This window comes from Dendropsophus ebraccatus, chromosome 4 (assembly GCF_027789765.1).
Source record: "Dendropsophus ebraccatus isolate aDenEbr1 chromosome 4, aDenEbr1.pat, whole genome shotgun sequence".
Taxonomy (NCBI): Eukaryota; Metazoa; Chordata; class Amphibia; order Anura; family Hylidae; genus Dendropsophus; species Dendropsophus ebraccatus.
In genome coordinates, this window is record NC_091457.1 from 19,547,478 (window position 1) to 19,619,566 (window position 72,089).

Sequence of the window (72,089 nt, forward strand, 5' to 3'; positions counted from 1 at the left end):
TGTTTTTTTAATTTTTATATTTGAAAGTAGTAAAAAATATATAAATTTATTTCAGGTAGACAAAGTATCCGGCCCTACCGTGTCCAATTGTTATCCTCCTTTATTTTTATATCTAAAGTTAGTCCGAGTTTGTTAAAAAAAAAACAAAAAAAAAAACATGTTCTGGGGTGCTCACTTCAACATAAATATAAGAACATCTTTATGAATAGAAAAACGCCACAACAGGGTTAGCAGTAGCGAGGACGCCATTTATTATATGATAAAAAATAAAGGGTAAAAAAAAAAAAACTTACAAAAATAAAAAAAAGAGCCCTAATATGAAACATATATAATCTTTATGGATTTTAGAATGTAATGAAGAAAGACATGGGTGAAACATTGAAGATTACAAACTCAAGGACTTAAGTAAAATTTTGCAAAAAAAAAAAAAAGGTTAAAAATGTTGGCATACAAAGTTTAATTCGATAAAATAAAAATGGAATTCTGCCGTATTCTATAATCTTTAATAAAAAAAAACCCAACAAAAATAAAACGGTACATATATATGTAAATTTGAACTAAAGTAACCAACATTAGGAGAACCTAAAGAGAGAAAAAACATAAAAGTACAAGGTGAAACATGTTGGTAATTGGTGGGACACTGGAGCCAGAGACTATGATGAATGTATATTGTTATCTTCTTGTATTTACTGTACTATCTATACTATGTGTTTGTACTTTGTGGGCACTCTTTATATTTTCGTTCTCCCTTTAATAATGGTCACTGTATGGTTTTGTTTCCGCAACAATTTTTTTTTTCTTGTCTGTTTAAATTTTTTTTAGTCCAAAATAACATCTGTTATTTTGCGGTTGGGCTGCCTGTCAGTGCAATAACCGCTGTTGGTACGTTTATTCTAGTTTAGGTGGACTGATTATCCTTTGGGGTGTGTCTTTCATTGAAAAGTCCATTGAATTATATAGTAAGGACAATGAAAGGACGGTGAAAAAAACAGAAGGTGGATAGAAGAGCACGGCACTCACCAAAAGAATTAAGCCTACTTATTCAAGTGCAGTATGCCTCAATAATACAGTAGGGACACGTTTCGGCCAAATGCATCGAAACACATACTTACTGTATTATTGATGTATCCTTCCCTTGAATAAATAAGCATAATTCTTCTGGTGAGTGCCGGGCTCATCTATCTACCTGCTGCTGGACCTTTCCAGCACCTGCACCACCATCCCATTGGAAGTGCCACCCATCCCACTTATACTATGGTGAAAAAAAGAACTGTGTGTGAACAACTAAAAATAGCGTCTGTCGTTTGCATACGACGTCCGAAAATAATTGTCTGTCATTTACTACACTGTGTGCCTTTTTATGTGTGAACGTAGCCTATAAGACCTGTATTACTGTTCTGTAAGACCTTTATTACTGTACAAGCTGGAGAGTCATCATCATACATATACAACTTTTTATGATTTAGTTTCAGTACTATGTTCGGACCTATGTGGTTCTTTTTAATAATTGTATAATGATATTTTAATATGTATCAATAAATTTAACATTTTAATTCACTACAAAGTGTCCTCGATCTTTATAACTGTTTTTAGGTTTATGTGTTTTTTGTTGTTGAAATTTTTGGCTTTGTTCCCACTTTGGAAACATGATGGGGAAAGGCGGCCGTTCCGTAATATAGACAGACGGATTATTAGCCGCCCCCCAAAAAACTTGCTGTTTGAACACAGCATTAGGTTTCACACATTCACACACTTGAAAATATGCAGGAAATGTTGTTAGATAGGAGTTGATGGAGAAATATAAAATCCTTATTATTATTTTTCTCCCTGAAGTGGTCAGTGACAGTCCAAAATACAGCATACTGTAGCTTTGCAATCTCAGGGTATGGGCACACTGCTGAAAAGGGACGGAAACTCCGTTGCGCAATCCGCCGCTCGCACCCGCGGACTACGGCGGGCGCGCGCGTCTCCACCCGTGTCATAGACCCCATCCTATGCACGGGTGGATTCCTTCCTCTGTCCAAAAAATGAACTTGATCATTCTGTGGTTGGAGAAAGGAATCCACCTGTGCATAGAATTGAGTCTATGACACGGGCGGAGACGCGCCCGCCCGCCGCAGTCCGCGAACAGGTGCGAGCGGCGGATTACGCGACAGACTTTCCATCTGTTTTAAGCAGTGTGCACATGTCCTTAGTGAATAGGGTAATATAAAACCATGCCATACTTTAGACTTCTATAAGGGGGAAAAGCAAAAAAAATACATATTGACATTTTTTTCTGGTGTTTTTACCCAAATTCTTCACTCGAAATCCTGGACTCACATGATGAAAGAATCACATGATTAATAAGTAAATAACACACAATATATATATATATATATATATATATATATATATATATATATATACACAGCTAGATGAACCAGTCATCCAGCTATCAGCATTGTAGGAAAGTATGGAGCATTAGGCAGGACAGACGTTCCTCTTTGCACCTCATCATGTAACTGTCTGCGTTTTTTGTCATTTCGCTTTTCCCTCAGGACATCTGTGTATTAGGTGTCAGTCTAGCCCCACTACTACCTCCTCTTTGTAACCATGGCTGGAAGAGGTCTTCCCATATAAAGACCCCCTGTGTTCTTGCTAATTTTCTGTATTCAGGAAGACCCCATAATGCTGATTTGCCCAGCGGGAAGCCATTAGGAGGGCATACAAAGCCTGAAAGCCCTTCCCATTCAATTAGGATGCATTTAAACAGCTGGGTGATATGTGTGGGGCAGCAGTGGAGACTATGCTTCCTCTTCTCTGGGTTAACCCTTTTGCCTCCATCATTAGGTCATGCTTCTATTATACTGGTCTGGCCCTTTAGGTCAAGTAATACGGATGCAAAGATGTGTATGCCTGTGTGTGGGTCCCTAAGTTGTTGTAATAAGTCTACATTTTCATACAGTCTCAGGCCACTGTTCATACACTGTTTAGCCTTCCCTCAGACGCAAACTTTACAAAGCAATTTTTTGGGTTGACCAAAAAAACGTAGAAAAAAATTCCAGTTTTTCCTGCTTTTTATGTTTTTTTCTGGCTTTTTTTTGTGCTTTCTCATTTTAGTATAGGCACAAGTTTTTATGTCACTGGCTTCCCTCACAAAATTTGCATCACATTTTTTTGTTGGGGCTAAAAAGGCCTAAAAAAACTACCCCAATAATAACAGTTTTGACATTTTTTTTTTCATCCTGAGGTAAATAAAAATTTTTTGCAATTTTTCAGCACAAATCATGTGATGACTAGGATTTCTATCGATTGGGGAAACAACTTCAATATACATATAGGTGTGAGTTTTTTCTGAAAATTTGCCCCCTCATCCCTATAGAAGTCTATGGGGGAAAAATGCCCTGAAAAACACACCATGGAAAAAACGTCCTATGGGTATTGCATTTCATTTTCCCCATTGAGTCTCAGTTAACCCCTTAGTGACCGCCGATACGGCTTTCTACGGCGGTCACTAATGGTCCTTATTCTGCTGCCATCAGCTTTTTACGGCGATGGCAGAGAATAAGGCTGCGGGGCCGGGACGGCCCCCACCCCATCCCCCCGGCTACCGGAGGTAGCTGAGGGGTTGGGGCAGTGTGTGGGGTCCGTCCCGGCCCCCCCCCCTTACCGACGATCGCCGCTATTAACGTTATAGCGGCGGCCGTCGGTAAAGGGGATTACCGGTGCCGCCGCAGCCTTTCATCTCCCCCCGCCGTGAATCTACGGCGGGGGGAGATGAAATAAGTGTATATCAGACCCCAGATCAGACCCCCCTAGTGCCCCGATAACTAACCCCCCCTCCCCCGGCGGCCATCATTTCCAAGATGGCCGCCGCCATCGCTGTGAACCGACTAACGTCGGTTCACAGCGATTAAAAAGTTAAAATGAATGAAAGCCCATGCTCTCCGCCACCGGAGGTAGCGGAGAGCATGGGGCAGTCATCGGGGACCCCCCTGTGGGTCCCGGTACAAGCGATCAGCGGTATATACTATATACCGCTGATCGCTTGTGCCATGTGCTCCCGGCACTTTTTATCCCCTGTCACCATAAATGATTGGTGACAGGGGATAAAAAGTGATGTCCCCCCACCCCCCAAGTCGCCCCCCACCCCCCCTGTCACCCCCGTCCCCCAGTCACCCCCCCTTCCCCATATACTCACCGGATCCACGGAGCTCCTTCCTCCTCGACGTCCTGGCTGGTTATGAAGTGCGCATGCGCTTCACAACCAGCCAACTCTGAAAATTTAAAGTGACAGAGACCAATTTGGTCTCTGTCACTGAACTATGATTACTGTGATAGAAAATATCACAGTAATCATAGTAATACAGTGAAAATGAATATGTAAAGTACAAAAAGTGACAAACATACAAAAAAATAAAACACACACTTTTTATTATAGTAATAATTGCAGTTTACTCCCAAATTACCCCTAACCCCTCCCCAGATTACCCGTAACCACCGCACGTTGCCCGTAACCACCGCACGTTGCCCGTAACCACCGCACGTTGCCCGTAACCACCGCACGTTGCCCGTAACCACCGCAAATTGCCAGTGACCCCCTCCAGATTGCCCGTAACCACCCCAAATTACATGTACCCACCCCAGATTACCTATAAGCACTTCAGTTTATCAGTAACAATCCCAGATTGTCTGTAACCCTTCCAGGTTGCACATAACCCCCCCAGGTTCCCCGTAATCATGGCAGATTACATGTAACCCCCCCAGATTGCACGTAACCACTGCGCGTTGCCTCTGACCACGCCACGATGCCTCTGACCACGCCACAATGCCTCTGACCACCGCACGTCGCCTCTGACCACCGCACGTCGCCTCTGACCACCGCACGTCGCCTCTGACCACCGCACGTCGCCTCTGACCACCACACGTCGCCTCTGACCACCCCAAATTGCCAATGACCCCCTCCAGATTGCGGTGCCCATGTCAGTTTACAGGTACCCACCCCAGATTGCCTATAAGAACTTCAGTTTATCCGTAACCACCCCACATTGCCCGTAACCACCCCACGTTGCCCGTAACCACCCCAGATTGTCAGTAAGCACTGCAGGTTGCGCGTAACCACCCCACGTTGCCCGTATCCACCTCAGATTGTCTGTAAGCACTGCAGGTTGCCCGTAACCAGCCAACGTTGCCTGTAACCACCCCAGATTGTCTGTAAGCACAGCAGGTTGCCCGTAACCACCCCACGTTGCCCGTATCCACCCCAGATTGTCTGTAAGCACTGCAGCTTGCCCGTAACCACCCCACGTTTCCCGTAACCATCGCAGATTGTCTGTAAGCACATCAGGTTGCCCGTAACCAGCCCACGTTGCCCGTTACCAGCCCACGTTGCCTGTAACCAGCCCACGTTGCCTGTAACCAGCCCACGTTGCCTGTAACCAGCCCACGTTGCCTGTAACCAGCCCACGTTGCCGTAACCACAGCAGGTTGCCCGTGACCACCACACGTTGCCCATAACCACCACACGTTGCCCGTAACCACCCCGCGTTGCCTGTAACCACCCCACGTTGCCTGTAACCACAGCAGGTTGCCCGTGACCACCCCATGTTGTCCGTAACCACCCCAGATTACCTGTAACCACCTCAGGTTGCCCATAACCACCCCTGGTTGCCCGTAACCACCCCACATTACCTGTAATCTCATTTTTTTTATTTTATTTTAGTAACTGCGCTATTCTAATAACCATTACTAGCTGCGGTTTTGCTCCTGTAAATTGGCGCTCCTTCCCTTCTGAGCCCTGCTGTGTGCCCATACAGTGGTTTATGCCCACATATGAGGTACCGTTTTACTCAGGAGAACCTGCGTTACAGATTTTGGGGTACGTTTTCTCTCCTGTTCCTCGTCAAATTGAGAAATTTCAAACTAAACCAACATATTATTGGAAAAATTCGAGTTTTTCATTTTTACTGGCCAATTTTGAATACTTTCCTCTAATACCTGTGGGGTAAAAATGGTCACCACACACCAAGATGAATTCTTTGAGGGGTGCTCTTTCCAAAATGTGGTGACTTTTGGGGGGAATCTATTCTGCTGACACTACAGGGGCTCAGCAAACGCACCTGGCGCTCAGAAACTTCTTCAGAAAAATCTGCACTGAAAATGCTAATTGGCGCTCCTTCCCTTCTGAGCCCAGCTGTGTGCCCATGCAGTGGTTTATGCCCACATATGGGGTACCGTTGTACTCAGGAGAACCTGCTTTACATATATTGGGGTGACATTTCTCTCCTGTTCCTCGTGAAATTGAGAAATTTCAAACTAAAGGAACATATTATTGGAAAAATTCGAGTTTTTCATTTTTACTGTCTACTTTTGAATACTTTCCTCAAATACCTGTGGGGTCAAAATGCTCACCACACCCCAAAATAAATTCTATGAGGGGTGCACTTTCCAAAATGGAGTGACTTATTGGGAGATTTTACTCTGCGGACACTACAGGGGCTCTGCAAACGCACCTGGCACTCGGAAACTTCTTCAGCAAAATCTGCATTGAAAAAGCTAATTGGCGCTCCTTCCCTTTTGAGCCCTCCTGTGTGCCCATACAGTGGTTTACGCCCACATATGGGGTACCATTGTACTCAGGAGAACCTGCGTTACAAATTTTGTGGTACTTTTTTCCTCTTGTTCCTCGTGAAATTGAGAAATTTCAAACTAAACGAACATATTATTGGAAGAATTCAAGTTTTTCATTTTTACTGTCTTCTTTTGAATACTTTCCTGTAATACCTGTGGGGTCAAAATGGTCACCACACACCAAGATGAATTCTTTGAGGGGTGTACTTTCCAAAATGGGGTGACTTATGGGGGGTTTTCTCTCTGCTGACACTACAGGGGCACTACAAACGCACCTGGCGCTCAGAAACTTCTTCAGCAAAATCTGCATTGGAAAAGCTAATTGGCGCTCCCTTCCTTCTGAGCCCTGCTGTGTGCCCATACAGTGGTTTACGCCCACATATGGGGTACCGTTGTACTCAAGAGAACCTGCATTACAAATTTTGGGGTGCTTTTTGTCTCATATTCCTTTTGAAAATGAGAAACTTTAATCTAAACGTATATATTATTGGAAAATTAAAATTTTCAATTTTTTTACTGCCTAATTGTGAATACTTTCCTCCAGCCCCTGTAGGGTTAAAATGCTCATTATACCCCTAGATTAATTCTTTAAGGTGTGTAGTTTCCAAAATGGGGTCACTTATGGGGGTTTTCAGGATACCAGACTTCTAAATCCATTTAAAAAAAGAACTGGTCCCTAAAAAAATCAGTTTCACGAAAATGTGATAATTTGCTGATAAATTTCTAAGCCCCATAACACCCTAAAAAAGTAAAATATGTTTACCAAATTATGCCAGAATAAAGAAGACATATTGGTAATGTGACTTAGTAACTAATTTATGTGCTACGACTTTCTTTTTTTAGAAGCAGAGAATTTCAAAGTTCATAAAATGCAAATTTTTTCAATTTTTCATGATATTTTGATGTTTTTCACAAAAAACACACAAAATAGTCACCAAATTTTGCCACTAACATAAAGTGCCATATGTCACGAAAAAACCATCTCAGAATCGCTAGCATACGTTAAAGCATCACTGAGCTATAAGAGCATAAAGTGAGACAGGTCAGATTTTGAAAAATTAGCCTGGTCATTAAGGCCCAAACTAGCTGCAGCACGAAGGGGTTAACATCTGGCTTCATTGTTTATGACCCGAGAAAAGGGCAGGCACCAATTTTGGCATTGGGCCTGTTCTACTTTACCCCAGTTTGATAAATCTCCCCCGGTATTTTTGCTCAGTATTTTGGTGAGTGGATTGAAAACACAGGCTATGTTCACACTTTGTGGTTGGCCATCATTTAACGGCAAATAACGGACGTTATTACAATAATTATTTGACTTTAAATGATGGCCATCCACTAAATTTTAAACAGTGTGTGAACATAGTCTTTCTGTGTTTTTTCCACCCACTCCTGGTTTTGGTTAAAAAAAAAAAAATTACTGACCAAAATACTGAGTGTGAACATAGCCTTAAGTACGGCCGGCAGCCATGTACACAACTATTTACTACTGACGCTGTTTGCCGAACTGAGGCCGAAGAAAATAGACATGCTCATTATTTTCTGCGGCCGCAGTTTAACAACGTCCGTAGTGTATACTGTGTGTATACACTATGGCCGTTGTTGCATTGAAATCAATGCAAACGTATTCATTTCATTACCAACGGATGTTCTTTTCACTGAAAAGAACTGACGTTGTTAATGAAATTAGAACGTTGTGTGAACATAGCCGGGAATTCACCTGCAGTGTTGGTCAACTATGTCAGCGAGGCCAATAACCACGCCCCTATAGCTGTGCGATGTTGCTGATATTGGGGGGGGGGGGGGGGGGGGGAGGGGGCTTCATCCGCATGTGTTTCTTTCTCTTTATGTGTGAACGGTGTCTATAGGTGTCCATGCACCTTTAATAGCTATTGGCTGACAACTATTTTTCCTGATTTCCATATACACATAAACATTTGGCTTGGATTTGCTTTTTATGAATAGAGGAGAAAAAGCAGTGACTTTACTTCTCTGGTTATGGCTTATCTATAGTGAAAACAAAAAGATCGGGCACTGAAATCAACATGCCTGATCCTTAAAGGGAAACTCCAGATAAGGAAAACTTATTTCTATTAAAAGTACATTTAAGTTATATAGATGTGTCTATATAATGTATTACCATATCTGTGCAGTTCTGCCACACTGGTAGCTGATAGACATCCAGGAAGTGAAGAAAAATGTCCTCTGTGCCAATCTCCTGCTCCCTCTGCTCTCCCCCCTTAGGAGACAAAGATTCCATGCTTCTGTCTCACATTGTGTGTGTTTGCTGAGCACAGGCTGATGATACAGACAGGGGGCAGGGCGTGATGTCACAGGAGGCTTGGCTGGATCCCACAATCCCCTGAGTGATTTACTATCTTTGACCGGCCAGATGCAGCTGCTGCAACTTCACTGCAAAAGTCTGAAGTGAAATTAGGGCTGTGTTCACACATGTTGTAGTCTCATTGCAGTACTGCAGCGTCTTCACAAAAATTATGCAGTAACACAATTAAATGATGGTAAACAGCAGAGAGGATCAGAGCCGGCACTGCCAATCCCACCTGGAGAAAAAACAAGGCATACACAGTATATCCCATGTAAGATAATATGGGATAAAGTCCTTATTGTGGGGCTCAACTTCACAGATAAAAGATGCTTGGTCATAATATATGAGTGGAGATGAAAATTAATTATTATTTTTTTTTTTACTTTATTCCAATATTGTACTGCAAATAATTCAGTAACACAATGAAACTGCAATGTGTGAACACAGCCTAGATGTTCTAGAACAGATTTGGGCAGGGAATGGGCAGGGAATGGGCAGGGTGGGGGACTGTGATGAACAGCTGACGGAAAGCATTGCATTCTGGAACCTGTAGTACTGTGTAACTTCTTCAACATTGTCTGTCCCACAAAAAGAGGTTTTCTATATCAAACAACCTGCTTTGGATAAGACATGTTTGGTTTAATTTTTGATGCATTTTGCAAAGAGCAATATGCGCAAAAATACAGAAGAAGCATTGGACAGTTGGCTTTCAACTTTTTAATGAGTTTTATTCTTGGGAAGATATGCCACTACTAGAGGAGTATGTAAGGTGGAAATACATGCATGCTTAGCCAAGTTGAGCATGCATATGCATGGAGCTATATAAATATAAAGTGCATGGCCATCTTCAAGGTAACCAATAACCGTAAAAAGTAGTTTCGCTATTAATTCCCACTAACACCCTTTGGAAATATATTTGTATAACCTGGCTGCCTGCCAGGTGTACCCTGTAAACTTACTTATATCAAGTCCTTATGCAAATTGAGGGCATCTAGTCAAATGGGCTGCAACTAGTAACAGTCCCAAGGGTGTGGTTTGCCAGGATTTACGGTTCTTTTTCATGCCGCATCAACTAGAGGCCATCCTAGGAGCGTGTAGTAATGACGTACATGTACTGAGTAGGTTCGAAATAGCCTTGGACTAGTATATAGTGAGAGATTATATTGGACATGCACAGTATGCAGCTGTAAGGCACATGTCCATTGGAGCTGATACATTGGCACTGGTACACTCTGCTAGGACGGCCTCTAGATCACAAGTATAAAACTTAGGCCCTCCAGCTGTTACAAAACTACAATTCCCATCATGCCTGGACAGATTTGGCTGTCCAGGTGTGGTATGCCCCCTGTCGATGTTGTAGCGGTGTAACGTTGACTTGATTTACTAGTGGCAAATGTGTAACAGGTAATATAGAGGTGCTTAGATATACACTTGATACAGTTCTAATAAATACTGAGACCTAAAACCACTAGATCTGCCTGGTAAGTGCTTAGTCGGATATAGTAGAGTTGGTAAAGTTGTACTGAGGTAGCGTAGTAGAGAGGAAGGTGCCGCAAGAGTCTCTACCCAAGTAGTATTGTGCTCTGCCGGGATGTTGGAGTGTATAGAAGAATACTTGTAGAAGAAAAAGAAGAAGAAGACAACCTTTGTCTGTTTGTCTGCGTATTGACTTTCCTATAGTCTTCACACCACCTTATGCCCACTATCTTTGGCTGAACCGTACTAATGGGTGACACAGGCCTCAGACCTTGTTACCTGGGATGAGCAGGGTGCTGAGGGTGCTGAGATGGAGTTCATAGACTTTCCAGTAACTTTGCTCCACCCGGATCAGTTCCTAGCTCTTTGGCTCTTTAGTGGATACTGTATTGCACTGTGGTTACTCCTAGTCCTCGGCGTGGGTCGAGATTATCTGTTGGCTAGTCCTCTCCTGAAGAGTTTAGTACAGCATCATGCAAGGTACAGGCACTTCAAGAAAGAAGTTTGTAAGAGGGCACTGTCCTGCGTCCTACCCATGTGTGGTACTGACTAAGACTAAGACTTTTCTGTAGATTGGACATGGCAGAGGGCCAGGGCCCAGGTAGAACCACTGTGAAGAGCTATCTGAGATGCGTCCTTTCTCCACCGAAGCTCAACTAAGACTCCTCCTTCACCCAAGGGACTAACTTCCTATCCAGCGTGTGTGGTGCGCTGTGGTTGGGTGTAAAAGGGTGCAACAGAAGAGTAGAAAGGGAAGAGGCGATAGGACAGAAAAAAGTAAAGATCCTACTGGTTCACAGAATCTGGTCCACATAAACAAAATAGCCCCTTGAGACACTGCAGCTCTGCAGCTTCCATACTTCAATATACAATACAGTGACATCTAGTGGTTATCTTTTAGCACTACTTTGGCTGCAATAGGACCACAAAAAGTGCAGACTTTTGCGAAGGGTGTGAACAGCAGTAACTTCCCTAGTGGGACGCCACACAGGCTTGATGGGAATTTTGGTTTTGTAACAGCTGGAGAGCTTGAGTTTGACACCCCTGCTCTAGATGATGGGGCATGACAAAGAGCTGTAAATCACATCTGTAGAGGCATGATTACAGCCAAACCACCGTGACTAGTTGCATCCCAGATGACTATTTGCCCTCGATTTGCATACAGCGCAGGACTTGATATAAGATTTCGGGGTACGCCGGGCAGGAAGCCAGGCTATACATTTCTGGAGTGTAGGGGGTGGATCAGGGGGAATTAATAGCATTACTACATGTTTTTAGGACATTGGTTCTCTTTATGTCTCAATCAATCTTTTGTCTATGTCTCCTATGCATAGATATTAGATTATCTTTTATGATAAAATCTGCTGCCTACCTGATCATTATTTTAAAACTTGAAAACTTTAAACATGAAAAGAAAAGCGTACTCATTTTCCCTGATCCCTCTCATATGCCGATCAAAGCCCATGACTGCTGCATCCTCTGTTTTCTATGCAGGAAATGCAGACTCAATCGGTGAGTCACAGATATGGGCCGAGGTTCAGGTTCGTACGAACTCGAACCATCGTTATTTGACTCCCGCAGTCTTCCCGTTCCATGGGAAGGTGGAGACAGCCCGAGTCCCGCCTGGAAAACAGGAATACAGCCTGGGCCATAGGTTGTATTCCTGTTTTCCAGGCGGGACACGGGCTGTCTTCACCTTCCCCATGAAACGGGAAGACTGCGGGAGTCAAATAACAAAGGTTCGAGTTTGTATGAACCTGAACATCATCGCTGTTCGATCATCTCTAGTGATCAGTCACTGGCTGAGCAAGCATTTCTTTAGTGGATGACACTTTAGAGAGAGCAGCAGGAACATGATCTAAGTCAGCGGGAGATTTAAGGGGTGAGGAAAGTTGAGTATGCTTCAGTGTTATTTTTCAAGTTGCCTAAGTCTCCACCAACAGATGAAGTCAGTGGAGAAAGGGGTTTAACATGATGGAAAATCACTGCCTGACCCCTTTGTTCTCAAAGAGGTAAGACGGTGCCGCTCCCTATAGGAAACACATGGGCGCTGGGATGTGCAGAACGTTCATGTGTATGGGGAGAATTGGAGAAATATCTGTTGGCTGAAGGTGTATGGCCCCCTAAGAATCTCTGTGGAATGTAAACCTGTTACATGGACACATCAAGAGAACAGTGACAGGGTAAAATCGGAGCCCTGGACTGTGGCCTATGGATAAAGTAAGATAAGGTAGACACTTAGGGCCATATTACACAACCTGAATTGCTAAATAAGTGAGCTCCGATCTGCTAGATCTTACCAAGCCTACTACACAGTCTCGATTTCTTTAGTGACAGGCCAATGATTTTTCAGCAAGACAGGGATCAACCACTGATTGTTGTCTTTATTACATGGAGTGATAATAGAAACATAGAAGATTGTCGACAGAAAAAGACCACTTGGTCCATCTAGTCTAGTCTTACCTTCTTATTATCTTAGAATAGATATATGTTTATCCCAGGCAGGTTTACATTCTGTTATTGTAGATTTACCAACCACTTCTGTTGGTAGTTTGTTCCAAGTATCTACTACTCTTTCAGTAATGTTTTCTCACGTTGCTTCTAATCTTTCTCCCAAGTAACCTCTCACTGTGTCTTCTTGTTCTTAAAGGGGTACTCCAGCATGGGGATCCCGCCTCCTTCACTGACTGGCTGAGCGGACCTGAGACGTCACGTCTCGGGCCCGCGTCAGACACCCGGAAGTGGCCGGGAACCGGGCACCGGAGTGCCGCGATGCGGGACCCGCCGCTGGAACCGGGGAGGTAAGTGGACGTCTTTTCCCTCGGCCACCTTGTCCCCTGTCCCAGCACAAAAGTGCCCCCACGCTGGAGTACCCCTTTAAGTTCTTTTTTTTTTTTTTTTTTTCTAAAAACACTTCCCTCCTGAACATTATTTAGTCCTTTAACATAGGTAAAGGTTTCGATTGTGACCCCCCTTTCTCTTCTTTCCTCCTATACAGATTCAAATCCTTAAGTCTTTCCTGATATGGTTTATAACTGACACCCTCCACCATTTTTTTTAGCCCGTCTTTGGTCCCGTTTTATTTCCTCAATATCTTTTTGTAGGTGAGGTCTCCAGAACTGGACACAGTATTCCAGATGTGGCCTCACCAGAGCTCTATACAGCGGGATCGTAATTCCCCTCTTCCTACCGGTTATACCTCTGGCTATACAACCCAGCATACGATTTGCTTTCCTCACTGCCTGGTTGCACTGGTGACTCATTTTAGGCTGTCAGAAATTACTTCCCCTAAATCCTTCTCTTCTAAAGTCTTTGTCAACACAGAACTGCTGATATGATACTCAGAAAGAGGGTTCCTCCTCCCGAAGTCCATTATTTTACATTTGGAAACTTTGAACTGCAGTTTCTATTGTTTGGACCACTTATCTAGCAAAGCTAAATCATTTTCCATATTACTGACACCTCCAGGAATATCAACCCTACTGCACACTTTTGTGTCATCAGAAAACAGACAAACCTTACCTACCACCTAGCACTAAGGGTCTTATTACACGAGACGATTATCGTGCAGAAAATCGTTATTTTGTTCGAATTTAAAAGATAATTGTTACGTGTAATTGCGAGCAGCGATCGAAAAATCTTTGTATGTTGTTTATAATTGACCCTGAAATTATCGTTAATCGTTTGCAAATCATTCACTGTAATTCGACATTTGTTTGCTGTAGTTCCGCATTCGTTCACTAATCATTCAGTGTAATATCAAATTACATAGCTAAAGGGTTCAGAATGAATGTGTCAATGGTTATCCTGTCACTCATATGGAAAGGTGAATCATTCAGAAGTTTTCCAGTTATGATATGGTGGAGGTTATTAAAGGAGAAGTTCGGCGAAATTTTTTATCAAAGTATTGTATTGCCCCCCAAAAGTTATACAAATCACCAATATACACTTATTACAGGAACTGCTTATAAAGTGCTTTTTCCCTGCACTTACTACTGCATCAAGGCTTCACTTCCTGGATAACATGGTGATGTCACTTCCTGGATAACATGGTGATGTCATGGCCCAACTCCCAGAGCTGTGTGGGCTGTGGCTGTCCGGAGAGGATGATGGCAGGGGGATGCTCAGTGTCCCTCCAGTGCCCTGTGTCCCTCAGTGTCCCCCTGTCATCATCCTCTCCAGCAGCCACAGCCTGCACAGCTCTCGGAGTCGGGTCGTGACATCACCATGTTATCCAGGAAGTGACATCACCATGTTATCCATTCACTGTACAAGGGTGTTATCAAATTACTGCATGAGGTTGTTATGCAGTCACTGTACAACGGTGTTATCAAGTTACTGTATGGGGGTGTTATCCAGTCATGGTATGGGGGTGTAATCACTGTGTGTGGGGCTGTTATTCAATCACATAATGGGGTGTTATTCAGTCACACTATGGGGGTGTTATCCAGTCCTAATATGGACTGGATATTACGGTATCCAGTTACAGTATGGAGGTGTTACCTAGTCACTCTATGGGGGTATTATCCTGTCACACTATGTGGGTGTTATACAGTCACTCTATGGGGGTGTTATCCAGACGGAGAATAGGGGTGTTATTTAGTCATAGTATGGCTAAATTAACCATCCACATGTGGTGTAGCAATTCAGTTACCGATCTGGTAGAGGAGACAAGTGGAAAAGAAATTAGAGTCAAGAGTCAAGATTAGAGTCAAGGATAATATCTTAAAAATGAGATTTTGCAATGATTTTTTCGGATATTATAGCAAAAATGATGCAATTTCCCCCACTATTTGCACAATCAGGGTAAAACAATGCCATTTTTTGCCATCAGTTTAAGCAAAAAATAGGAATAACTCTGCAAAACTGCACTGTGTGTTCATAGCCTTAAGGCCCTATTCCACGGAACGATTATCGTTCATAAACTCGCTCCAACGACCGCTTGTTAACGATAATCGCTTCGTGGAATTGGTGTAAACGAGCAAACGACAAAGGCGAAATCGTTATACTGTCGTTAAAATTGTTTTTCAGCATGTCGAAAAAAAGTCGTTGGTCTTTGAAAGATAATTCGCTAATCGGTTCGTAAAATTAGAAATCTTTCAGTGAGTTTGTAAAAAGGTTTAAAAAAAAGTAGGTGTGTCGTATGGTCATGATCACCCCGGCGAACATTTCAAACGACCATGTAACGACTGCAAAATAATCGTTACACTACATATATCGTTCACGTTATGTGTTATCGTTAGCAAAAAAAAAAATCGTTTAGTGATAGTTAACGAGCGGTCGTTGGAGCGAGTTTATGAACGATAATCGTTCTGTGGAATAGGGGTATTAGAGAGCCAAATCATTGACTGGAATTAGGGCTTACATGTCAAAAAGTTATAGGAGTATGCAATTTGAGGCTATGTTCAAACAACGTATCTTTTCGTAAAAGTACAGCCGTTGTTGAAATACATTGTTGTTGAGATACGTTGCCTATTCTTCTATGGGATAAGATCTGAATCCTTACAAAAATATTTTATTTACTATGATTGTATTGATAACATGATAAAAACAATGCTTAAAAATTATAAATAAAAAATATATAAGTTTTTAAAAACACCCAAATACCAATAAAATTGCATATATATTATAATAAACCACATAGAATGAATGGATCAACATATACTGAATGCCATAAGGTTATCTAGTAAAGTACCAATATAATTGTAGACATAGACTTAATTGGGTAAACCTCTATTCATAGTTACATAGTTAATACGGTTGAAAAAAGACACATGTCCATCAAGTTAAACCAAGGAGGGGATGGATACAGGGAAGGGGTGATAGGTTCTATACATATGTATTTATATTATTTTGGTCTAAGAACTTGTCTAGGCCGGTTTTGAAGCCCTCTACTGTTTTTGCTGTGACCAGATCCTGTGGTAGACTGTTCCACAGATTCACAGTTCTCATGGTAAAGAAGGCTTGTCGCCTCCGGAGATTGAACCTTTTTTTCTCCAGGCGGAGGCAGTGCCCTCTTGTCCTTTGAGGGGGTTTTACCTGGAACATCTTTTCCCCATATCTCTTGTAGGGGCCATTTATATATTTAAATAAGTTAATCATATCTCCCCTTAAACGTCTCTTCTCCAGACTAAACAAATGTAATTCTTTTAATCTCTCCTCATAACTAAGATGCTCCATTCCCCTTATTAGTTTAGTTGCCCGTCTTTGTACCCTCTCCAGCTCTAGAACGTCCTTTTTATGAATGGGGTTCCAAAACTGGACGGCATACTCCAGATGGGGCTGCACCAAAGCTTTATAAAGCGGTAATATTATATCCCTGTCCCGAGAGTCCATGCCTGTTTTAATGCATGACAATATCCTACTGGCCTTAGAAGCAGCTGACTGACATTGTGTACTGTTCTGTAGTCTATTATCTACAAGTACACCCAGATCCTTCTCCATCAGTGACTCTCCCAGAGTAACTCCCCCCAGGACATATGATGCATGCGGGTTATTAGTACCCAGGTGCATAACTTTACATTTATCCACATTGAACCTCATTTGCCAAGTGGACGCCCAAACACTCAGTGTGTCTAAGTCATCCTGTAACATCTGCACATCCTCCATAGACTGTACTGTACTACAAAGCTTGGTGTCATCTGCAAAGATAGAAACATTGCTGTTAATTCCATTCTCAATATCATTAATAAACAAGTTAAACAGAAGAGGGCCCAGTACTGACCCTTGGGGTCAGTGGCGGATTAAATGTACCCTGGGCCCCGGGCTGTCCACCCAACCTGGGCCCCCCCCCAGTCAATTCGCCCACATTATAATCTGCTACTGCGCCCCCCCCCCCCACTGTCCCCAATAAACACTGCCTGCCTCCCCTCCCTGCTGGCCCCAATAAACATAATGTTTGGTCCCTTGCTGCTACCCCCAGTAAGCATTGCCCACCCCACCTCCACTGCCCCCAATAAACATATTGCCACCTCACCTGGTCCCCTGATGTTGCCCCCCCCCCAAGGTCACAGCAGCACAGAGGATGTCAGGAGAGGAGGGTGCTGATCTTATAGGAGAGGACACAGTAGCACAGAGGATGTCAGGAGAGGAGGGTGCTGATCTTATAGGAGAGGTCCGAGCAGCACAGAGGATGTCAGGAGAGGAGGGTGCTGATCTATAGGGGAGGTCCCAGCAGCACAGAGGATGTCAGGAGAGGAGGGTGCTAATCCTATAGGAGATAGTCCCCCTTTATAGATGGTCTCCCTCTTTCCCCCTCTATAGATGGTCCCCCTCTTCCCCCCCTTATAGATGGTCCCCCTCTTTCCCCCTTTATAGATGGTCCCCCTTTCCCCCCTTATAGATGGTCCCCCTCTTCCCCCCCTTATAGCTGGTCCCCCTCTTCCTTCTCCCCCCTTATAGATGGTCCCCCTCTCCCCCCTCCCTTATAGATGGTCCCCCTCTCCCCCCTCCCTTTATAGATGGTCCCCCTCTTTCCCCCCCTTATAGCTGGTCCTCCTCTCCCCCCTTATAGCTGGTCCCCCTCTTTCCCCCTTATAGATGGTCCCCCTCTTCCCTCTCCCCCCTTATAGCTGGTCCTCCTTTCCTCCCTTATAGATGGTTCCCCTCTTCCCTTTCCTCCCTTATAGCTGGTCCCCCTCTTTCCCCCCTTATAGATGGTCCCCCCTCTTTCCCTCTTTATAGCTGGTCCCCCTCTTCCCTCTTTCCCTCTTTATAGCTGGTCCCCCTCTTTCCCCCCTTATAGATGGCCCCCCCTCTTTCCCTCTTTATAGCTGGTCCCCCTCTTTCCCCCCTTATAGATGGTCCCCCTCTTCCCTCTCCCCCCTTATAGCTGGTCCTCCTTTCCCCCCCTTATAGCTGGTCCTCCTTTCCCCCCCTTATAGCTGGTCCTTCTTTCCCCCCCTTATAGCTGGTCCTCCTTTCCCCCCTTATAGCTGGTCCTCCTCTTTCCCCCCTTATAGATGGTCCCCCTCTTTCCCCCCTTATAGCTGGTCCTCCTTTCCCCCCCTTATAGCTGGTCCTCCTTTCCCCCCTTATAGCTGGTCCCCCTCTTTCCCCTCTTATAGATGGTCCCCCTCTTCCCCCCCCCTTATAGCTGGTCCCCCTCTCCCCCCCCTTATAGATGGTCCCCCTCTCCCCCCCTTATAGCTGGTCCCCCTCTCCCCCCCCCCTTATAGATGGTCCCCCTCTCCCCCCCCCTTATAGCTGGTCCCCCTCTTTCCCCCCTTATAGCTGGTCCTCCTTTCCCCCCCTTATAGCTGGTCCCCCTCTTTCCCCCCTTATAGCTGGTCCTCCTTTCCCCCCCTTATAGCTGGTCCTCCTTTCCCCCCTTATAGCTGGTCCCCCTCTCCCCCCCCCATAGCTGGTCCCCTTCTTTCCCCCCTTATAGCTGGTCCCCCTCTTTCCCCCCTTATAGCTGGTCCTCCTTTCCCCCCTTATAGCTGGTCCTCCTTTCCCCCCCTTATAGCTGGTCCTCCTTTCCCCCCCTTATAGCTGTTCCCCCTTCCCCCCCCCCCCTTATAGCTGGTCCCCCTCTCCCCCCCTTATAGCTGGTCCCCCTTCCCCCCCCTTATAGCTGGTCCCCCTCTTTCCCCCCTTATAGCTGGTCCTACTTCCCCCCCCTTATAGCTGGTCCCCCTCTTTCCCCCCTTATAGCTGGTCCTACTTTCCCCCCCTTATAGCTGGTCCCCCTCTTTCCCCTCTTATAGATGGCCCCCCTCTCCCCCCCCCCTTATAGATGGTCCCCCTCTCCCCCCCCTTATAGATGGCCCCCCTCTCCCCCCCTTATAGATGGCCCCCCTCTCCCCCCCCTTATAGATGGTCCCCCTCTCCCCCCCCCCCCCTTATAGATGGTCCCCCTCTCCCCCCCCCCTTATAGCTGGTCCCCCTTTCCAGCCCCTATAGCTGGTCCCCCTCTTCCCCCCCCCCTTATAGCTGGTCCCCCTCTCCCCCCCCCCCTTATAGATGGTCCCCCTCTCCCCCCCCCTTATAGATGGTCCCCCTCTCCCCCCCCTTATAGCTGGTCCCCCTTTCCAGCCCTATAGCTGGTCCCCCTCTTCCCCCCCCCTTATAGCTGGTCCCCCTCTTCCCTCCCCTTATAGCTGGTCCCCCTCTCCCCCCCCCCTTATAGATGGTCCCCCTCTTTCCCCCCCTTATAGCTGGTCCCCCTCTTCTCCCCTTTATAGATGCCCCCCCCCCCCAGTCAGTAAATAACACAAAAATAACAAAATACAACTCACCTACCCTGCGTTCCCCCGTCGATCCTCTCTCCGTCTGATGCGCGGCTGCCGGGGGTGTCCGGTCCTCTCCCCGGCAGCGCGCGCATCACACAGCTCCTAGTGCCGCCTGGGCCCTGACTTCCGGTACGTGCGCTTCCAGTACCGGAAGTCAGGGCCCCAGGCGGCACTAGGAGCTGTGTGATGCGCACGCTGCCGGGGAGAGGACCGGACACCCCCGGCAGCCGCGCATCAGCCGGAGGCAGCCGGAGACTCTTGTGACCGCAAGCGAAACAATGCTTGCGGTCACAAGAGCCTGCAGTGGCGAGGGGGCCTCCCGGGCGGCATTATAATGTGGGCGGCAAGGCATGGGCCCCCCCCGGAGCCTCGGGCCCCGGGCGGCCGCCCAAACCGCCTACATTATAATCCGCCATTGCTTGGGGTACACCACTTATTACCGGGGACCATTCGGAGTAGGAATCATTGACCACCACTCTCTGGGTACGATTATTAAGCCAGTTTTCAATCCAGTTACACATTAAATTTTCCAAACCGATAGACTTTAACTTACCCATCAGACGTCCATGAGGAACTGTGTCAAACGCTTTTGCAAAATCCAGGTACACGATATCCACAGCCACGCCGCCATCCAGGCTTCTACTTACCTCTTCATAGAAACATATCAGGTTGGTTTGACAGCTTCTGTCCTTAGTAAAACCATGCTGGTTATCACTTATAATACTATTAGCCACTACATATTCCTGGATGTAGTCCCTTATAAGCCCCTCAAATAGTTTCCCCACAATGGACGTTAAGCTTACGGGTCTATAGTTACCTCGGGAAGTTCGAGAGCCCTTTTTGAAGATCGGCATTACATTTGCCTTACGCCAGTCCCTCGGCACAATACCAGTAAGCAAAGAATCATGGAATATTTCATACAAGGGTAGAAAAATTACAGAACTGAGTTCCCTAAGAACTCTGGGGTGCAATCCATCAGGCCCTGGAGCTTTGGTTACATTGAGTTTGTTTAATTTATCTTGGACCATATCTATAGTAAACCAGTTCAGTACATTACATGTGTTAGCAGCACTGGCCCCACCCACCTCAGTACTGGCCCCACCCACCACAGCTCCCTCCTCTTTTGTATATACAGAACGGAAGAACCCATTAAGTAACTCAGCTTTCTCCTGATCCCCAGTTATTAATTCCCCTTCACCATTATTTAGGGGTCCTACATGCTCTGACCTTGGTTTTTTTGCATTAATATATTTGAAGAATTTTTTTGGGTTTCTTTTGCTTTCTATAGCTACCTGCCTTTCATTGTGAATTTTTGCTGCTTTTATTACATTTTTACAGGTTTTGTTGACTTCTTTGTAATGTTTAAATGCTACAGCTGACCCCTCTGATTTGTGTTTTTTGAATGCCCCTTTTTTCTCATTTATAGCCCTTCTAACCTCGGTTGTAAGCCATGTGGGATTGGATTTTAACCGTTTATATTTGTTACCCATTGGAATATATTTGGCAGTACAGTTATTTAATGTGGATTTGAAGATTTCCCATTTATTAGCTGTATCCGTATGTCTATGCCTTGAAGTTCTGCCCTTAACCCAGGAAAATTGGCCCTTTTAAAATTAAGAGTTTTTGCCCTCCCAACATGTTTTTCTTTTCTACACTTTAAGCTAAAAGTCACTATATTGTGGTCATTATTACCCAGGTGTTCATGGACAGTGACATCCCCAACCAGCTCAGCGTTGTTAGAAATAACCAGATCCAACAAGGCATCACTTCTAGTTGGCTCCTCCACAAACTGGCCCAGGAAATTATCCTGCAGGAGGTTAAGAAATTCCCTCCCCTTTGTGGTTTTAGCTGAACCGTGACCCCAATCTATATCTGGGTAGTTGAGGTCCGCCATTATCACTATTGTTCCCTCCCGGGCAGCCCGCTCTATTTGTCTATTCAACTGGCCAACTACCTCCTCAGTAATGTTGGGGGGTCTATAGATTACACCAAGAATAATTTTTTCACTCTTTACCTCCTTCTGTAGTTCTACCCATAATGCTTCCACATACTCACAGTCATCGCCAACTATTGCATCTTTTACACTCACTTTAATATCATTTCTGACATACAGACATACTCCTCCTCCCCTTCTGCCCACCCGGTCCCTTATGAACAACGTAAATCCCTGAATATTGACAGCCCAGTCATGTGAGGAGTCCAGCCATGTCTCAGTCACACCAACCACATCAATGGACTCCTCCAGAACCAAGGCCTCTAGCTCCCCCATCTTGCTGGCTAGACTTCTGGCATTAGTAACCATACACTTTGTATTACCATCGAGTTTAACCGCTTCATTATAAGAAATGGGATTTATTACTGTGTGGTGGCTACAATCATCCTCACTGTTCATCCGCAACATATGGATCTCCCTATGCACTGCTCTTATTCTTCCCCCACAGGACCCTTCTCCTCCCTCCTCATTGTTCTGTCCCCTCTCTAACCTATCTGCCACTACCTTACATACAATTCAACCAGTATTGTACCAAAATATAAAGAGGAAAACACCCTTAGTCCTGTGGACACTCACCCATTCTTACTATGAGGGTCACAGCTGTCCCTACGTACGTTTCGCCTCAACCGGGCTTCCTCAGGGTTCCCTGAGGAAGCCCGGTTGAGGCGAAACATACATATGCAATTTTATTGGTATTTGGTTGTTTTTAAAAATGTATATATTTTTTATTTATAATTTTTAAACATTGTTTTTATCATGTTATCAATACAGTCATGGTAAATAAAATATTTTTGTAAGGATTCAGATCTTATGCCCATAATTTCTTCGTGTATTCATCATTTTGGTGGGTTTGTCTGTGTATATTGGTAGAGAGACACCTAGAGGTACAAAATAGTATTGTGCTGTATAGACACAGGATACTTGGTCTCTCTACTGTGAACCTTTCTGTATATATTCTTCTATGGGAACCCGGCCAATGCGTATACACATAGATCTCTGGCGGTGCCGCAATTTGCGGCTGCTATTCAGTGAATAGTGGCTGCAGAAAACCATGTCAGTTCACACTGTGGAGCGAGGGGTTCCGGGGGCTCGCTCCATAGTGTGCAGTGGAGAGTTCTGATGCAGGCACGCACGGATGAGCCCGCATCAGAACTCTGTGGCCCGAAAGTACTGCAGTACCGGCTGGGAGGATCTTTTCAGAGACGGAACGGCCGGTCTCTTATGCTGAGGGAGCATAGCCTGATCTAACATATTGCAGTGTTGTACCATGTAAGTGATTGGAACAATATGGTAATACCTTGCATTGCAAACAGTATATAATTTACAAGTGCAAACATGTAGACACTGATGAGGCAGCGGAGCTTACATGAGCGGCCCATTGATATCCTATCTTTAGGATAGGCCATTCATTTTAAAAGGCTAGATAACCACTTTATGGGTAATCCACAAGCAATGGATTTTTCAGGTACAAATGTTACAGGTTGATTGTTCTGCCGATTTCAGCGTAAAAATTTTTGTTATGTCATAGAGAGTTATTAAATTAAAGAATGGGGAGAAACAAAAAGCAAGAAGAAATGTAATTCTTTTCTATTATTCATATAGATTAAAAGGCTGACACAAAAACTGTAGGTTTCTTTAAAAAAACAAAAAACCAAGGTCGAGATGTACTTGGTCATGGTTTTGGAAAAATTCAGATTTTAGAAAACTTGAAATTTTAGCAAATTGTGACGTTTTTTTTACAGAAGAAATGTGAACAACCTCACAGATAAAGAGGGCAGGTCCACAGGTTTATGTATAAAGGCCAACTTAGATGGCCAGAGCCAAGCTGTAAATGGTGTTCGTGTTTCTTTACAGAACCTATTACACGGTTTGATAATCAGCTGTCAGCCATACATTCCCTATTACACGGGGAGATGGGCAGCTGACAGATCATTTTTAGAGATGTCAAAAAAGACTGATCAGCTAATTCCTTGTCCTTACTACTTAGGGCGTAATTCAGGGTTATAAGGCCTTAACCATAGTAGAGCTCTTGAAGGTACTATCAAATTGAAAATAACTACAGAGATAGTAGAGACCTAGCAGAGCAGGGAATTTCTATATTTGAGAGGAGTACATTTACCTATTTAATAGGATAGCCTGGGATAAGAAAAACATGGCTGCTTTCTTCCAAAAATAGAACCAACCTCAGATTGGGTATGGGTTTTGCAGCTCAGTTGCATTGAAGTGAATGGAGCTGAAATGTAATACCACACACAACCTGGGGACAGGAGTGGTGCTGTTTTTTCTAATCCTCAATAGCCTATGTCCAATCCCATGGAGTGACTTTTCCTAAAGGGGAAAACCCCTTTAAGACTTGTCACTAAAGTTTTTACAGATGATTAGTATCCTTTAAATTACAGCTACTACATATACCAGTTAAACAGATCAAGTCACTGACCTTTTTCTAGCACAATGACAATAAAGAAGTTGTATACATCGATATCTAAATGGCGCGGCAATTCTCATTGTATATTATCCTATATTTGTTCATATCAACACCTATACTGTTTTTTTTAATGTTTTTTATGCGTGGAATTGCTAAATAAAATTGACCAATAAGCACCGTCGATAACTTTTACTATTCAAATTTCAATGTGAAATATGGTGGGACAGCATGTTTGCTATACTTTCAATGTATTTAACGGTAATTTTGTACTTTAACAAGGTATAATTTTATTGCCTTCAGAGAAGGTCCACCATGAGCCTCCTCTCGGAGGACGTATGCAGGACAGGGAGTCCCTCTTGGCACTTTCACTTCATGGTGGTCAGGTAAAGTTTCTGTTAAATTAGGATTTCCACTATACAGATCTCCTGAAATTGAGACAGGAAGAGCTTCTTGACAATACTTTTTCTAGAATGAAAATGCCACCCTGACCCTACATCTTTAGGGATGGAGAACTACTTGATCCTATTAGCATTTTGATGAGACAGACTAGTGATTGAAAAAGAGATAGGTAGGAGGTGTGTGTGAATGAAAGGAGTCAGGGGGGTACTGGGGACTTCCTTTGTCATTAAGTGATTTAGCTCTGCAGGTAGTCGGTGTAGAGGTCATAGAGAGATTGAGGAAAAAGGGTGGAGACCTCGAGAGGGACAGGCCTATTTAAATGACCAGTTGGGTGTGTATTTAAATGTCTCAAGGGATTGTTTCACAGGGACAAACACTTGGATTCAACACTAGGAGGAACATCTGTAACAACATCCTGGGATTGGTGAACACCTAAACTTCTCCCCATTGAGGACGCTTTCACATCAACGGGGCTGACGTCAGACCATGCTTAATAGCAGAGTCAAACTGGAAATGAAAGACCCAATGGATTGGAACTCTATGTACTCAGAGAACGAGGTAATTCTCCTTCTTCAGAACCAAAAATGTGCAAATTACCTTTTTACCATCTTAGTATTATCTGTAGTGGACTCCTGCATGAGTATGATGGATGTTTATAGAGTTTTACCGATGCTGCATTTTTCTTTTTAAAATTTTTTAATTTAGATCATAATAGGCAACCCTGAAAAGGTAGACTGATTGATAAAAGTTCTCTTTTATTTAAATTCTATAACCTGCTCGTTTTTATTTAAAATAGTTTTGGGTCCTTTAACACTGGCCAATTATCGTAAGACAAGAACCCTCACTACCGATAATTGGCCTGTGTTAAAGGACCAGCGATCAGCAGACGAATGAAAGATCTCTCACTCACCAACTGATCGCGTCTTTTCTGGGGTCATTAATATCATTGGTTGGTGCCTGCACATATTTCCATGTAAACCAGAATGTGCGGGCAACTATATTGAGGCTAATAGGCCACATGAATGATGCCGGGCCCCCTGACTGATTGGCTCTCCGAACAAACCCTGATCTTCCTGATCAGTGCCCATTTCCAGTGCACACCAGTCCACGTGAAAGGACTCTAAGGCACCCGCAGCTCCTTTGCTTGCCTTTCTGTGGCTATAGTTGGTCAGTTTTTGTCCCATTTGTGACAGTGGCCCACCCAGAAACTCACACTACCTCCTATGTGTGCATGGACACAATTATAGTCCAGCCCAACAAAATAGATGTACAATCTTTTTTAATATGGCAAACATAAAACCGGGACATCACAGGTCTAATGCATTTCGAGGCTACCATCTTTTTCAGAAACCTTGGTCTTGGTCTGCTGAATTGTCCTGGTTATGATTGCCCATCTGATTTGATAACTACAATTTTTTTTTTGGTTAATTTCCTTGTTGGTTTTATAGGTAAATTTACTTACCTAAATAGGTATTTATAGTAGTCATTGTGTTAGTTAATAAAATACTTTAAGGAATTATAGTTAATGAAATTCCACATTACCTCCAAACCAGAATGTTCTCGTGCAGATATGTAATTTTCCAATTGGTATTTCAGATATTTTTTCGATCGGGTAGACAATTGTGATAAAGTTGTCTAACTTGCCTGGCTGTGACTTTGACAGAATATACATTTGCTGTAGGAAGTTGTCTTAGGACCTATATTATAGGGAATACACAAGACATTGTCATTTACGTCTGGTCTGTGAAAGTGTTTAGCAAGCAATTAAACCTCATTGTTATTCCAATACTTTGTGCCGAGAAACTACAAGTTCATTTGGTATGCCATTGCCAGAAAGAAGGAAGTGCGAAACTGTGGAGAGTGTAATCCTTTTATGTATATTAGCCAGCCAGCAGGAAAGATGCAGCAAATGCCCTACAAAGTCATAGAAAGTTCTAGCATTCTCCACAAAAGCCATTCTTTTAAAGTAAATGAAGATCTTTATACGAAACCTGATAAGTGTTTTATCCATATTATTTCTAGGGGTCATTTTAGTTTTTTTTGTTTTGGCCACGTTTGTCAGTTCTAGTAAGAGTAACAGAATGTCAATTTTTTTTTATTTCAGGTATACTCCGGATTACACAACATGAATACCAGCCTTCAACCCACCTCATTTATGTCTAGTGATGTCTCCACAGTAACGCCAACCATGACCTTCATGAACAATACCATGGCAGGGCCAGTCAACAATATGCAAAACAACCTTGGTTCCCTCAGCTCTTTACCACCTAATATGGGAGGTCCGATGGCAGCGCCAGCATCATCATCTGCTTACCCGCTTGGCTATTGCCAATCAGAGACAGAATTCCAAAGAGATCCTCGAACCTACAGAAGGAATTACTCTCATGCCAAACCTCCTTACTCCTACATCTCACTAATCACAATGGCTATTCAACAATCCCCAAATAAGATGATGACACTGAATGAGATCTACCAATGGATCATTGACCTCTTCCCCTACTACAGGCAAAACCAGCAACGTTGGCAGAACTCTATCCGTCACTCGTTGTCATTCAATGACTGCTTTGTGAAGGTTCCACGTTCTCCTGAAAAACCAGGGAAAGGTTCTTATTGGACTCTCCACCCGGAGTCTGGAAACATGTTTGAAAACGGTTGCTACTTGAGAAGGCAGAAGAGGTTCAAGTGTGAAAGGTCCAGATCTGGGTCTTCAGACATCGAAAAAAAGGCTGGTAAAGTTGCCGATGAAGTAGCTGTAGGTTTGAAGGAGTCTCCTGCTCCCTATGATGAGAATTCATCCTCCCGATCGCCAAAAACCGTAACAAACAATGGGGAGAGGGACGTATTGTTGCCAAACATTCCACCACCAAATGGAGCTTCTCCAGCATGCCTTAGCCCTAACTCAGAGCAAGCAGGATCAACTTCACAGCTCTTATATCCATTAAGTTTGCCCAACGATGGTTACCTTGGAATGGTAGAAGATCCCCAGATGAAACTTGACCCTTTTTCGGGCAGACACCCATTTTCTATTACTCAGCTGATGTCTTCTGAACAGGCTCAGAGCTACTCCAGTAAAATCGATATGTGTTCAACTTCTAATCACCTTGTCCACTATCCTAACTATACTGCTGACTATCACAACATGACCACTAAAAGTGGGATGGACATGTCTACACCCAACAATGACAGTTACTATGCAAATATGTATTCTAGGCCCATACTAAGCTCACTATGAGTGGTTATAATATTTCTTTTTTTTTCGGACGTGTCCTATTTAATTTATCATACATGTGGATGTGCTTCACAGTATTTGCATAGAAGAGATCAGACGACTGGACAACTGAGACGCCTCGCTAATAATGTCATCTCCTTCCATGTGAAGCATCATTGTTTCTATATGAACTTCTAAATGTGACTTCAAATGTACTGTAAAAACTATAAATTGACTTTTTTTTGGTTATATTTATGAACTAGCCCAAAAATAACTGTCTAAAATGATGTCTGTGTTTTATATTCCTATAATGTCTCTACTGTCGAAATGACAAAAATATATTATTGCACTGGATGTTAAAAGACATAAAAACTGGACTCGAGATTTGTTGAATGTTCGCAATTCTTTTTTTAAATGTATATAAATGTGATGTCTTTGTTTTATATTTAAATTTGTTTTATATTGGAATATCTGTGACATTTGACATGCATCCTGTTTTTTCATATTGATGTTTGTTCTGTTTTTGAGTATTAATATATTCAATTATTAAACCTATCGTGTATTTTCTATATATACAGTCACTTTAAGGGCTTAATTAGTTTTTTTTTACTTAAAATATTCTAAAGTAAAGGGATAGATTCATCTCTTCCATCTCTCTTCATCAAGGTGTATTGGAGTTAAATGGTGTATCCATGATTAGAAAAAAACAGCACCACCCCTGTCCTCAGGTTGTGTTTGGTATTTATCTCTATTTGCCTTAAAGAGGATGTACCGCCAGGTACAGTCTCTTTAATCTGAACCCACGGATTGAACGGCGCCATCACGGGAAAGCCGGTGCCGTGGTCCAAAAAACAGACCGCGGCACCAGCTTCCCCGTGACGGCTCCGTTCGATCCGTGGGTTCAGATTAAAAAGGATGTACCTGGTGGTACATCCTCTTTAATGGAACTAAGTTGCAAAAGCCCACACCCAAACTGAGAACAAGAATGGTGCTGTATTTGGAAGAAAGCAGCTTAGACAACACCTTTAAAGGGGTAATTCAGCAAAAATCCAACAAAAAAGTCAACTGGTGTCAGAAAGTTATATAGATTTGTAATTTACTTCTATTTAAAAATCTCAAGTCTTCCCATACTTATCAGCTGCTGTATGTCCTGCATAAAGTGATGTTTTCTTTTTAGTCTTACACAGTGCTCTCTGCTGCCACCTCTGTCTGAGACAGGAACTGTCCGGAGCAGGAGAGGTTTTCTATGGGGATTTGCTACTACTCTGGACAGTTCCTAGTGGAAGTAAATTACAAATCTTTATAACTTTCTGAAACCAGTTGATTTGAAAGAAAAAGATTTTCGCTGGATAATCCCTTTAAGGTCCTGTTATTCGATTATCTGCGATTATCTGCCATATTAGGCTTCCTTATTGGCTGATCACTCCATTCTGACCTGTCAAAAAATAATTAGCCATCAGCCATACATCGCCCCATTTAATAGGGGATGGGCAGCTGATGGCTGATTAAAGGGGTTATCCAGCGCTACAAAAAATGGCCACTTTCTTCCAGAGACAGCACCTCACTTGTCTCCAGTTTGGGTGCAGGTTTTGTAACTTAGTTCCATTGAAGTGAATGGAGCTTGATTGCAAACCACACCTGAACTGGAAACAAGAGTGGTGCTGCAGTGTTTTTGTAGTGCTGGACAGCCCCTTTAATTCCAGGGCTCATGAATAGAGATGAGCGAACCTCTAGCATGCGTCCGAACCCGAACGTTTGGCATTTGATTAGCAGCGGCTGCTGAACTTGGATAAAGCCCTAAGGCTATGTGGAAATCATGGATATAGTCATTGGCTGTATCCATGTTTTCCAGACAACCTTAGCGCTTTATCCAAGTTCAGCAGCCCCCGCTAATCAAATACCGAACGTTCGGGTTCGGATCGACTCGAACCCGAACCCGGTTTGCTCATCTCTACTTATAAACAATCTAGCATTTGTTCAGGCAGCCTGGGCCGCACAATTATGGAGCCGTGTAACAGGCTTTTTAAATAAATGATGATCTAGGGGATTGGCCCTCATTTACAGTGTGACCTGAGCTTTCTAATACAGAAAGATATGAGCGTTGCTTGCTCAGCTTTTTCTGTAGGTCTCATAGAGGTCAATAGATGGACACTTTAATTTCATTGGAAACTGAATTTGCCAATGGGACCACATTAAGTGTGGGTTCCAGAGATAGAACCCGCACCTATTAGGAGTTTTATAGCCATGTAATAATTATATAGAGATGTGATACTATTTTTTATGAGGTGGCAGCATTTACATTCTAAGGCTATGTTTACACAGCGTAAAAGTACGGCCGTTGTTGCCATCGACAACAAAGGCCGTACTTTGTACGCCTAGGCACGGTGCATATTTTTCTATGGGATCCCGGCCGGAGCGTATACACATAGGGGGACATTTATTAAGTCCGGGGTTTTTTACGCCGGACTTATAAATGTCCCCGCATCTCCGGCGCTACAGAGATTTATGTAGAGGCGGACTGCCTCTACATAAATCCCGTGCGTGTCGGTGCGCACAGCCGAAAACCTACGTCAGCTGAAAGGTGGAGTAGGTTTTCGGCGTATCTTTTTGTGCAAGAAATGATAAATCCTGCGGACTCTAAGTCCGCGCCCCCAGTTCCGCTCCCTCCACACCCCCTCCCCGCCCCCCCCCCCGGCATACCCGGTAGAAAGAGGCGATTTGCAAATATTTTATTCGCAAATGGCCGTTTTGCGAATAAAATATTTGCAAATTGCCCATTTCTGCTGAAAAATACGCATTTTGGTGATGATACATGTCGCCCATAGTGTACGCTCCGGCCGGGATCCCAAGCTGGCCGCTTGCTTCATTGTGTGCTATGAGGAGTTCTGATGTGGGTGCGCACGGATGCACCCGCATCAGAACAGTGCGGCCTGAGCGATCATCTGGTCGGTACTGCAGTATCAGCTAGGATGATCTTTGCAGAGACCGGCCGTTTCGTGACCCAGCCGGGTCATGGAACGGCTGGTCTCTTATGCCATGTGAACATGGCCCAAGGGTAGTATTAAACGGACCCAAGAGGGGCCCGATAATAACTGTAAATGAGCGCCGATCTGCCCGATAATCGTTTAACAAGGGCTGCATGGACATCGTTACCGATGTCCTTGCAGCCCTTGCTTAAACTGCATACATTACCTATCCATGCTGCAGGGCTCCTCTTGCGCTCTGCTTCTCCCCGGGTCCCGCGCGCTGCAGCTTCAGAGCCGCCTGTGTGAGCTGACAGGACTTTCAGCCAATCACTGGCCTCGGCATGGATAGGTAATATATACAGTTTGGAAATCGTCAGCCGCCACCCGCTCACAGCTATTACGCATAGCGACGCGTGGTCGACGCCCGACAATTATAGGTCCAAACCTATATCAACGATCAGCCGATGATCGTTGTCATCGGTTGATTGTTGTGCTTATTACACGGAGCGATAATTGGCCGGATAGGGCCGATTTGGCCGATTATCGTTCCGTGTAATAGGTCCCTAAGGATGAAAAATTGTCCTGTGTAATAGAAAAATCGTTATATCGTTTGAATTTAAATCATATCGTCCTGTGTAATTGCAGGCAACAATCAAAAAATCGTTCGTGCGTCGTTGATTGTTGATTTAGATCTGACCTTAAAATCGTTGTTAATCGTTCGCAGTAATTCCACATTCGTTCGCTAATCGTTCAGGGTAATTTCATGTTCTTCCTTCTTTTGCTGGGATCAGGTGGAGTAAACGATCATAGTAACCATCACTGTAATGATCGTAACCAATGACTATCATTCTGTCTAATATGGTGAACAATTTCAGGTTAACGATAAACAATCTAATTTGCGATGCTTTATCATTAGTCGTTAATCGTTAAAAATCGCTTAGTCTAATAGGACCCTTAGGGAGTGGTGAGAGTCATGGTCCCCATACACTTTGTGCTGAACCCCCCACTAGCACTGAGCACCAAGGCTCCGAGCCTCCTGACTCTCCACTCAAAGATGCTGTTAGGCATGATGAATTTTCACTACCTGACCCCTTTGTTCTCAGAGAGATAAGCTAGGAGTGAGACTGGGAGAGATACCTGTTGCCCAAACAATTCGAGGTGTGTAGGCTGTAGAAATAGCATTTATGCTATGTGTAGATATAAAATCACAGCATACAATTCTTCCTTCTGCTCTTCACTAAGGAACCTTTTAGATAGGCCAGAGTCTGCAGATAACAAGCGCCAATCTCAGTGATCGATGCTTGTTTGCCGAGTCTGCACAAGGATAGATCAATTGATTGATTAAATTGATTTCTGTTGCCTGCACATCACTTATTCACATAGGGCGAAGTGCGGTCCATAAGAATATTTTAAATGACCATAAAAATGGTGCGATCGGCCGACGCATGAGAATTTTTTCATTGGCTGATTTACAAAGAAAACGATGATCAGAAAGAAGCTTTTTTAGGATCGGATCAATAATCAGCCCATGTAAAAGGACATTAACCTATATGATCAATGTAGGGAAGTAAAAGGCTCAAACACTTCATACTAAAGTCTGCCAGTAGAAGTTTGCATTTAGCAAACTTGTCTTCTCCTGATAAGAGGCTCTTTTCTTCCATTCTAGACAGATCGTTGTCTAGGTTACCGACCACCACTCCACTCTAAAAGCAGTAATCTGGCTGGTTCAAATTTAGCTATAGTTTACATATTTATATATATTATACAGAATAATTGCTATATCTCTATACATAAATGGGGAGGGGGAAGCTGTGTCCAGACAGCTCTGGCACCGCCTTATCATTTTAAGGACAATAGGGTCTGGCTATTAGTTATTAGATCATCCTTTAGGCTGCATTCACACGTTCCTTGAAGTTATCCGTGCACAGGGACAAATTTATAGCCCATTGCTTTGTATTGGGCTATTCACATGTTCAGTGTTTTCACGGATCTCCAATCTCCGTTCTGTTTAAAAATAGGACATGTCAGAACTCGGAACAGAAGCACGAATCTGATTCTACATAGAAATCAATGATATCTGTGTTTTTCATGGATGTACGCGGACGTGACATCCGTGTTCGTCCGTGAAAAACATGGATGTGATGTAATCAATGTAATTTAAAATGCCATTAAGTAAGTAGTTTTGGCATGAAATTTTCCTTTGTCATGTGTGCAATTTTTTATGTGTAATAGTCTTCTGTTGTATTAAAGTGTACCTGTCATCATAAAAAACTTTTGACATGTCATAGGGACATGTCAAAAGTTTTGATTGGTCCAGGTCTTAAGGCCCTATTACAAGAGATGATTATTGTCCGTATTTTGCCGACATCGGCCATTACAGACAATAATCGTCTTGTGTATTAGAAGGCAACGATCAGCCGACATGAACGATGTCGGCTGATTGTTGCTGTCGCTTGTCTTTCGTTTGCCTCCCCAGCACTCACCGACTCGCTGCCGACCAGTGTAATAGCTCCGGCAGCGAGTGGGGAAAGAGGAGCAAGCGAGTGCTAACAGCACTCGTTCGATCCTCTCAGTCGCCCTGTGTAATAGGGGCTTAAAGGGGTTGTCCGGCGATAAAAAATTATTCACAGAATAACACGCATTACAAAGTTATACAACTTTGTAATGTATGTTATGTCTGTGAATGGCCCCCTACCCGTGTCCCACCACCCCCCACCCGTGTACCCGGAAGTGTGGTGCGCTATACATACCTGTCACGTGCCGACCACGGTCTCCGATCCTCAGCAGTGACGTCTTCTTCGGGCGGCCAGCGGATCTTCCCGAGTGCCGGCCGCCCTCTGCAGCGTCATCCGAAGCTCAGCCGCGATTGGCTGAGCATAACTGTGCTCAGCCAATCGCGGCTGAGCGGCTGATGACGCGGCCACGTCATCAGCTGCTCAGCCGCGATTGGCTGAGCACAGTTATGCTCAGCCAATCGCGGCTGAGCTTCGGATGACGCTGCAGAGGGCGGCCGGCACTCGGGAAGATCCGCCGGTCTCCCGAAGAAGACGTCACTGCTGAGGATCGGAGACCGTGGACGACACGAGATGCGGTGAGTATAATGCACCACACTTCCGGGTCTAGCGTGGGTGGGGGGAAACACGGGGAAGGGGGCCATTCACAGACATAACATACATTACAAAGTTGTATAACTTTGTAATGTGTGTTATTCTGTGAATAATTTTTTATCGCCGGACAACCCCTTTAAGTGATCAGATTTGTATGGATTGTGAGAACGAGCAGGGAGAGGAGTGCGCTGCAACTAAACGATTATCGGCTGCATTTAAATCATACCGACCGTTACAGACGATAATCTGTCGTTTGTCTTTCAACATGTTGAAAGACAAACGACCAGGATAGCAATAATCTGCTGGTTTCGCCCTGTGGAACAGAAGCAGCGGCAGCAGACCACCGCTTTCCTCTATGGGCTGCCCCACCCCAGCAGCCTCCCCTGTACTCACCTGCTCCCTGCCGACATGTGGAATCATGGCGGCAGCAAGCGGGGAATGAAGAGCAAATGAGCGCTGACAGCGTGGAATTGGGGCTTTACATTAGGAGCCAGACTCATCATGTGACACAGAGCCAAGAGAGGACATGGTTTTCTCTGGGTTTGATCTCATGATCGGTACGGGTCTGACCTAGACCGATCAAAACTTTTGACATATCTCTATGACATGATGACAGATACGGTTTAACCTCTTTACACTGTTTAGTAGCATGTGCAAAAATGTACACGTTACTGTTAAAGGGGCTGAAACTCCACTAGTAACTGTGACTCCAAAAATATTCCCCCTGTGGTACTCCACTAGAAACAGTGGCCCAGTTGGAGTATGTCCCATTATCCCCTTAACGACGGATGACGTACATTTACGCCATCTTGTCGCTAAGGGAGTTCAAAGGGGGGCCGTGCCACGAACCCGCTCTGAACTGCCACGATCCCGAATGCTATCTGCAGCCCGGGACAGCGGCTATTAGCGGGAGCGGTAATGGGCAGCTGCATTTAAAAGTCTTCTGTGCCCCTGTCTCTGGTGTTTAGTGGGGGGGGGGATTCCTTCATCTTAGCGCCCCGGGACTAAGCGTCGGAATGGGGCTGATGCCGGCTCGGTATTTTGTTGATCTGGTCTGCAGCAGGCCAGACCAATAGAGCACCGATCTCATGGATCTCTATGAGAGATCAGTGTAGTTGTATTACAAGTCCCTCCAGGCAGCTTCTAATTACTGTGTAAGTAAAAAAAAAAAAAAAAAAAAAAAAAAGTGTTTCTATTAATTAAAGCCCCCTCCCCAAATAAAAGACAGAATCACATCCCCTTTTCCCATTTTGTAAATAAAAAAAAAACATGTTTAGTATCGCCGCATGCGCGATCGCCCAAACTATTAAATTATCACATTCCCGATCTCGCACGGTAAACGACGTAAGCTCAAAATTTAGCAAAGTGCAAACGTTTTAATTGTACCGGGTTGAGGAACATATATAACATGTCAGTTTTTCCATAGGACAAACGGCATAAAAACGAAGCCCCCCCCCAAATAAAAAAATTGTGTATTTTTTTTTCAATTTCACTGCGCATATAATTTTTTCCCGCTTTCGCAGCTTTTTTTAATGCAAAAATTAAGTCTGCTATTGCAAAGTAAAATTAGTGGCGCAAAAAATAAGGGCTCATGTGGGTCTGTAGGGGAAAAAATACAAGTGCTATGGCCTTTTAAACACGAGGAGGAAAAACATAAAAGACAAAAATGAAAATTGGCTCCGTCATTAAGGGGTTAATACCCACTTCCAAATGCTTAGGAATTTTTTTTATATATATATATTTCATCTAGTCAGTTGGCCTGGGCCAGTCTTGAGCTCACCTCCTCAATATTTTGACATGACCAATCCCTCATACAGACCTGGTTAAAGGGCTTATCGTGGCATCAATAGTTATAATTACGCTCAAGGATGTGGTAATTAAAAAAAGCAAAAAACTAAAAACTAATAATAATAAAAAACCCCTTTGAAACATAAGTTATCTTCCTTCCTTCTTTACTACAGAGATCCCGTACTGGGCAAAGCCTCCGAGTTCAGGGATCTGATGTCCTAGGCCATCTTGGTCAATCAGTGACAGCGACTGGCAAAGTAGACAGTCAAGTCCTTGAACCGGAATGGATCAGAGCACTGAAATTCTAGGGGGGAGGGAACAAAGATTATATATATATTGTGGGGAATAGCTCTGGTCGATCCTAGGTAGCAGTGCAGTAAGCAGGGACACAGACAGGATAACGTCCGATTTAAGTGTTTTTATTTCACACTTAGCACAAAGTAAAACCTTAACAAAGGCTCTAACACAAATAAAACCCTGCTCGGCTGAGCACTTACTAGTACATAACAAATCCCTGACTATACGTGGGACCAGCTATCCAGCCCACGGGTACAAATAACAGAGTATGGTGTGGCCCATGCAATACCTTCAGTATTCCAGCAGACAGTTCTCCAGGTATGGCCACACTCAGCACTGCAGTACGCTTCTTTTGAAGGCCCTGATGACCCCCAGCTGTGGGCTATGGAAGCCCAGGACCGAAGCCCGGGTGGAGTGAGCGTCCCACTGCCAACCTCACTCACTCCAGAAAAAGCAGGTCCCAGTACATATTTTTACAATCAGTCTATGTTAGCTATGGCCAACACAGACAAACAGGCTATCAATCCTGCTTTACCTGTGTCTGGGTTAACCCCTTGGTTACCAGAGACACACCCAGGGCTTACCAGACACAGTTTAACCACTTCAGTGGCAGATATCTGTGCTCCCAAACCATGCCTCTCTTACAATATATATATATATATATATATATATATATATATATATATATATATATATATATACAGTATATATATTTCTTATTTTTAGAAAATGTTTATTTACCATCTCCATGAGCCCAATTATTAAAGTTATACTGCTGACTAAATAACCCCTTTAAATTTTTTTTTTAATAATGGGATTTTGTTAGATACAATTTTTGCACATTTTTTTCCTAGCATTCTAATGTTCGCTATTTTGCTGTGATATATAAAAAGTTCACAAATTTGCTATGGATTATGGCTAGGTTCTCATCACAATTTTCCCATCCCCTCGGCCCATAGGAGTGAATCGCATGACAGAATTGTGACTTGATCTCAGCCTAAATTACAGATGAAGTAGTATATGGCTGCTCCTTGATCTCGGTGGTGCATAGCTTTCATGGTTTTCTATTACAGTATTTTGGTATTTTAATGAATTTATTTTACTTTTGTTTCGCTGATATAGTGACATCTATTCAATGAGAACATGTAGATTTATTTAGTTATGGGTTTTTCGAATATTTTTTAGACAATCTGAATTGGAGATTTTGTGTTGGTCCAAAAATTTTTTGTTGGTCCATTCAAAGATATTCGACCAACACAGTCCATTGTTTGCTCTGTGTCTTAGTGCTTTCACTTTTATTTGCTATTCCAGAAGCAGGACCTTATGAACTTCATTCTCCCGGTGCCTGGCCCTGTGCTGTCACCCTCATGTTAGATTTTATACAGGGCGACAATCATCCTGAGCAAACAACCAGTTTAAACAGGTGCCTGTGTACGTACTGGGGGAGGTGGCACCTAAAAGGACAAGACTTTGGAAGCTATGTACAAAATGGCAATAAATTTAAGACCTCTTTTTGACACAGGAAGCCATCTGTAGTTTTTTTTTTTTTTTTCCAAAGAAAATAAATGACCTGTAGATAATTAGTAAAGTTCACACACTTAATTTCAAGATAAAACGCCAATGATTAATCTCTGATTAAACCTACAGAGGTTTTCTTTTTGAAGTTGCCTTAATAAATTCGATAGACAATCCCTTAAACAGGACAGAAGCTCAGGGCTTATACACACCACTGTATAATGTATAGAGCCGCCAGATCCATCACATATAGAAATCAACTGCTAAATTATAAAGATATTTAATGGGGGAGATTTATCAAACATGGTATAAAGTGAAACTGGCTCAGTTGCCCCTAGCAACCAATCAGATTCCACCTTTCACTCCTCAAAGACTCTTTGGAAAATGAAAGGTGGAATCTGATTGGTTGCTAGAGGCAACTGAGCCAGTTTCACTTTACACTATGTTTGATAAATTGTGCCTATAAACTATATTTATACTAAAGTCGTGTATGGGGTCACCTGACTTTCCATCGTTGGATAGGGATAGGGTTTGATGGATTTTCACTGACCCTTTTGTTCATGGAAAGACGATTTCCTTATCCCCATAGGAAACTTATGAGAGATGATTTGGCCAATATTCATTGAGGCCATGTTCACACGGCGTAAGAGACCGGCCATTCCGTGACCCAGTCGGGTCACGGAGCATCTGGTCTCTAAAAAGATCATCCCGGCCGGTACTGCAGTACCGGCCAGATGATCTTTCGGCCCGCAGATCTCATCAGAACTCACCACAGCGCACTATGAAGCAAGCGGCCGGAGCTGCTCACTTCATAGTTTGAACTGACTGAGCTTTCTGCGTCTGCTATTCAATGAATAGCGGCCGCAAAAAACTGTCATGTCAGTTGTTTGCGGCACCGCTAGGGGTCCCGTCTAGAGTGTTTACAATGTGTATACGCTCTGGCCGGGACCCCATAGACAGCAAGCCAAGGTATTTTTTCGTATTAACTACAGCCATTGTTGCAATCGAAAACAACCGCTGTAGAAATACGAAAAACAGGGCGGATTAACTTTACCATAGGCCCCGGGCTGTTCACCAATCCTGGGCCCCCCCACCCCACTGTAACTATGGCAGCACTAGCCTGGCGTTCATAGTACAGTATAATGTCATGATGTCCTGATTTGTGCAAAATTGCCATAAAAAAACTGTGATTTTTTGCAAACCATGGCGGAAGTGTAGCCAGGAGACAGTACACCACTGAAAGTATAAGTCTTTTTGGGTGGTCATGGGCCCCCCAGGAGCTCAGGGCTGCCGCCTGGAATGCCCCTATTATAATCCTCTACTGACGAAAAAATACGTTGTGTGAACATAGCCTGAAGGTGTATGGAAATCTTAAGTGTTACCTGTCATGGTAATTTTGCTTGTGATGATAAAATGATGACAATTAAAAAGTGAACTCTAATAGGTTGATAGGAGTCGTCAACCTCAGCAACCATGTGAAAACTGCAAAATTTAGAGATTTTTCTTGAAAAAAATCTCATTTTTATCTGTGTTTTTTCTTTTCTTTTTAAATTATAAAGAATAAAATAATTTCATTATTTAGGCCATTACAAATATGCAAATACTAATTTCTTTTAAATGTTTTTTCAAATAATTCAATATGAGGCCACATTCACACTATGTATTTTATCATTAAACAATGGCTGTTGTCATTGTTGCAATAACGGCCGTTATTTAATGACAGCGGACGATTACATTACTGCTTATGTAATACACTGTATACACTACGGCCGGGGTTCTCTGTGGCTGCACAAAATAATTGACAGGTCTATTTAGTATGGCCGCTATTTATTGAATAGCAGCCGCACAAAATAGAATACAGCTCCCGGTCATACTTTACATTGTGGTCTACGGCCAATTAGAATAAAATGATGTTACCCCGACCAATACTGAGATATTGGCCGTTATTTGACACATCAGACAACGGCCGTGTCAAACACGGAAACACAACACTGTGTGTGAACATGGGGGGAGATTTATCAAATGTGGTGTAAAGTGAAACTGGCTCAGTTGCCCCTAGCAACCAATCACATTCCACCTTTCATTTTCCAAAGAGTCTGTGAGGAATGTTAAGTGGAATCTGATTGGTTGCTAGGGGCAACTGAGACAATTTCACTTTACACCATGTTTGATAAATCTCCCCCATGGCCTGTAAGTGTATGTTTGATTTACTGTACATTTTATTTTTTATTTTTACATTTTATTATATTACATTATATATATATTTTTTTTTTTTACCATGCCCACAAGTGGACTCCATACACCTTAAATACCTGACTGCCAAATGATTGTTTGGCTGCCCGTTATCTCACAGCACGGCCGAGTGTTTCCTGTGTTCTCTATGGGGAGGGGTAAGCTGCCATAAGAGCAATCTCATGGCGGCTTATCTCTCCTGAAACAAAGGGGTCGGTGATTTTCCATCACGCCCGAAACATATCAACTTGTCATTATCTGTCGATGTTTGTTTAGGAGAGCTCCATACACCTTATACGGGTGGCCGAAGCTGCTGCAACAGGGTCCTTTTCTTGGCTTAATACATAAGTATTATAAGTTCCAATATTACGAAATTGGCGATAGTTTGCAGATTATTTTTCTGAGCGGCAACGCAAATGGTTTAGTTCAAGAAGATGTGGGGCCAACTGGTAATGATTTAAAGTGGTTATCCAGTGAAAATCGTTTTATTTCAAATCAACTGGTTTAAGGAAGTTATATAGATTTGTAATTTACTTCTATTTAAAAATCTCAAGTACTTATCAGCTTCTGTATGTCCTGCAGGAAATGTTGTTTTCTTTTTAGTTTGACACAGTGTTCTCTACTGACATCTTTGTCTATGACAGGAAGTGTCCAGAGCAGGAGAAGTTTTCTATAGGGATTTGCTACTGCTCTGGACAGTTCCTGTCATTGACATAGGTGTCAGCAGAGAGCACTGTGTCAGACTGGGAAGGAAACAACATTTTTCTGCAGTACATACAGCAGCTGATAAGTACTGAAAGACTGAAGATTTTTAAATAGGAGTAAATGACAAATCTATGTAACTTTCTGAAACCAGTTGATTTGAAAGAAAAATATTTAGCTGGAGTACCCCTTTAAATGCTCGCTCAAAAGATTCCAACAACCAACAAATGAGAGATTTCTCGCTGACAGTAAGCGTTCCTGCTTGACTGTTATTGAACCATATAAAGCCCATCCTAAAGATGCTTCTAGACCTTCAACAACTGTTGGCTGGACAATTGCTCAGGAGACCCACCTGTTATCTCACCTGTCCTTCACATACACATAATGGTGCTGCACAGCCAAAGGTTTCTGTGTTTCCTATGATTAGAGGTAAGCTGCAGCCAGACAGCTCTGACGTTGACTTATCTCTCCGAGAACAAAGGGGTCAGGCAGGGAAAATCCATCATCTCCACTGATATCACCTGCCAATAGAGACTGGGGAGGCCCCCCCCGTATATCTCATACTGGCAGCTGAATAGTACTACTTCTAGACTTTAGTATAAAGTGTGTGGGGGAGATTTATCAAACATGGTGTAAAGTGAAACTGTCTCAGTTGCCCCTAGCAACCAATCAGATTCCACCTTTCATTCCTCACAGACTCTTTGGAAAATGAAAGGTGGAATCTGATTGGTTGCTAGGGGCAACTGAGCCAGTTTCACTTTACACCATGTTTGATAAATCTCCCTCTATGCCTTCAGAATTAGACAGCATTAGTAAATCTTGGCAATTGTTCTTCTCTTCCATTACTTCCATTTTCTTCCAAGCCTATATTTAACATTTGGCACGTTGTCATAAATATCAAAGCTTAAAGGAGTATTTCACAAAAAATGTTTTCTTTGACATCAACTGGTACCCGAAAGTGCCATAGATTTGTAATTTAGTTTGATTAAAAAAATCTCAAGTCTTCGAGTACTTATCAGCTGCTGAGTGTGCTGCAGGAAGTGGTGTATTCTTTCCAATCTGGAGAGCAGAAGAAGTTTTCCAAGGGGATTTTCTAATGCTCTTGATAGTTCCTTACACGGACAGAGGTGGCAGCAGAGAGACTGTAGAAAATACGCCAATTCCAGCAGGACATATAGCAGCTGGTAAGTATTGGAAAACTTGAGATTTTTTTTTATATAAGTAAATTACAAATCTCTGGTACTTTCTGGCACCAGCTGATTTGTAAGAAAAAATTTTTGGGTCAACAATCCCTTTAAAGATCTCTTCCCGCAATCCTATACTATATTCGGATGAGATGTGGGGCAGTGTGTTCTAATCTTTGGCCGGTTGGGAGATTCAACTTGCTTGCTTTATAGACTATAATGGAGTGAATAGGTCGGATTTAATTGACAGCCGGGCAGTGAAGCCTTCCACCGTGCGCTTCACCCAGCTATAGCTTGAGATCATAGCGGGCCTAAGGACATGTCAGAAGTTCATTTATTTGACAGTAACGCCCTTAAGCCGGGTGGGCGGTGTAATATCCGATACACAGTGAATAAGTGTATGTACTATACTGGAATAAGGTGACATTGGTGGGAACTTCTGGGGGATGAATCATTACAATAGTAAATCACGGTGGGTGGGTGGGGTGGGGGGAGTATCACATGCGCCTTTCTTTCACATAGGCCACTAAAATAGAAATCCAGAATAATAACAATTAGCCATTGATACAGACAGAGGAAAATGTCTTGCTGCTAAAGGATTTCATGACAATAGACGGGCAGGGAAAGGGGGAGGAGAGTAGAAGACATACAGATCTGCTTACAATAGCGCCTGCTAATCTTTCCTTTTGTAAGATAATTAGAGCAGCTCATTCCCTGGAATAATCACTGTGTAAATGTCTATTGTAACTCATTATCCTGTCTGATTTATAAGGTCACAATAGGGCAGAGAAGCCAGGATGGCATAAGTCCCAGACATCAAATACACAGAGGGCCAAGGAAGGAGGTTAGAACGCTTAACCCAGTAACTCTGTGGTCGTCTCTTTGAAAACTTCCAGAAACTTCTGTCCTCAATGCGCTTTGCGCTTCTTCCAGTGTTACGTTTCTGATATCGAATTACTGGAGCATGTGTCTGACCGGCCGCAAACATTCCTAAAGATTGACGCCCATATGTCAAAAATGTTCACATGGAAGAGACACTGGAGGAACGGTAACCAAAGTCAACTGTAAAATACTCACTAGTTGTTACTCTGTTTCTGAGAAGCTAATTGAAATTTGTCCGCCCATCTAGTTGTCAGTGTTAAACCATGTTCACCGGCATAGAAAAAAAAAAAAATAAAGTGTTAGGCTGGGTTCACACTACGTTTTTTTTTAATCTGTTTTTCAAAAATGGATGCATTCGCATTCATCCGTTTTGATACGTTTTTCTATTGACTTCGAAATGCATCCGTTCTTTTTGAACGTACACAAAAACGTAATTAACCACATTTTTGTCTGTGTTAAAAAAAAACAACTGATGCATTTTAATCCTCTTTTTTTATAATGGAAGTCAAAGGTAATACGGATCGAAACGGATGCACACAAATGCATTTGTTTTTTTTCCTGAAAACAGATAAAAAAAGCAGATGAAAATTTTTTTTTTAGTGTGAACCCAGCCTTACCCATAAAAAAACACGCCTCCCCCCCCAAAAAAAAAACGGGCAAGCCATTGTGCATCTTATACAGATAATATCCATGTGTATATCAGGGGGAAAACAAAATAAGTGTTTCATGTGCAAAAGGGTTAAACCTGTTGAGAAGTGTGGGACTTAAGGCCCTATTACATGAAGCGATTATCGGACGTTTTTGGCCGATTATCGGCCTTTAGGTCAATAATCGCTTTGTGTAATAAAAGGCGACGATCGGCTGACATGCAAAATGTTGGCTGATCATTGTCTTTCAACATGTTAAAGGGTAAACAATTAGAATCTGCTGCTATCGCCCCGTGCAATAGGTGCAGCGGCAGCCCAACGCACTTACCCACTCGCTAAAGTCATGTGTAATAGCGCTGGCAGCAAGCAGGGAGCATGGAAAAAGAGAAAGCTGACCTGATCTCCTGACATCTCTGGCAGAGCTCGGATTAAAATGCAGTAAGAAAGAAATTGGAAGACTGGTGGTTTTCTTGGCGTAGAACTCTTGATGTTGTTCTCTCTCGTTGTTCCGAAACGATCACCCAACACAGACTCCATGGGTGTATCGGGAACAAAATCTTTAGCGCGACTGGTTTTGAGGAGTTAAGCCTCCTCTTCATCAGGAACAATGAGGTTCACCAACCGGGTCCATTAAAGGTTCAGCGACAAGAAAACGACCAGTCATCCTTACCGCAAGATGATATCCATGACAGAGTTGCAATAGCCAAACCTCTGTTGCCACCATGAAATCTCAAACATTGTGTTCAGTGGTGCAAAGGCCACAAAGTGTGAACACTAGAGGCAGGAACATGTGATATGGTCCAACAACTTTTTTTTTAAAATTTTTTCTACTTTTTTTTCTTCTGGTCATGTATATGTCTACCGGTCACCAGAACAAGCCTACAATGTTGACTACTTTAAACCCAATGTCAACCATGTCATGGGTTCCTGTGTGGTTTACAATATCATGCCATTCTTTGGGACCAATTAGTTATATTTGAAGATAAATTCAAAGTTAAGTGGTATCTAGATATTCTGGAACTTCATCCTATGGTCCAGACTTTGTTTCTATACATACTGCTTGGTGTAATGGATTTATGAAGACTGAAAATAACATTAACTCTCTGCCCTGGATGCCCTGTCACTAGGCCTGAATATTACTGAGCCTGCGTGGTGCCTTCTTGGGAACAAGGTGAGGAGTTCATTCCCACTCCCTGCTTTTGTCAAGGAATTAGCATCTGTATTCATTGAAGAGTGGAACAGAAGTGACATACATATCGCCTGTGATATATAATTGCTTATTCCTTAATGTATTTCATGTCATATATTCAAAAGGACGATCTTACCCTATATTAATAGAAAAAAAAAAAGTGATTTGGAGTAGGAAGTCTAATAACTTTGCCATAAAGATATATCATGGATTGGGTGTAGGAGCATGGAGTGGTCTTAGGCCTTCTTGAGATTATACCTTACAAAATGAGAGGGTGCACGTTACGAGCACTGCATATGGGTAAAACCCACGTTTGCACGCAATGTCCAATAACTGCCCGAGGTCACTGCAATGGTGGTAACATCTGAGGGCCCCTTTACATGGAGCGATAATCGCCCCGATTCAGTCAATTATCAATTATAAAGACAACGATCAGCCGATGAAACAATCATCATCTGATCATTTTCAGACATAAAATCATTGGCCTTCGACCATGCATTGATACGTGTAATAGCAATACACGGCCGATGGCTGACGATTGCCCAAATCACTGATTGGCTGAGCGGCCTGCTCTGAAGCTGCAGCGTGCTGTGCCGAGACCGGGAGCGTGGACAGGCAAAGTATTAACTGTTTGGGCAAGGGCTGCATGGACATCCCTAATGATGTCTGTGCAGCCCTTACTAAACGATTATCAGGCTGTGTCATAGGCCCAGTAAACGAGTGCCAATCTAGCAGATGAACAGTATTGATCGGGCCTGCATCGACCTGTGTAATAGGCCCCTAAGTTTCACCGTACTGCAATACAGGAGACACTAGGGCACCAAACCTTTCAACTCCTTGCAATAGCACAACTGATACAATGGCTCATCTTGTGAAGGTGACTTTGTGTTGACCCTTATCTATATACCATTGTATATCTATCTCTTCTTCCACCTGTGTGTGCCTCTCTCTCCTCCCTCTTACTCATTCTCCTAAGTCCTGAAATCTTGAGTGACACGTCAACTATACCCATTAACCATTGTCTTCTGGGATCACTCATTGTCATGAGAAGAATACCCTGTCCCTGGGACATCACACCTGATATAGAGACTATTTTATGTCACTGTGGCATTGTTCACCCTAATTCACCTTTATCTCTATATTCTAAAAAAAATATTTTTTTAATGGAGTCTGCAACATCTGCGTGTGTGTGTGGGGGCTAAAAGCCCTATTACACAGAGCGATTATCAATTAAAAGTTTGCTATAAAGATGGAAAATGAGCGAATAAACGATGAATGAAAAAATACCGTTGGTAGTTTGCCGGTTATTTGCATATCTGTTCGTGTATTAAGTCGTTCACCGATAAAACAAAAAATGTGTGGGTTGTCCTAAGGAAAGATTAGCGACCATGTACCGACAAAAAAAGATTGCTCATAACTAATCTGTGAATGCAATAACCTCAGAATCGTTTGCTTCAATAACGCTAGTTTTCTCTAGAAAACGATTGTTATAGCGAATCTTTAAACAATAATCGCTACTTGTAATACGGCCTTAAGTTACTTTCAGCCTAATAGATATAGGCATATAGGGGGAGATTTATCAAACATGGTGTAAAGTGAAACTGGCTCAGTTGCCCCTGGCAACCAATCAGATTCCACCTTTCATTTTCCAAAGAGTCTGTGAGGAATGAAAAGTAGAATCTGATTGGTTGCTAGGGGCAACTGAGCCAGTTTCACTTTACAGCATGTTTGATAAATCTCCCCCATAGAGTACACGTACATATAGTTCGTATGGTCTTTCCTTTTTAGCAGAACTAAAAACAGAATTTTTTAAAAAGAAAATTAATAGGGATTATCGAATATTTCGAAATTATTTTTTTTTCAGATTTGTCAGAATTGACAGTATCAGATCAGATGGGGGGTGCATTTTGGTTTCAGAATTACTTAAAATACCTAAAAAAGATCTTGTATGAACTGTGAGATCTCCTAGGACTGTTTCCAACCATTTTTTAACATCAAGACATTTGTTATGTAATTGTGACAGTAACACATTATCTTGCTTCTAACTTTCTGCATTTGACACTTGCTTAAAGGGGGCCTCTCACCATAAAAAAAATGTGGCTGTAGATAAGCTTATGGCTAGACACGGCTTCTCATCAGGATTCTGGACAATTCTTTTATATTTCAACCGTCCTCTCCTTCAGCGTATGTCTTTTTGTTACTATGTAAATAAGGCTCAAGTGCCAAGGGGGCGTTCCTTAGAATTTCAAGAGCTCAGATAAGATTAGCCAATGTCCTTTTTTTAGTGATGGTCAATTAAAAAAATTTATCACCTGGTGTCGGAAAGTTATACAAATTTGTAAGTTATTTTTATTAACAAAAACCCAAACTGTTCAGTACTTATAATCTGCTGCATGTCCTGCAAGAAGTGGTGTATTCTCTCCAGTCTGACACAGTGCTCCTTGCCATCAGCTCTGTGTCAGGAACTGTCCAGAGCAGGAGAGGTTTTCTATGGGGATTTGCTACTGCTCTGGACAGTTCCTGACACGGACAGAGGTGGCAGCAGAGAGAACTGTTCACACAGGTTTTGTAATAAGAAGCATCTTACATCCACTAGATTAGTCATAAAAAGAATGGACATCATCTTCTGAATCTGACCACCTCTGATTTAAATTTTCAGACTTCTTTTCGTTCTCAGACAATTCTTCATTTGAGTCTGAAAGATAAACATTATAGATTTATTAATAGTGTTCCGTCTAGTTTTTGCCCATTTAATGCACACTCACCGGCCCTTGAGACTGTGACTAATCAATGTGAGAAAGGCTTTGGCGCACTACAAAGCTCAGTCATCCTGCAGGTTTGGACGTCACTCCCAATCCCTGCAATCCCGATCACAATCATCCCCTAAAGTTCTAAACACTGGGACGGAGAAAAATCTAGCAAACCCCACTACTACCCCTATCATCTCTCACTCTCTGCCATACACCTGGCCTGCTCTACTTGTCTCCACTTATTTTCTGCCAATTCATGGGATTTTTAAAAATATTTATACATAAAAGGAAGTCTGGTTTCACTGGGGATCGAACCCAGGACCTTCTGCGTGTAAAGCAGACGTGATAACCACTACACTATGAAACCCTCTGACACCAAGGTTGAAGTTCATCCAGTCAGTTCATTCTATCAGTATTTCCTTTCTTATTATTTTAGGATACATATATGTTTATCCCAGGCATCTGCTGGAAGTTTGTTCCAAGCATCTACTACTCTTTCGCCAAAACTAACTTATCCCAATGTACAAATTAATTTGGAAAGAAAGAATATTTACAAATTTTACAAATTCTCTCCATGTTAGCACACTTGCTTTAGTTTGTAAAATAATAATAAAAAATATAATATATTTATATAATAATAAAAAAAAATACATATGGTTTCACTGGGGATTGAACCCAGGACCTTCTGCGTGTAAAGCAGACGTGATAACCACTACACTATGAAACCCAATGGAAGCAAGATTAAAGTTCATCCTGTCAATACATTCCTTAAGGGTACAAACCCAGTTGACGTATTTGCTGCGTGAATCAGTCTTAAAAATAAGCAGGCAAAACGCAGGTTGGCTTTATACGATTGTTCTGCGTTAAAATACGCAATTGCGTATTTTTGAAGCGTGAAGCTACATGCGTTTTTCGCACAGGTTGTTAACAACTGATGCTTTGCTAACAACAAGCTTCACGCTTCAAAAATATGCAATTGCGCATTTTAACGCAGAACAATTGTATAAAGCCAACCTGCGTTTTGCCTGCTTATTTTTAAGACTGATTCACGCAGCAAATACATCAAGTGGGTTTGTACCCTTAGTATTTTCTTTATTATCTTAGGATGGATATATGTTTATCCCAGGCGTGTTTACATTTAGTTACTTCCGATTTACCTACCACATCTGCTGGAAGTTTGTTCCAAGCATCCACTACTCTTTACCAAAACTAACCTCTGAAATCCCAATGTACAAATTAATTTGAGAAGAAATAATATTTACAAATTTTACAAATCCTCTCCATGTTAGTATATTTGCTTTAGTTTGTAAAATAATATAATATATTTATATTGTAATAAAAAAAAAAATATATATATATATGGTTCCACTGGGGATTGAACCCAGGACCTTCTGCATGTAAAGCAGGCATGATAACCACTAAACTATGAAACCGACAGAGCCATAGTTAAAGGGAACCAATCATGCAGAAAATCAATGTAAAGCTAAGGATACGTGCTGGTAGATCACCCAGCACACTTCCCAAATATGCCCCTGTAACCTCTGTGCCCCCCTTAATTAGACAGTATTCTTACTTTGTTCAGGTCACGCGCTGTATGTAAATTTTTGGTAAGTAGTCAAGGTGGGCGTATGTAGTCAAGGTGGGCGTATGTAGTCACGGTCCAGGGGCGTATGTAGTGACGGTCCGGGGGCGTATGTAGTCACGGTCCGGGGGCGTATGTAGTCACGGTCCGGGGCTGTAATCACGCCCAGAGGGGCGTGATTCGGAGGCTTGCGGTCCAGTGACGTCATCCGGCGGCTTGCGTTCCGCATCGCGGCCGCGTCGACGTCTTCGGGAACCCGCGCATGCGCAGTACGTCAGCGTCGTCTCCCGCCGTACTGCGCATGACGGACATAGCCTCGAACTCACTTAGCACCGGAGATCGTCGCTGGAGGCTGTGTTTCACCTGCTGGGCTCACCTCAATTCCTCTTTCTGCAGAAATTTGGTATTCCTCATCAGTTCTTTCTTCACTGCCACCAATGATTTACTTTGCAAACTCTCCCTGTCACCAATGATTTTATTTGCAGGTCTTCACTGCCACCAATGATTTTATTTGCAGGTCCCCACTGCCACCAATGATTTTATTTGCAGGTCCCCACTGCCACCAATGATTTTATTTGCAGGTCCCCACTGCCACCAATGATTTTATTTGCAGGTCCCCACTGACACCAACGATGTGGGGTGGCAGTGGGGGGGTTAATCGTTGGTGTCAGTGGGGACCTGCAAATAAAATCATTGGTGGCAGTGAAGAAAGAACTGATGAGGAATACCAAATTTCTGCAGAAAGAGGAATTGAGGTGAGCCCAGCAGGTGAAACACAGCCTCCAGCGACGATCTCCGGCGCTAAGTGAGTTCGACGCTATGTCCGTCATGCGCAGTACAGCGGGAGACGACGCTGACGTACTGCGCATGCGCGGGTTCCCGAAGACGTCGACGCGGCCGCGATGCGGAACGCAAGCCGCCGGATGACGTCACTGGACCGCAAGCCTCCGAATCACGCCCCTCTGGTCGTGATTACAGCCCCAGACTGTGACTACATACGCCCCCGGACAGTGACTACATACGCCCACTTTGACTACATACGCCCATCTTGATTACTTACCAAAAATTTACATACAGCGCGTGACCTGAACAAAGTAAGAATACTGTCTAATTGAGGGGGGCACAGAGGTTACAGGGGCATATTTGGGAAGTGTGCTGGGTGATCTACCAGCACGTATCCTTAGCTTTACATTGATTTTCTGCGTGATTGGTTCCCTTTAAGTTCATCCAGTCGTATTTCACACTTTTGTCTTCCAGTTTGATTTGTATCTTAGGATAGATATGTTTATCCAAGGTAACTTTACATTTAGTCCCTGTAGATACCAACCACATCTGCCAAAAGTTTGATCCAAGCATCTACTACTCTTTTAACCAAACTAACCTCTGAAATCCCAATGTACAAATTAACTTTGAGAAGAGAGAATATTTATTTTAATTTTTCATTCATTTTCTATCCAGGTCCTTCTTCATTTTAACCAGATGAGTTCAGAAGTATTGAAGTATATATTCAATAGCGATACCTTTTAAAAGCACATTTGCTTTATATTGTATTTAAACTCTATATCAAAAGTAAATAAATAAAAAAAGGCTTCACTCGGGATTGAACCCAGGGCCTTTTGTGAGTAAAGTACACATGATGACCACTACACTATGAAACCCAATGGCAACACTGCTGTGTCTAGATAAAACTCAGTACTTTTGTCTCCCTCAATCTCTGTTTTTTAGGCTGCATTCACACGTTCTTCTCCCCCCATGCTGGTGACCATGTGAGCCGTCCGACACAGGGGGGGAGGGAGGGAGTAGGTGAGTAGTTGTCTTCTGCGCTCCTGTTCTGTCTGTGACCTCTCTTGCCGGGTTGTGGTGGGCTGCATTTCCATTGGGGTATGGGTGCAGCGATCTTCCTTTGGTCATCATGACACAGATCATGTGAATAAGGCCTTACTGTGTGAAATAGTCCTTGCAGCTTCATTATATATAAAGTTTTGCCTTAGATGGTGACTCCATTGAGAGCAAAAGAACACAGAGTCACCATAAGATCCCACAACCCAACTGAAGGAAAGGATTCCAGGAATTTTCAGGAAAGTAAAAAAAAAAAAAAAAAAAAAAAAAAAATTCAAATATATAATAAAAAAAATCCCTCCCTAACAAAACTTCAGCTCATCACACTTTTCCTATTATTCAAATTCAAAAGTAGACATATTTAGCATTACCCGATTTGTCTGAACAAGTAAAATATAGCATCATTGATGCAAATAGTGACTGATGTAATTGGTATCTTTTTCATTATACATCTAAAATAAAAGTATAAAAATGTCCCATCTGCATTAAATTGGTGCCAATAAAAACAACAGATCACAATACTAAAATAAAAATGTTTTCAATATTTAAAACCATTACACCATTAAAAAAAAAACACAAAACAATGATACCATTGTAATCATACTGACCTGAAAATATTGTCCTTAGGGGGTTAAACCATTTATGAACTATTAAGTCTAAGTATACCTCCTGAATGTTTGAAATAATTTTTTTCAGGTTTATTGCTGACTAGTGTGAAACTTTCGCGGTTGCAGTTTTCAAATTGGCCACTAGATGCCGACACAGCCCACACATTTACAGTATATATCAGCATGTTTGCTGTTTACAGTGAGTACACCCATAAAGTTTTTATTTTTCCACTGACTCCACTTTACACTGATACATAGAGGTATTTTTTTTTTTTACTGCCGCTCTTTAGTTTACCATATATGTATTAGCATAAAAAAATTGTTTTGAAGAGCAAAATTAGAATTTGATTGTTTATATAAATTAGGGCAGGAGGGCAGCTGATTGGGGCAGCTGAAGGTGGTAATTGGGGCAGGGTACATACCAGCACAGCACCTACATTCTCCTCCCCCTCTCACCCTGCTCAGCCCGGGCACACACACTCCTGGCCGCTCGCACACGGAGGGACTGCAGGATCAGGGGATGTCATCGCTGCAGGTGCTGGAGCTGTACAGTGGAATCAGGGGGAGCAGTGCAGACCCTGCTGGTCTATTGTGAGCCATCCTACCTTGCAGGCAGAAACACTAAACCCTTCCATGGGGAGCTTGGGGCCCCCTATTGCATGGCCCCATAGCAGCTGCGTGGTCTGCCTCCATGGTAGTAGCTACGCTAGTGAACAGGAGTGCTAATCAGACCACTGGACCAATGACACAAGAAAACACAGTTTAGATGCCACAGACACTATTAATTGTGACATCTAAACAGTTAAATGACCAGAGTTGGAGTGATCTCATTACCAATGGGTGTCAGCTGCAGATAGCAGCTGTCACCTGCTAAGTATAGTACAGACTCAACTTCTGAGATCGTGCTATGCTCCCTAACCTGACCCATGCAGTAAATGTATGTCATGGGTCAGGAAAGGGTTAAATAAAGAAGAGCCTTTTTTAACCCTTCACGTCTCTGAATGTAGTTAACCACTGCTTAGTGACTTCACTAATGTAGATTTACTACATTACTATATGGGACTTGGGTCGGCTCCTTTGAGCTCTATTATCGGCAGACGATACCCTTCACTTCATCTATCAGTAGTCTTAATGTAATGGCTGATCGTCTATAATATATACTGTTCCCCTTTAAACATATATACCTTCTGATGGTGTCTTAAGAACAGACGCTTCTTCAGTGTTTCTGCTGGGAAGAAGAACACAGTGTCAGATGTTTATGAAGCTAATCCGGTATAATCTACTGATTACTGTAGGCCGATCACTTGATGTTACCTGAAGGTGGGGCTTACAGGCAGCTCCTGGTCAGGGAATGAGCAGCCAGACTCTACAGGGTTAAGTTGAAGCAAACCCATAGTCACATCCTCACTGCATCTTTTTTGACTTTCTCTATTGAAAATAAAGTGTTTCAGTTAACAGAGTTTTAAACATTTTACTTTTTTTTAATGATTTTTGTTTTTAAAGAATTTTTTGTACAATAGGATCCTAAATTTGTGTAACAAACCTAACTGACCTTAAAGGGAAACTGTCACTGAGGAATCACATATGCAAGATGGTAATATGTTACTGTAAGCAATTAGACTAGTGATACCTCAAGTTAAAGGGATTGTTCACTAATTTTTTTTCAGAGATTTATAATTTACTTCTTTAAAAAAAACTTAAATATTCAAGTACTTATCAGCTACTGTATGTCCTGCAGGATGTGGTGTATTCTTTCCAGTCTGACACATTGCTCTCTGCTGCCACCTCTGTCCATGTCAGGAAATGTCCAACACAGTAGCAAATCCCCAAAGAAAACCTCTCCTGCTCTCTAGACTGGAATAAATACACCACTTCCTTCAGGACTTACAGCAGATGATACGTACTTAAGCTAGATAAGCAATGCTATATGCTACTGCAGCATGTCTGTATTTTCACCTGATGTCCCAGTACCCCTTAATTTAGCCATAGAATATTTTCCGGTTGAACCTATTCCAAGACACATCTAGCTTTTAAAACGTATATTAAAGAGCAGTATTAAAGGTCTTGAAAGTGTATTGTTCTGACCGTCAGGTCCTCAATGTGGCACTGGCATAATTGGTTTCCCTATGGTGGCCTTATGTTAATGTACTGTTACTAACCCAGACTGTTTTCCTTCTCTTACCACCTAACAGCCCCAGCACTTAAGCAGAGTAGGGACCTTCGCCCAGTTGGGGTCTTTCACTTAGGGCAGCACTTTAAAGGGAACCAATCACCCAGAAAATCAATGTAAAGACAAGGATATGTGCTGATAGATCACCCAGCACACTTCCCAAATATGCCCCTGTAACCTCTGTGCCCCCCTCAATTAGACAGTAATCTTACTTTGTTCAGGTCACGCGCTGTATGTAAATTTTTGCTAACTAGTCCTGGTGGGCGTATGTAGTCCTGGTGGGCGTATGTAGTCACGGTCCGGGGGCGTATCTAGTCACGGTCCGGGGGCGTATGTAGTCACGGTCCGGGGCTGTAATCACGCCCAGAGGGGCGTGATTCGGAGGCTTGCGGTCCAGTGACGTCATCCGGCGGCTTGCGTTCCGCATCGCGGCCGCGTCGACGTCTTCGGGAACCCGCGCATGCGCAGTACGGCGGGAGACGACGCTGACGTACTGCGCATGCGCGGGTTCCCGGACACGTCAGCGCGGCCGCGACGCGGAACGCAAGCCGCCGGATGATGTCACTGGACCGCAAGCCTCCGAATCACGCCCCTCTGGGCGTGATTACAGCCCCGGACCGTGACTACATACGCCCCCGGACCATGACTAGATACGCCCCCGGACCGTGACTACATACGCCCACCAGGACTACATACGCCCACCAGGACTAGTTAGCAAAAATTTACATACAGCGCGTGACCTGAACAAAGTAAGATTACTGTCTAATTGAGGGGGGCACAGAGGTTACAGTGGCATATTTGGGAAGTGTGCTGGGTGATCTATCAGCACATATCCTTGTCTTTACATTGATTTTCTGGGTGATTGGTTCCCTTTAAGTAGGCAGGGACAGTTGGCTGGGATCTAGTTAGGACCCCCCTATGACGTGACATGTATATTACAAATATATATATATATATATATATATATATATATATATATATTGGTTTCATTTTAGTTGGCCTACCATGGGGAGAAACATTCAGAGATATACATACAGACTGGGTTCACACTATGTATATTTGAGGCTGTATTTGGTCCTCATGTCAGGTCCTCATAGCAACCAAAACCAGGAGTGGATTGAAAACACAGAAAGGCTCTGATCACATAATGTTGTAATTGAGTGGATGGCCGCCATATAACAGTAAATAACTTCCATTATTTCAATACAACAGCCGTTGTTTTAAAATAACAGCACATATTTGCCATTAAATGACGGCCATCCACTCAATTACAACATTATGTGAACATAGCCTTTCTGTGTTTTCAATCCACTCCTTGTTTTGGTTGCTATACAGCCTCAAACATACAGCCTCAAATATACGTAGTGTGAACATATTATACTGTTATATGTAACAGACATATAATGACCTCTTATTACAAGCTTGAGACACAGAACAGGATTTCAGGCAGCATAACCAGAAGGACCTAAACAAGAAAAACATGGAGCAAAAGATTAAAGGGGTATTCCGGCAAATAATTTTTTTTCTTCTTACATTAATTGTATGTACACACTGAGCAGATGTGGCAGAATTTGGTGGTGGCGCTCTTGGTCGTGAAATCCGGCCTGTCACAGGAACTTTGTGTGCGACAGAGTTAAAAGCAGGCTAAACCTTCCTCCCTGTACTGCAGCTGTGCACAGGGGGAGTGAGACACCTAGTGGCTGGAGCAGGGAACTAACTGCACTAGCTGTGGCACCTGAGTAAGGCTGGGTTCACACTGCGTTTTTGCAATCCGTTTTTTTTTCATCCATTAAAAAGAACGGATCCGTTTTGATCTGTTTTTTTTTTTATAATGGAAGTCAATGGAAAAACGGATGCACACAAATGCATCAGTTTTTTTCCAAAACAGATTGCAAAAACTCAGTGTGAACCTAGCCTAAACTAGTTTTACCTGAGTGTGTGTAAGACAAGGAGAACCACCTGTAGTGGGACACTGCACCAATGTAAACCTGAATGCGTATAGATAGATAAACAGTGATGAACATTCTTAGCGCCCTTTCACACTGGCTGACGCTCTCCAGATGATGATTACTGATCACTGTGATCAGCATTCGCTTAAAGAGCTTTTACATGGCTCAAATCTTGAACGATTGCTTGATTGTTTCTGTACCCATTATTATCACCCACGCACCCCTTTTTTACATAAGTAGATGTGGGGTCGATAGCAATGATTTTATTGGCCGCGCAAAAGATCATTGCGCCATTATCTAATTTGTTAAAACTTTACGGTCCCATGTATACCTCTCACTTTCTGTAGATGCTTTTTCCTCTTCTTTCAGCTCTTGATTGCTCTCTGTATCTATGTCAGACAGTCGAAGAAAGGAAACAACTTATATAGGAAACACCAGAGGTTAGAATAGGGGCAAGAGAATACAGGGGTGGGGTATTATTATGGTAACATGTCTTAGGGCCCTATTCCACCGGACGATTATTGTTCGCATAATCGTTAACGATTAACAATCTCAAACGACCGCTATTGCGAAAGACCTGAAAACGTTCACTCATTTCCATGGAACGATAATCGTTACTTATGATCGTATTTGCGATAGTTTTTTCTTCACTATTTCTTTGCTATTGCGTTCGTATCTACTGTGAACGACCGAACGACATCTTTTTCAATGCGAATGATTTGCGAACGTTTTGCAAACGAGCAGCGATAAAAATAGGTCAAGGTCTTATAAAGCGATCAACGATTTCTCGTTCGGTCGTTAATCGGTAATTGAATTTCAACCGAACGATTATCGTTTAGATTTGAACGATTTAACGATAATCTGAACGATAATCGTCCGGTGGAATAGGGCCCTTACAGTCTATTCTATGAACATCTCTCCATCTTACCATAATTAGTGGTGTAGTACTCTAAATTGTCTAAAGTTGTACCAGTTCTTAGACAGACTCAGCGATCGTCACTACTTGCTCTAAAAATAGATGGGATGCTCACTTCTAGGACAGATCAATGACCAATACTTCATACAAAGGAAAAAAAAGAGAAAGTAGATAGCACTCACCTTAAAAATTTGTAGCTTTATTGTAGAAAAACTTTAAAATGCCATGCAGGGTAAATCAGATGGTGAGAGTACCAGTTCCTTTTTTTTCTATTGTTTGAAGATCTATAGCTATACCAATGCTCTTTACATGGGACATTCTATAGAATCTGTCACCTCCTATCATCACAGCTGGATTTAAAAAAAAAAAAAATCCTCCAGCAGGTGCAATGAGATGATTTCATCGTGCCTGCTGGAGGATCAGTTCCCACGGCTCACAGGCTGGAGGACAGAAGGTGGAGAAGAGCTGCTCAGGATAGGTATGATCTTTTCATGTTTGTTTTGTTTTTTTATTGGTGCACAGCAGGTGGGAAGGGACATTAGTACTATGGAGGGCACAGCAGATTAGACATTTGTACTATGGAGGACACAGCAGATGGGGGCATTATTACTATGAAGGGCACAACAGATAGTCGCAATATTACTATGGGGGGCACAGTGAAGGAGGGCATTATTACTGAAAAAAAATACTTAGTCAGATTGTTCACCTGGATGAGCAGATTCTTCTTTCCTGCAGTAAAAATCAATCTGCGTTACCAGAAACATTTTCACTGCCCTTTATGTTTATGTTTTATACAAATAAACGTTTTGCTATACTTGGCTTAGAGATAAAAAGATGAACGTACCTTGACGGAGTTTGCATGTCAGGGTCTTTATTATTGTTTAACTTATCAATTCCTAATTCAGAGTTGTCATCACTGCAGAGTAACAATTCAGCATTGTCTTTTTTCTCTAACAAATCAACATCTTCTACTTCTTCTTGATCTTCAGAAAATGATTGTTCTCCCTCTGATGATTTATAGATTCCCCCCTCTCCTTCACTGACTGCTTCATTCTCATAAGAATTGATGCTGCAAGTCTCCTCGTGTATATCTTTCTGTTGTGTTCTGTCTCTTGTTCTTTCTTTTTCTTCTTCTTCTTCTTCATCCTCCTCCTCCTGTTCATCATATTCATCATCATCTGTATTCTCGCTGTCACTTACATGAACCTTGCTGTCTTTGGCATCTTTGATTTGCCCTTCCTTGACTGCTACTGTGCTGGCTAATATGAAACCAGGATATTTGTCACCTATACTTTCTTCACCCTCCTCTTCCTCCTCTTCATCATTTTGATCATCATCGCTGTCACTTACATGAACCTTGCTGTCTTTGGTATCCTTAATCTCCACCTCCTTGACTGCTACTGTGCTGGCTAATATGAAACCAGGATATTTGTCACCTATACTTTCTTCACCCTCCTCTTCCTCCTCTTCATCATTTTGATCATCATCGCTGTCACTTACATGAACCTTGCTGTCTTTGGTATCCTTAATCTCCACCTCCTTGACTGCTACTGCGCTGGCTAATATGATTCCAGGATATTTGTCACTTATACTTTCTTCATCCTCCTCCTCCTCTTCATCTTTTTGATCATCTGTATCCTCGCTGTCACTTACATAAACCTTGCTGTCTTTGGTATCCTTGATCTCCTCCTCCTTGACTGCCACTGTGCCGGCTGATACAAGTCCAGGATATTTGTCACTTATACTATCTTCCTCCTCTTCATCATTTTGATCATCTTTACCCACACTGTCACTTTCATAAACCTTGCTCTCTTTGGTATCCTTTATCTCCCCCTCCTTGACTGCTACTGCGCTGGCTAATATGATTCCAGGATATTTGTCACACTCACTTATACTTTCTTCATCATCTTCCTTCTCTTCATCATCATCCATAGTCTCACTGTCACTTTGATAAACCTTGCTGTCTTTGATATCCTTGATCTCCCCCTCCTTGACTGTTACCATGCTGGCTAATACAAATCCAGTATATTTTTCACCTATGCTTTCCTCATCATCTTCATCTTCAGTATCTTCTCTATACAGTGCACTTTTCCGAACCTCCCTGGATTTTGTTATTCTAATGTTTACAAGTTTTCCTTGGACACTTTGCGTAACTTCATCATCTTCTTCTAGTGCTTCATTTCGACTTTCATTCCCTGCCCTAATTTTCCCCTCTGTATCTTTCTCATCTTTTTCTGTAATAAAGTTCCTTTTCAACTGGCTACTTGCTTGACATTTGGCTTCTCCCATAGCGTTCTCGTGCTCACCTATCGACCATCTCTGGTCACTTTCTATCCTGCTCTTGTTCTGAGACCAATCTGACCTAGCATTTTTATTTAGACTCTGGCAGTCTTCTAATGACTTTTGTCTACTTAACATCTCAGCTTTTACTGTATTGTGTTTTTTTGGTTCTCCTTTTACGTATTCACTATTGCTGGTTTCTTCCGAATCACCGATTTCTTCAAACAATTCACCTGAGAAGTCTACGTTCTCATCTTTGTCACATTTATTAGGATGTATCTGTTTACCTACATCCTTCATGACGGGTTGACCTGGCACATCTTCTACTATGGACACTGTTGAATTGTTTTTTATCCTTATTTCTTCAAAGGATTTATGTGATGTTTGAGCCATTTGGCTGTTTTTACTTGATATGCAATCTTCTTTATTTTTAACTTCTAATTTTGGTTTTTCACAATTGTCATGTTTCCCCTCCACACTAGACAATGTTCCAGTACTTTCTGTGTGACAGTTCACATTGTGTATTTGTATACCAGATTCGAACATCATGTTCTGCCCAGAAGATTGTCCTTCTAGAGACATTTCATATATCTGTTTGGCGCTCAGTTTTCTCACACCCTTATTTATATGTCCTGTATTATAAGGATCATTGCCCTGTCTAAGAGATATCAAAGTGGATGGAAGGCTTTGTAACTTCTCAAAAGATCCTAATGAGTAGTTTCGTTCTTCATTGATGGAATTGGATGGAACTTCCTGGTGTGAAGCTGGCAAATACAAAAAACAACATACATATATTTAAAGGGGTTGTCCAGCCATGATCCCTTTCTTCAGAATGCCCGGGGAAGGGGTGCGTGTAAAAAAATGGTACAACTTGCCTCCCTGGCTCCCATGCTGTTTCCCGTACTCCACTGATCCATTCCCCGATGTGTGGCCGCTTTCGGGTATCGAGACGTGATGTTGCAGGCCCGCTCAGCCATTGAGTGGCAGAGGTGGGACACCGCTACAGCTACTGAATGGCTTAGCGGGTCTGCAAGATCACGTTTCAATACAAGTAAGCGGGAGACTGGAGCGGCAGAGTAGTTAGAGAGGTAAGTATGTGTATTTGTTAATTTTTTCACTCACCCCATCCTCTGGCTTTCTCAAAAAAGATGTCTGGACAAGGCATATGATTTGCCCTCCTCAAAATATTTAAAATTATTTAATAATTGAAATTCTTATATGCAAACATCAAAATCACATACAATTTGCCTTCTTGACATGAGTAAAGTAAACCCATAAAGGGGTAGTGCGGCGCTAAAAAATTATTCACAGAATAACAAAGAATCACGAAGATGACGTTTGGCACAAAATGGCGGACGGCCCTCGACACGGATCAGGTAATGTATAATGCACCACACACTTCCGGGTACACGTGCGGGGGTGGGGGGACATGGGGAAGGGGGTGATTCACAGACATAACATACATTACAAAGTTGTATAACTTTGTAATGTATGTTATTCTGTGAATCATTTTTTAGCGCCGCACTACCCCTTTAATGCATAGGGTGCACAGTGCATGAGAGCCTGTAACATACCCAGTGAGTACCAGCCGCTAACAGCAGCCGACACTCAGGGCCGGGACAAGAAGTTTTGGTGCCCTAGGCAGAGAAGGCAAATGGCGCCCCCCCCCATCCGAATCAGAGCTCCCCACACAGTATAATGTACTGAATGTGCCCCCACACTGTGCCCCCATACATACGGTAGTTCTCTTATAACCCTCCTACCACCATCCAGTGATTACATATTACATGAATACTGCTCTGAACAAAACAGGAAGATATTACCAATGATACCATTACATAATGCCGCCACACCATGACCCCTATAACAGAGTGCAGTTACATCCATTCTCTTCACTGCACTCTTGTGGCAGCGTTTTGCCTGCGGTCACAAGAGGCCGCTCTCCCCATCACATAACAGTGCACCCACACACCCCTGACCCTGCAGAACATCGCATAACAGTGCACTCACACAACCCTGACCCTGCAGAACATCGCATAACAGTGCACTCACACACCCCTGACCCTGCAGAACATCGCATAACAGTGCACTCACACACCCCTGACCCTGCAGAACATTGCATAACAGTGCACCCACACACCCTGACCCTGCAGAACATTGCATAACAGTGCACTCACACACCCCTGACCCTGCAGAACATTGCATAACAGTGCACCCACACACCCTGACCCTGCAGAACATCGCATAACAGCGCACCTGCACACCCCTGACCTGCAGAACATCACACCCACACACCCCTGACCTGCAGAATATCACACCCACACACCCCTGACCTGCAGAACATCACACCCACACACCCCTGACCTGCAGAACATCACACCCACACACCCCTGAGCTGCAGAACAGAGCCCTCAGTGTGGTTTACCTTCTGCTAAACCTGGGAAACCAGCTGCCTCATAGAAAGCCTAGCAGAGGAAGATAGCTCCTCCCACACTGGTCACATGGCCATAACGTCATCAAAGGTCCTTTACACCTCCCTCCTGACACTCCATTCTAGTTCCTACCATGATCTTGCTTTGGGTGAGGGGGAGAGAGTGGGAGGACATGAGGGTGCTGGTGGTATGTGAGCAGGGAGGGGCAGCGCTCCGAGGCTACCAGGAGTACAGGAGCCTGTAGTAATTTTTTTTTTCTTTTGAAATTGCGCCCCCCTGTAACTCACCACTAGATGGCACCCTACCCTTTGTCCCGATCCTGCCAACACTCACAGCTAATGACTGACATCAGTGACCACACTGATGTCAGTCATTTAACCACCACCCAGGGTGAGGCTGCCTCTCACTATAGAAGAGTGCAGCAGCCTCTCCACAGTCAGTGGTAATTGCTATCATTACTAGATGCTCTAGTAGAGGGGGTGCTGCTTCGTATCAGTGGGCAGTGCTTGAACAGAACAGGGGATCAGGTACTGCATGTTGGTAGCAGCAGAGGGGCCTATTGAAAATTGCCATTGTTTAACACAGCTGCGTGAAACAACGGCCGCTGTCTTACATGTTCACCTGGCCAATACTGCATTATCGGCTGGATGAACATTATTTTCTTTAATTTGGATTGCGTTCACGTTTGAATGTGCCTGCAATTCAAATTACCATTGACCTTAATACAATGTACGGCTGTGAACGGCCATACATTGTGTGAAAAACAGCCGTTGTTCACAGTGTACTGGACAGAAATAATTGACATATCAATTATTTCCACGACCATAGAGGAACAGCAGCTGTTGTGCAATACATTGTGTGCACAGTGTATTCTTTTTTTTTTTTGCTCCCCATTGCTCCCCAATGGTAACTTATTTTTCCATGTCACGGTAGTAAGACCCAATCATCGCATATGGTAAGAAGACAGGAAAGACATAATAAAACAAGAAGTTACCATTGAGGGGCAGAAGGTTTTAACCATTTTCTGCTCCCCGCACAACCCCTTTAACCTTATAATATAATAAGATATTGTCCCTCAAAGTTATACCTGCGATTGTTCTTAGATTGTCTTCTTCTGATCTTCTCACATCGGCTCTATCGTTGTCTCTCACTATTATTTCCTGTGCTCCTATTAGAGACTTTTCGCTGGAATCTCCATGAATATCTGTATCCCATATATGCTGATGAGGGACGATTCTGCCAATTCCAGTCTTATTAGTTTCAATTGTAAATTTTGGACAATGTGGAACTGTGGTCTCTTTTTTATTGGGATGATCATCTCTCAGGAATAGTAAATCATTTGCAGAATGTCTTTTCTTCTGTGGTCCACCACCCTCCATAGAATCGGATATTACGCTCCTATCCAGTTCAAGACGTCTATCCCAATGGGAAAACATAGAGCAACAACATGTAGGATGGTTGCAACATCCTATTAAAAATACAAGAAAAAAAAAAAAATGTGTTGTGTTCCGAATTTGTATTATTCATAGCTAGCATGTACATGTGAGTCGTGTTGAGTTTAGTGCTACCTCTGGTTCTATTCTGCTCTAAGGCTATGGTCATACATAGTATGAGAGCGGCCGTTCTGTGACCCGGCCGGGTCTTGGAACGGCTGGTCTCAGAAAAGATCATCCCAGTCGGTACTGCAGTACCGGGAGGATGATCTTTAGCGCCGCTGAGTTCTAATGTGGGCGCATCAGTGCGCGCCTGCATCAGAACTCCCCACAGCACACAATGGAGCATGCGGCCGGAGCCGCTCGCTCCATTGTGTAAACTGACAGGATTTTCTGTGGCTGCTATTCACTGAACTGCGGACGCAGAAAACTGACATTTCAGTTTTCTATGGCGCCACTAGGGATCCTGGCCGGAGTGTATACTATGTGTATATACTCTGCAGCACTACGTAAGAACCGCAGAAATCAAGGCCATTGTGACAACGGCCGTTATTTCTGTGGAACTTACGTATTGTGAACATAGCCTTAGGCTGCGTATATTTCAGTCAGTATGTTTCAGTCAGTATTGCAACCAAAACCAGGAGTGGATTAAAAACACAGGAAGGATCTGTTCACACAATGTTGAAATTGAGTGGATGGCCGCCATATAACGGTAAATAACTGCCATTATTTCAATATAACAGCCGTTGTTCTAAAATAACAGCAAATATTTGCCATTAAATGGCGGCCATCCACTCAATTTCAACATTGTGTGAACAGATCCTTTCTGTGTTTTTAATCCACTTCTGGTTTTGGTTGCAATACTGACTGAAATATACATATACTGACTGAAATATACACAGTGTGAACATAGCCTAAAGGTTGATGTTCACACTGATTGGAGCTGTAGAACTTACTATGCCACCTCTGTCTATGTCAGGAACTCTCAAGAGCAGTAGCAATTCCCCATAAAAAAACTCTCCTGCTCTCCAGAGCACCACTTCCTGCAGGACATATAGCAGCTGATAAGTACTGAAAGACAACATTTTGTAATAGAAGAAAATTATAAATCTCTGGCACTTTCTGACACCAGTTGATTTCAAAGAATTTTTTTTTTTTGCTGGAGAACTCCTTTAAGGCACGGACAGATTTGGGCATATGCTGTGAACAACGTGCAGCATTTTTACCACATGCATATCTTTAAATAACTTAGCTTTACCTTGTAGCCTGATTAGGTGATTTGGCAATGGTTGGGGATTCCTAGGTGCTTGGCAAACATGCTCCAGGGAATCTCTGTAGTGGCAAGGCTTAGCAAAGTTACCACAGTATGTACGTAGGTTATGATTGTCTGCATAATAGGTTTCCTTTCCATTGCTTATAGTACTAGGGGTGAAACCTTCATAAGGCATTGGTAATATGGTTTGCGACTGCTTCATGTAGTTCACCTGTAAAGCAGAAATTATAAATGAGAAATGTGTTCATAGCAGAGTATTAACAGTTAGGGCTTCCTTAAGACACGGACAGAACAGACATGGAAGCCCTGCAGAGGATTCTTTCCCCACCTGGCATGATGTATCAGGGAACAGGGAAAGTGTTTGAATATGCACGGCACTGTAATGACACAGCCGCGGGACATGTTGGGGCAGTATTCTAGTTGAAAGCAGTTCAAGTTTGTTTTAAATTCAACCCCTTAAAGGGTTTTTCCAGAAAAACATAGGATAAGTCATTAGTTCAACACCCAACACCCCTGTCAATGAGTTGTTCAGTACCCGCACTAAACAGTGAACAGGACTGGAAGCAGTTGACTCGATTCACTGTGTAGTGGTGGCAACATGTAACTGCAGCTCAGCTCCCGTTCAAGTAAACGACATCTGAGCTGCAGTAACCAGATCACTCAGTGAACTGAGTCAACTTACTGCTGGCCCACTCACTGTGTATTAAAGGTGATGAACATCTGATCAATTGGGGTACTGGATGTTGGCTGGGGGTACCATAGCATTTTTGTTTACTAGGAAGAAATTAAGGGTTGTTCAGCGTCAGAAAGTTAAATAGATTTGTAATTTACTTCTATTAAAAAATATCAAGTCTCTCCATACTTATCCGCTGCTGTATGTCCTGCAGGAAATGTTGTTTTATTTTCAGTCTGACATAGTGCTCTCTGCTGACATCTCTGGCCGAAACAGGAACTGTCCAGAGCAGGAGAGGTTTTCTATGAGGATTCCCACAGAGGTCCTGTCTCGGCCAGAGATATCAGCAGAGAGCAGTGTGTCAGACTGAAAATAAGACAACATTTCCTGCAGGACATATAGTAGCTAATAAGTATGGGAAGACTTGAGATTTTTAATAGAAGTAAATTACAAATCTACTGTATATAAGTTTCTGACACCAGTTGATTTGAAAGAAAAAGGTTTTTCGCTGGACAACCCCTTAAAACAGAATTTTTTAAATATATAAACTATATGCTAACCTATATACTAAATTATATATTAATATATAAAACTGTATGACTTCATGTACTATACATAATAAAGAATAGCAGTGAACATCGTTGGTTGCACAGTCATGGGGTTTACAACCAAACCATTCAACAGTAGTTGACTACATCCTATCTAAAATGTAAATTAATGACACAAAGACAATGGCGTTTTAAATGGATTATTGTCTAACCCGATGCATTCTGAAGTGCTTTATCTTTGCAGCTATACCCGCCAGGTCTTGTTCAATCCTCGTAAAATCCCTCAGCAAATCCTGATTTCTTTTATGCGCCTCACATTGTCTCTTGCATAAAACTTGCAGCTGATTGCAAAGCTGCATTTCCTTCTCCCTGTAAATAACGCAATGCAAACAAGTTTACATACACACAACATTATTGTTAAAAAAAAACTTCTATACAGAGAGCCATATGGGGGCTTATTTTTGTGTAAAAAGTTGAACTTTTTATTAGAACCATTCATTTTGACCATATAAGACCTGAAAATAAAACAAATATAAAAAAAAAAAATTTCATGGTGCCATCATTTTTTTTAGTTCATCATTTGATATGTTAAAGGGAATGTTTCACCAGCAGAGATGATTGAACCTCGAGCATGCATGTTCGGCATTTGATCCCTGCCTAGAGAAGTTGGTTACAGCCAGGGTCGTCTTAAAAGAGAAGTCCAGCGAAAATTTTTATTAAGGTATTGTATTGCCCCCCAAAAGTTATACAAATGACCAATATACACTTATTACGGGAAATGCTTATAAAGTACTTTTTTCCCTGCACTTACTACTGCATTAAAGGCTTCACTTCCTTGATAACATGGTGATGTCACTTCCTGGATAACATGGTAATGTCACTTCCTGGATAACATGGTGATGTCACTTCCTGGATAACATGGTGATGTCACTTCCTGGATAACATGGTGATGTCACTTCCTGGATAACACGGTGATGTCACTTCTTGGATAAAATGGTGATGTCACTTCCTGGATAAAATGGTGATGTCACAACCCGACTCCCAGAGCTGTGCGGGCTGTGGCTGCTGGAGAGGATGATGGCAGAGGGATGCTCAGTGTCCCTTCAGTGCCCTGTGTCCCTCAGTATCTCCCTGCCATCATCCTCTCCAGCAGCCAAAGCCCGCACAGCTCTGGGAGTCGGGTTTTGACATCACCATTTTATCCAGGAAGTGACATCACCATGTTATCCAGGAAGTGACATCACCATGTTATCCAGGAAGTGACATCACCATGTTATCCAAGAAGTGACATTACCATGTTATCCAGGAAGTGAAGCCTTGATGCAGTAGTAAGTGCAGGGAAAGCACTTTATGTGTATTTCCCGTAATAAGTGTATATTGGTAATTTGTATAACTTTAGGGGGGCAATATAAATACTGTAATAAAAAAAATTGCCAGACTGGGCAGAGCCCCCCACCTTACCCAAACCATGAACTCCCCCAGCTCCCCCTTAACCAGGCCCCCAGTATATTACACACCCCACTATCAGGTCACCAGCACACATGGGACTAAATACAGCAATATGGTAGACAATATCTTACCGGTTAGGTTCAGATACACAGCTCAGCAAAAAGAATCACATTACAGGAATAGATACAGTAGGTCAGCAGACCATATGCTGGATAGGATTAGATACACAGCTGAGCGCCCAGTATAACATGACAGGATCAGATACAGAGGTTCAGTAGACAATATCATACTGAGTAGGATTAGATACACAGTTAAACAGACAGTATCACATGATAGGTTGAGATACAGTGGCTCAGCAGACGATATCATAGTTGAGCCTAGATACACAGCTCAGTAAGAAGTGATACAGTTGTAGTTGGTAACATGGCTGCTGTGGAGACACTGAACCTTAAGGGTACAAACACACACGGCATATACGCTGCGTATTTACTGCTGCGATACGCAGCAGATACGCAGCAGATACGCAGCAGATTAGATCTAAATAACTGAGCACAGTATCAACACGAACTGGAGAGAAAGGAACGGCTGCACATCCCATCTATGGCTGATACTAATGCCGCTAGGCCTATATTAAAAATCAACACCAGAGTGTCTGTATATGAATTGATCAAGCCATATGGCCCCGTGTACCACCGCGCAGGTCCTCTGGTCCACACGGGTCCCTACGCTAACTCCACACCGTGTCGGTCAGCGACCGCCAACCCCGCAAAGCGTGCACATGCAGGGAAGGGAGGCCATGGAACGGCCCTGCAACCCCAATGTCACAGGACCAGACCCAAAAAGCCCCACCAAAGCCCGGCCAGCACCACCGGCGGGGAAGGCTGCCCCCAAACGACACAAGTATGGATATGGTATTACACTTACCATTGCTGCTCTCACAGAATGGGGAAGACATAGGGTCCAGACATGTGAGCACAGGCATATCCTGCTAATTTTGGTCATGTGGGTCTTATAAAGGAGTGCGAGCTGTTCAGAGAGGGAGAACTGTGAAACACGAACTGGAGAAAATGGAACGGCTGCACATCCCATCTATGGCTGATACTAATGCCGCTAGGCCTATATTAAAAATCAACACCAGAGTGTCTGTATATAAATTGATCAAGCCATATTGCCCCGTGTACCACCGCGCAGGTCCTCTGGTCCACACGGGTCCCTACGCTAACTCCACACCGTGTCGGTCAGCGACCGCCAACCCCGCAAAGCATGCACATGCAGGGAAGGGAGGCCATGTAACGGCCCTGCAACCACAATGTCACAGGACCAGACCCAAAAAGCCCCACCAAAGCCCGGCCAGCACCACCGGCGGCGAAGGCTGCCCCCAAACGACACAAGTATGGATATGGTATTACACTTACCATTGCTGCTCTCACAGAATGGGGAAGACATAGGGTCCAGACATGTGAGTGTAGGGACCCATGTGTATCAGATACCGGCACGAGGTACATGGGGCAGTATGGCTTGATCAATTCATACACAAAATTCTGATGTGTTTTTTATTTAGCCTAGCGGCACTAGTATCAGCCATAGGTGTGAGGTGCAGCACTCTGTTTCTTCCCTGAACCGTATTTTGTTTCTCTCTTTTCTCCGTGTTTTTGCACTCCTCCTGGTGAGACCCACATGACCGCAATTAGCAGGAGACACCTGAGTGCACATGGTTTTAATCCCTCCTGTTTTTTCCCATTCTGTTTGCTGCAGCTATGGTGAGAGTAATGCCTTATCCAGACTTGTGCTGCTTGGGGGCGACCTTCTCCGCCGGCGGTGCTGGACGGGTTCTGGTGTGGTGTTTTTGGGTCTGGTCCTGTGGCATGGGGGTCGCAGGGCCGTCCCATGGCCCCCGTTCCCTGGCTGTGCACGCCTGCGGGGTTGGTGGCCACTGACTGGCACGGTGTGGACTTAGTGTAGGGACCCATGTGTATCAGATACCGGCACGAGGTACATGGGGCAGTATGGCTTGATCAATTCATACACAAAATTCTGATGTGTTTTTATTTAGCCTAGCGGCACTAGTATCAGCCATAGGTGTGAGGTGCAGCACTCTGTTTCTTCCCTGAACCGAGCACAGTATCAAATCTGCTGCGTATCTGCTGCGTATACGCTGCGTATACGCTGTGTGTGTTTGTACCCTTAGCATGCAGACTGTGGCCCAGAGCTAACCACTCTACTGACTGACTGTATATGCGATGCCCTGGCCCCTGGGGGCCACTTCCGCAGTGCTGGTGTTATGAGCGGGCAATAACCGGGGCAGCTGCAGGGTGTATACTTGTCATGGTATAGGCCTGAGGGCGGCACAGCTGTAGGGCCGGTCTGTGGAATCTGCGGGTGATGATGGGCATGCGATTCTTCGCTGCACTTAGTCAGGGCACCAGTTAGTGGACACCAATGCCAGGGTTCAGTAACAGCGGTTTTATCATAGATGAGGTAACTAGTAGCAACAGTTCTATCCGGATGCAACCGGGTATATAGCAGGCTTTGACAAATAAAGCAGGAGTGGTGCTGCATAGGCTGTGAGAATACGTGCCGGATGATGGGAGTAGGAGTATGAGAGAAATAGCGTTGCTGGGTAGTTTACTGGAGAAGAATACTTGCTGTGAATCCTTGCAGCGATGAGGAGAGATAACGGAATGACACCCAGATGAGAGAGAAGACTCCAGACACTTGAGCAGGCAGATACAGCAGAAGACTTGAAAACAGCAGAGCACTCAATCCACACTTCTAGTGGTGATGTGGGAGCTGCAAAGAGTCCAACTCCTCTGAGGTAGGAGAGGGACGACACACACCCTCCTTGCTTGGAAACAGGGGGAAGACCAACTTGTTAGGAGGAAGTGGGAGGTCACATGGTTGCTCCTGGCCAGAGCTAGTCGGCCATTGGAGGAACCATGGTTACAGGGCACTGGCACGGTCACGTATCAACAGCCTTGCATACCACTGTACAATGTAATAGTACACAGGAATACATGAGAATATACATGAGAATGCACATTACCAGAGAATACTAGGGGAAAACCAGCAGCAGTTGCAGTGCAAACACTTACCAGAACAGGCATGGACACAGCAATAGAAATGGCCATAATAGGAGTAGTAGTCCTTGCGTTCTGGGACACTGCATATATACTGGTAGATTGTGCCCATATGATTTAGCTGCACCCCATATCATCATTCTTCTACCTCCTTCATCATCCTGTCCCTCCATCATCATTACCTGGTTGCATGCAGCAGAGTTCTTCAGGCTCCTCTAGCAAAGAGGCAGGAATGACGTCCCTGCCAGGCCCTGTACAGGGGGGAGAGTGCGGCCTCTAGTGCCTGGAGACAGAATATACAGCTTCCAGCCAAATCTAGCAGGTTCGCTTTTCTATATCGCATTGGAGGCCGTTATGGTGGCTATATCCAATTTCTCCAGGCAGTGGGGGTCAATGAGAAAAAGCCATTTTAGTAACAAAAGGGAAAATGACATATCTGAATACACCAGCAAGTAATGGGTGGGAGGGGGTTATCTTTTAAGCTATGTCCAGGAAATGGTCACCGTCACCAAATGGTCACCGAAAGCTGCCATATTGGATCAATGGCAATTTTTTTCAATTTGGAGTTGGCCACATATTATGATCATACTAAATGAAAAAAAAAAAAAAAAACACTACACAAAGGCAAATACCACACAGAGATAGATACCAGCTTTACACAGTCTCTGAAGACTATATGCGAGATAACTGTACAGTTACATCCAGTGACTAACATGTGACGTCTTCTCTCATTGAAGTCAGTCACTTTCCCTTTTGCATAGCCATCCAACCCAGATAGCCATAACTATTTCTTCTAGCCACAACTGATCTCTGTAGAAGCTGTCAGACAAACATCTTAGGCTCTGCATTTTCCCAGCACCCCTTTATCTTGCCCCCAACAGTAATAATACCCCCTAGATGCCCTGCACAGTAGTGTTGGTATTTGAGAGGGCTTTGGAGAAGGGGGTGAGTAGGTTTCTCCAAGAGGAAGATAGGTCAGTCCAGTATGTGGATGGGTCCCCCAGAATGTAGTTTCCACAGTATTTACAGTAAGGGCCCCAGTAGACATTTTTCTTTGTACAGAGATGTCCCAGTAGGTTGCTTTCTCTGTATATAGGTTCTCCAGTAGGTTGTTTCCCTCTGTAGATTGTCCCCATTAGGCAGTGCCCTGTTTAAATAGCCTCCAGTAGGTAGTGTCTACCTTAAGATAGCCCCCAGAAGACAGTCGTCCCTGTAGATAACCCCCAGTAGGCAGTGTCCTCCTGTATATAGCCCCCAGTAGGCATTACTACCCTGGGCCAATTGCAAAGATTTAGAAAAAGAAAAAAATATACTCCACCGCAGTCACTGGCATACTCTCATCCCCTCTCCTAGGCCGCAGGCAGTTTCCTGAGGGACCTGGAGCGTCTCTTCCTCTTGGACACACACACAGAAAAAGTGACATCATACGCATGTGTCCTGGAGATAAAGATGCCCTTGGCCTCTAGTGGTTGCTGGGAAGAATTTGCCTGCAAGATGAGGGTACGTGCACACTATGGAATGGCGACGGATAACCTGTTGCACATTCCGCAGCTTGCCCTTGCCGGCGGACTGGGGCGGACACGCGCGTCTAGAACTGTGACATAGACTTCATTTTTTGCACAGGCGGATTCCGTCGTTGGCTGAAAAATGAACACGTTCACTTTTTGGATGGACGACGTAATCCGCCCGTGCATAGTATAAAGTCTATGACACAGGCGGAGACGGGCGCGTCTGCTCAGTCCGTGAGCGGTTGCAAGCTGCGGAATGCGCAGCAGGTTATCCGTCGCCATTACATAGTGTGCACGTACCCTAAGTGCATGAAAGTAAGCACAGTTAAAGAGAATGTGCCTTCACAGGTACTGAAACTTTTTTTTTTGCAATACCTGCCTGCAATGTTTTTTTATGCTTGAGCACTGGCCCAGTTCAGAGCGCTGGAGGCAGTCCCCCAGTTTTCTCATAAACCCCTGCCCTCATTGACGTGTCCCTGCTTGATTCTTGATTCAAGCAGAGAATGGCGCAGAGCGTGGGAACCCAGTGGTGTTTTGAAAAAAGGACCACACCACCGGGATCCCTATGCTGGTGCCAAGCAAATACTGCAAAAATGTTCGCTTTAAATTCTTACATTGGCTTTAAACATGCCACACAACATCACATTTTTCTCAATGTCAGTAAGCTATCAGGAACCAAGCCGGAAAGCAGAGGCGGGGGTGGGGGGGAACCACCTTCTAACAAGCCACAGTCAAGCATGACCTGACCTGGGAAATATCCAAGCAAGGTATCAATCCACAGACAGCTGTTTTGGGGAATTTGCCCCTTACTGGTGTCAAGCAGGATTCTGGCTAGTAGGAACAAACACCATCACGTGTTTCTTAATGTCAGGAAATCTAGGAACATTGCTCTTTGCAAAGACAAACATGCAAAACTAGTGTGGATATCCTAGATTCACTGTTGTTGAGAAACATGTGATGGTGTTTCCACAGGATTTTGAAGGGCAGTCATCATTCCTTTTAGTGCATTTACTAGGCTTTGTTTCAACGAGCCAGAATCCACACTCCACACAGATGAGGGGCAAATACCCTGAAACAGCTATATGTGGATGGATACCTTACTTGGGTATTTCCCAGGTCCTGTCATGCTTGAATGTAGTTTGTTAGAAGGTGGTTTTATTGACTGGAGACCCCCCTTGGCTTGGTTGTTCCTTCTCTGTAGAAGGTCTGGCTAGCTCACTGATGTTGAGAAGCATGTGATGGTCTCTCTGCAGTGTTTTTGAAAAATAATAGATTGTTTCGAATAAAATATAGAAATGTTACCACCATCTACATTAATAAAAGCTTATGCTGTCTATAACGCTGAAACAAAGGCCATGCAATACTGGTCTGCAGATACTCCAAAGAGCTACTATCTGTGCTGCACAAACACACATTTTTTGAGA

General features: G+C 43.3%; 1 protein-coding gene and 2 non-coding genes across 3 annotated transcripts; 1 reads left to right on the top strand and 2 right to left on the bottom strand.

The window, feature by feature from the left end:
- Positions 1 to 24,947: 24,947 nt before the first annotated feature.
- LOC138789482 (forkhead box protein A4-A-like) lies at positions 24,948 to 27,693 on the top strand. Its single transcript, XM_069968144.1, has 2 exons — positions 24,948 to 25,019; positions 26,566 to 27,693. Exons 1-2 carry the CDS (start codon positions 24,948 to 24,950, stop codon positions 27,691 to 27,693), a joined length of 1,200 nt encoding a protein of 399 aa, XP_069824245.1.
- A 19,529-nt stretch (positions 27,694 to 47,222) lies between these two features.
- On the bottom strand, positions 47,223 to 47,295 carry TRNAV-UAC (transfer RNA valine (anticodon UAC)). Its single transcript has one exon. It is a non-coding gene; the product is annotated as a tRNA-Val (tRNA).
- Positions 47,296 to 47,582: 287 nt separating this feature from the next.
- Positions 47,583 to 47,655, bottom strand: TRNAV-UAC (transfer RNA valine (anticodon UAC)). Its single transcript has one exon. It is a non-coding gene; the product is annotated as a tRNA-Val (tRNA).
- Positions 47,656 to 72,089: the final 24,434 nt, after the last annotated feature.

Coding starts and splice junctions, on each gene's coding strand:
- LOC138789482 (XM_069968144.1), top strand. CDS start 24,948: ATGCTTAATAGCAGAGTCAAACTGGAAATGAAAGACCCAATGGATTGG. Junction 25,020..26,565: donor CTATGTACTCAGAGAACGAG/GTAATTCTCCTT, acceptor TTTTTATTTCAG/GTATACTCCGGATTACACAA.